Raw genomic sequence first — 72,089 nt, 5'->3', positions numbered from 1 at the left:
GACGAGTGACAGGCCCTGATGGGTATTTAGTCATTTCTGCTATACCAGATTGGCACTGTACTTAATACATTTGCTAATTCTGTCATAGAACTTACTCTCTATAACATTCGCCTGCACCTTCCCTAAAGAAACTCTTGTGAAGCTGTCCCTTCAGTAACACACACAGAAAAAAACAGTTTTGAAAAACAGACAGCACGACTCTTGCCTAATTAGTCACTTGCTCAGCACTGTAATGCATTTAGAAAAGGCTCCTGTTGACTGGAGAATATTTTTTTTGCTGCTTCGGAGCTTGTTGGATTATTTTTTCCCAACAACTTTCAGACAATCAGGTTGGCTATATGATCTTTTGGAAAACTACCTGCATTATGTAGGTATCATTAGAGAAGAGACAGGCACAACCATGATACTATCCTTGAAGACAATGGGCACTGGGAACCTAATCTGAGTGGGATTAGGAGTGTCACAAATTGAATTCCTCAGTTTATGGAGGCAAATGGAGGCAAAGAACTAAAGTCACTGAAAGCTGAACCAATTTTGTCCAACAAGAAGCTAAGTAGAGTTGTCCATTCCTCTTACTATCATAGGGTGAGATTTACTGTCATAGAGTGAGCTGTCTGTGGAACTGGTCCTGATTTAAAGGGCTGCTAAAAGTAGGAACCTAATTGACAAACATGAGGACATTTATTTCGTATTTATTGTAGACCAACTCACTTCCAGCTTGGGGATAAAAAAAATACTGTTTGCAGATCAAAAGACACTGCCAACTGCTCTTCTCCAAGCACGCACAGTGATCTCCATGAATGGTAGAGCCAAGGGCAATGCTTCAAAGATGGGAAATGAGGTTGAGATAGGTCTCAATGTTTTATCAATTTCATTAACACTTCAGGCTCCTTGCAAGCCAAAAACATCAGCTAAACTTATTTCCCAACAAAACAGACCTAATCCAAACAGAAAATACTCGCCTAGCCCTTGTGAGTGTGATTAAAGTGAGGGTTGGCAGAGAAAGAAAAAAGGCCTATAAAATTTAAATTGATTGTCTGACTCACATGAAAGACCGAAAAATTGAAAGCCCCTGTGCTGTGTGTTTTATAATGAGACACCATTGGCACAAACTAGCACAGTTGCTACATTGGTGTAGGGGGTCTGCAGATAATACTACACTGTAATCTCTCTGGATATCATTGTAATGAACACTCTCCTCCTCCAACCATTCCTGTGAATCTCCCCATTTTGCAGTGAAGGAATAGAGGCACGGAGAATACGGCTCAGGACCTCCAAGGCATCAGTTTTCCGGCACCTATTGAAATCAAGAGCAATAAAGCCTCTACACAAGGCTTAAACACTAAATAACCTAGAGAATTTGATACAAAAGGCTTTGCCCCCAGGGGTCAACCAGGAGATGGAAAACAGGTCCCTACATATTAAGTGATTGGCTAAGTACTGGGATCAGGCATCTTCTCCCTTAGGAACAGGTGTGGGTTTGGAGCAAAGTGCCTGCAGGAGTTAAGATACTGGGTTATCATCACCCACTATGTCATGTCAAAACCATGTTGATGGGACTATCTGAGAATCTTGCAGGGCATCTGTGCTGGTGGACAACAAAGAGGGCATGGTGCGCACTCAGCAATGAGAGCTGAGCTCCCACAAACAGCCACAGCAAAGGGCAAGAAGAAGCTCTGAAATGCCCTGTAGGTCCCACAGATGCATAGCAAACCAAGATGCATATATCCAGACAGGAGGAATAATGAGAAATAAATGTCAAAGAGATTACTCTCTAAGAGAGGGGTCCTCTCTTAGATTAGCTCTAGTTTGACAGTGTTGGGGTTTGGGAACTCCTCTATGATTTAGGAATAAAAATGCTTTTCTAAGTGGCCTAAAACTCGCTGCTATATCATCACTTGCTGTTGTCAAATAAATAATCATGCGAAATCAGCTGCAGAGAAAAATCTCCTGTAGAATAGAGTTCATGCATGACATATGATATATCTTTTCAAAGGGACAGATACATTTTTCTTACAGCCAGCATGCAGCTTCCTTCACTGCACCTTCCCTCCCAACCAAATCACCTCAAATAGATGTGAGTTCTGCTGTGTTCACAGTAATTCCTTCATTTTTAAACATATAATGGAAATGTATAACTAGTCCTCATAAAAATTTATATCTCAATTCGTCCCTTTAATTTATAACAGGCCCTCCAGGCAGTTATTATTCAAACATTAATAAAATGCCTATGGATCACCAAAAGCATCAATTTTCACATTTACCTGCTCTCCTATTTGTACATATATAAAGCCAGATTAGAGTTAATGCCACTTCTGTGCCTAACAACAATTACGCCTTTAATAAGATAGGAACAAATGATATATTATCTTAATCAAGTTAGGAATTTGAGTTCTTTTCATGAAACAAAGTTGAATTTTTTATGCCCTTTGTGACAATTGTTACTTAACAGCCTATATGTTTGGATATTGCAGTTTATGCAAATGTTCATGTTCTATAAATTTTAGATTTATCTCCATTTATCATTTCACATAGTCTAATATAGAGACATTATGGCTTAGCGTGTGACTCTGCACACAGTCTAAAATATAATTAGGACACCTTTCATTTATTTATACCATAGAGAAAAGGATGGAGGAGAGTGAATAGCTGTTGTAGGGGCCAGATCCTCAACTTCCATAAAAACATCTACTGTGCAGAGCTCCATCTCGCTATGCTGATATAAATCCATCTAAGAATTTGATCTTTCATTTAAAAAATGTTGAATTTTAAAGGATTAAGGTTTATAAGGGAAATCTTCCTTCTGTGCTCTAAAAGCAGTTGCCAGCTCATTGTGTATCGTGCTGTAAAAATGGTTACTCAGGAGAATAATTATTGCTACTATGAGCTTTCCCATAGAGAGACAAGGAAACAACTTACATCCACAATGGTTTTTGGTTTGAAGTTCATTTAAGAGGAGCAATGATCATTAGGGCCATAAAGATTCTTAGGAAAGAATCCCCTGGGATTTTTTTCATTTTTGTGCTGGGAAATTTGGAGCATCTTGAATTTGGAGAAAAGAGTTGGAAAAGTAGATCCTAAGCCATAGTTTGATTCTGCAAAAATCAGTACAGTTGTATTGACATCAAAGAAACAACAGCAATTTATGTCATCTGAGAAGTTGTCCCTTTGCATGGCCATGGAAAAAAAACAAAAACAAAACCAAAAAACACCCAATAAAAAAACTATACAAAGCATCTGAGGCCTACAGGATGTAACACTTATTTTTAGACTTTACTCATAGGAACTAGCAGTGAGGTTTCAAATGGATGCTAAGCTAAGGGGAAATTACCAGGAACAGAGATGTCACGATAGTTTCTTTACACAGGGAAAACCACAGTATGGACAGGAATTCAGTTCTACCACCTTATGTTCATTGTGGAAATTGTGTTTGAAGCAGCATTGCAACCAGACATTATCTGTCCAGGAAATCTGTCTCCTTTAGAGAGTTTGCTGCATTGATCCACAAGATTTTACTGGAAAGTCTTCCACCTATGCCAGCGGGAAGTTTCCATTCATTCACTATGGTGCTCCCTCCATTTCCCATGCAATGTAGAAAATGCTGATGAAGACTCAGGGAGGGACCAAAACGAAAGTGAACCCCATTAAGACAGGCACTGCCTTCCTGTATGTTTCATTATTAATACTGTGTTCAATTACTCTGATTTCTTCTGTTGATGAATTAGCAGCACCAGAACCAAGTCCCTGGCTGATACCCATTTGTCTTTGCTTATAAGTGCTAATGTGATCCTGTTCCTTTAAAATCAAACTCCTGCTTCAGTCACTTTACATCTTTGCAACACTAACTGTCTTTTCACTAATTGGTTCTGTGTAAATGAAACAAGCTGAAAAACACTGTGGCACCAATAAATATTAATAAGTTATTGTTTGTTTTCTTTGCCTTGCTTATGAATTCATACAAAGACGGTGCTAAGACATTAACTCCAGTCTATTAATTGCCACCTGATAATTGCCACCTGATACTTTTCTCCTGGATAATTAGGTACCCATTAGTTCTAATCAAGTAGTTACTTAATTATTGCAGTAATTAGTCTAATGGACTAGCAAATTGAAGCTTTATCACTTTTGGATACTTAATGTTCCTGACAGAGTACTTCACAAGTGTCAGGGTTCCTGATTCAGCAACCTGCCATCGATGAACCCCCTGCTGCCATTTCCATCCCACCCACTCTGCTCCCCAAACACTCACAACACAACTTCGGTATGTGAAGCCAGAAGCAACATAAATTTGAGACCCTCTTCCTTCTTGTTCTCCTTCCCATCCCTGTCTATGCCTCCCCTTCTGTGCTCTTACTGCTTGGCTTATTCTATGCCAAAAGAACTTTGTTGGGAAATTAAATAGCATCTTGGCATAGAGATCACATGCATTAGGCTGCACAGCAGTGTGATTCAAAGAAAGGAGCTAATGTTGGCAGGTGCAGAAAGAAAAAAGTAACTGTGAGGGGAGAAATAATAAAGAATATTCATGAATACTCATACACAGACAGGCTTGGAAAGAAAAAGGGAAAGGAGAAAAGACGACTGGTGGTAAATGAAGTCATGGCTCCAAGGTCTGGGACTGGTAATGGGTCTCTCTTTCATCTTTGAATTGGAGGTGCAAATCTAACAGAGATTTTTACTGTGTGAAAAAAAAAACTTGGAGAATATTTTTTTATGCTCATGGTCTCTTTACTCCAGAGCTGGTGGGCAAGAGGCCATTAGCATTTCTCTGCATAATAGTTTTATAATTAGTATCATATTTGATTCTAAAGGGCTGCAGTCCCACACTTCCACAGTATTTGATTCAGAAAGGCATGTGAAATGTCATCCTTCCCCTGTACTCTGCCCGTTTACTAATCCATATGTTGTCCTTGTGCATTGTGTTTGCTTTTGGATACTAGTGTGTTTGAGGTGAATAAAACATGCATAGACATTTATGAGAATTAAACGTGAGTTTGTCTCTCCCATTGATCATCTGTTCCAGATTCTCTCATGTCTCTTCATGTCAGATTTGTATCAGAACTGATCTTCAAGCCCTTTGGCAAGTGTCATCTGCCCCAGGCATTGCAATGTGTAACACACAAGTACTCATCGTACTGGGGAGGGGAAAAAAAGATTGATCCTGAGTAGAAATAAAGAGGCTAATTCCATTCAATAATGCTTGACAACTTGCTAATGGTTGAACTACTTCACATATGTGGTAAGATTATGTATTCTGAAATAGATGTATTTATCTTTCTTGATCAGATAACTCACATTTCCATTGCTGCTAACACTGCAGCACAGTCTCGAATCTTGTCCAGAGAAACAGGCTCTGGGACATATCTTGAATGGGTCCTGATGCAGGGTGCCAGGTTTCCAAACAGCCGCATCCCTGGGTTTTGTTATTTATAGGTAGCAAGGCGCAGGCTGGTAACACTGAGGAGAAATTATTAATACGCACCTGGGTTTTGACCTACTATGGAATTGGACAAGGCCAAGTTGTGGGTCAGAGGTCTCTTATTGGTCAAAAGCTGTACAGTTTAGGTTGCCATGGAGAGACCAGAGTCACATAGTCTGCCACGTAGTGCTTATTCATAGATCAAAATAAACTCCACACCCTAGTATCTTCACAAACACTGGAATTCAATTTAATTGACCTATCTAGGTGTGTTCGTATTATCAGAACTGAGAAACCAACGCTTTCCTGGGGAAACAAATAAATTAGTAATTTAATCCTCCCTAATTATCCTTACTGCATGGAAAGAGTGTCCTTTTTCATTTACTTTGTATTCTTACCCAAAATACAGCAGACCATGACAGGGAGGTCACTGGCTTCTGAGTTTTCTGTCATAGCTCCACACACAGCCATCAAACTGGCTGCAAATGCTCGTTTCCTCTGAAGTTATTCTTTAGGCAACAGTCAATAAAACCTTATGCTGTTACTGAAAAATCATACCACAAAGCTGCCTAAACACCTGTGTGAGGCCGCTGAGCAATAACAATCCCATGCTTTGAAAGCAAAATTAAGCAAAACATACTTGGCCCATTAAGAAAACATATTGCTTGAAATTACGGTGCCTCAGGATGCCTGGATCTTGCTCCTGGTGCTGGCTCTGAAAGAGTGGGCTGCCAGATCTGTTAAGCATGGGACCTGTATTGACCTGATTTCAAGTGTCTGAGACCACTATCTCTGTCAAAGTCTCCCAGTGACAGAAATCTAGTAGCTTTTGAAAGTGAGAAACAGTTACTTTCTTGTCCATCAATAGTTGTAAAATATAACTGATACTAAAAAGTAAGCAAAGCCACCTGAGAAAGGTAGAAAATCTTGGAAAATCAGTGGCTGCTGGATTCACCTGGGCTCCTGAGTAGTTTCGCTAATGCAGACACTTAAGATCACATATGTATCCCTCAGTGTGCAGCTGCAAGTAGGCAGACACTGAGAGCCTCTTCTAATCTCCCCAAATGCTCAAACTTTTCTGTCTTGCTATGAGCAAATTTGGCCCAGAGCCACATCTTCGAAAGTGCTTCCTACACACATGAGCTGGCACCTGGGGAAGAGGGCAGAGGGGCAGCAGGTTGGGGGTACTCATCAGGACAGTCTCATTCATGCTGTGCCTGCACCGAGGCAAAACAAAGATTGTCTGTCTCCAAAGCTATTGATCCTGTGCAAGCACTAAATTCGTTTTAAGGATGCTGAGAGAGAGTAAACTATACTTGACAGATGTTAGTCATGTTGCTTAATGTACTACTTGAAGGTGCTCAGATGCTCTAGTGATGAGGGTGCAAATAAAACCATTGCAGGCTCTAGTTTTAGAAAGCTAAAAAGGCTTTTTTAGCTTGATGAGGAGTAAATATCAGACCATCCACACCATCGATTTTTCCTCTGGATCTGACTTTGAAGCACTGGCACAATTCTTAAGAAATGACACTACAACAAGCAAATTAAAAGATAAACTGAGAATACCTTTTATGTTAGAAATCCCAGGAGAACCTGTCCAATAATTTTTGAGAGAGAGATGTAAACACATCCCTGGAGGCTGTTTAAGGCCAGGTTGGATGGGGCCCTGGGTAACCTGATCTAGAGGGATGGCCCTGCCCGTGTCAGGGGGGTTGGAACTAGATGATCTTTAAGGTCCCTTCCAGCCCTAACTGTTCTATGATTCTATGAAGAACTCATTAAGGCAAGACTGCTTGGAAATCATAGAATCATAGAATCATAGAATCACAGAATCACAGAATCACAGAAGAACCAGGTTGGAAGAGACCCACCAGATCATCGAGTCCAACCATTCCTATCCAACGCTAAATCTTATGATGTTGTTGTATGCAAAAGAAAGAAAAAAACAAAAAACCCAAGAAACTAAAAACCAGCCCCAAACCATAAAGAAACAAAATCCTTTGCACCCTTTCCCCACTTCTCTTTATGCACTCTCTAGCACTTCAGTTCACAGGCTCATTTGCAATCAATTTTAGCTTATAACACTACAGCAGTTTAAGGTCTCCATAACAGTTTAGACCACCACTGTTCAATGGATTGCACAGCTTTCAGAAAACTGTGCACATTATGCAGGGGAGGGATGTAAGTGCAAAGGGAAGGAAGGATCAGGAAGGCAAGCTGCTTCCAATTTGTCTATCCAAATGTAAGATCTTTTTATGAGGTGTGGGTTATTATTGGAAAGCTCTTAGTCTTCACCTCTTTGAGGAGTTCTCAGAGTGCTTCTTTTATGTTTTTTTTCATAATTTTCTTGCTTTTGCACACATGGAACTAATGCCAGACCATAGGATCCAGGGGATAAGACAAGATCAAAGACCTGCCACTGGATAAATCAGGACTGTTTGCCTGCATGGTGAAGTTAGTAGCAACAGGGTGAAACGCAGAACCCTATGTGGTTCCTCATGAACAATTCTGGTGAATATTAAGGGCCAGACATCTTGCATAAAGGTGATAGAAATTTTGTCAAAGGGAGGGCCCCTGAAATGTTAATGAGGGCTAGCCAGTTCACACTCTGGCCCTTGCTCTCATCTCCTGACGTCCATGAGAAGCCACATCCTGGGTCCTGCTGATGAGAAGCTTGGCACTCAAGAAATTCAGTGGCAAAACTGCAGTGAAAAACTAGTGGCAGGCAAGAAGGGTCTGAAGAAAGCATAACTGGTTAGAGAGCTGGCAGTATGAAAGCACAGTTACAACCTTCCGGGCCCTCAGGAGATACACCACTGGCCAGAGGTAGGAAGGCTGAATGGCTACACACCTTCCACTGCTTTATCAGGTTGAGGACTTGACTCAGCACACCAGTGCCAGCCTTTTCAGTCTTCTGTAGCCGGTCTTTGCTAAAGGTTAGGGATGTGGAAAGGATGATACCTCGCACTTATTTCTCGTTCTGGTATTGAGGTGAATCCGGGTGAAGTAAGCACCCAATGCTCACATGCAGTTCACTCTGCTTGACATCTGTCTTCTGTCACCCCACGTGCTGAAAAAGCCTAGGTAGGTGCCACCTTTCCTATTGCACAGTATCTCTCTCTAGCAGCATGTGCAGCAGTAACACAACTGGGACAGCTATTGCAATCCACAGCAGACCCTGAGAAAGAGCCTTGGGGGTTTGACATGTCCTCTCATGTGTCCTTTTAAAGCACCAAATAATCTTTCCTGCTAATGCTGCTTCATTCTCCATGCTTAGATTATCTTAGTGTAGCTCCAACACTGAGATGATCTCTGAGTATGAGTGAAGAGGGAGGGGGAACGATCACTCTGAAGTGTGGATGTATGGATAGTTGAACTCCTGTATTTGGGGTTCTTTGTTTTTAGCTATATTTTGTCTTCTTTTGCAGGTTGTTCTCAGCTGCCCGTCAGACCGGGCCATGATGAATCATAGAATAACCAGGTTGGAAGAGACCCACCGGATCATTGAGTCCAACCATTCCTATCAAACACTAAACCATGCCCCTTAGCACCTCGTCCACCCATGCCTTAAACACCTCCAGGGAAGGTGAATCAACCACTTCCCTGGGCAGCCTGTTCCAGTGCCCAATGACCCTTTCTGTGAAGAATTTTTTCCTAATGTCCAGCCTGAACCTCCCCTGGCGGAGCTTGAGGCCATTCCCTCTTGTCCTGTCCACTGTCACTTGGGAGAAGAGGCCAGCTCCCTCCTCTCTACAACCTCCTTTCAGGTAGTTGTAGAGAGCAATGAGGTCTCCCCTCAGCCTCCTCTTCTCCAGGCTAAACAACCCCAGCTCTCTCAGCCGCTCCTCGTAAGACTTGTTCTCCAGCCCCTTCACCAGCTTGGTTGCTCTTCTCTGGACTCACTCCAGAGCCTCAACATCCTTCTTGTGGTGAGGGGCCCAGAACTGAACACAGTATTTGAGGAGCGGTCTCACCAGTGCCGAGTACAGAGGGAGAATAACCTCCCTGGACCTGCTGGTCACGCCGTTTCTGATACAAGCCAAGATGCCATTGGCCTTCTTGGCCACCTGGGCCACTGCCGGCTCATGTTCAGTCGACTGTCAACCAACACCCCCAGGTCCCTCTCCTCCAGGCAGCTTTCTAGACAGACTTCTCCTAGTCTGTAGCACTGCATAGGGTTGTTGTGCCCCAACATCTTGCAGAGACATAAAATGGAAAACAGGCAACTCATCAGAAAAGTAGCAGCTGTTTTACACCACCACAAAACAAAATCATCATACACTAAAAACTAGATTTAGCAGTTTAAAAGAGCTGCTAACACAAAATTAGCTGGAGACAACAGCGCAGTTTTGTAATTGACAGTGCTTCACTCAAACGCCCTAATTCATGTAAAAACAACTTAGGAAACATTAAACGGCTGATGCTTTTGGAAAGGGGAAGAACATTCAGACTTTCAACGGCTGCTTAGGAAGAACATGCAGATTTATTACATAATTTTTTTTTCTTTTACGAATTTTAAATAAACATTGTGTCAAAACTGCCATCTCTTAAATAACAATGATGCTATAGTCCTCCTGATGGAGGGAGACACAAGCTTTTATTGACAAGTCATTTGTATTTATTGCAGGCTGAAAGCCAGTAAAAAGATTGTACAAAACTTTGATGGTGAATGAGATGGAATAAGAAGGCCTTGAGCACTTTGGATCATCAAATACTTCAATAGCTGGATATGGCTGTTCATGCAACCGTTAAGTTCATATACATGGAGAGGATATAAAGACTCAATTTCCATATGAACAAGCTTTCTGTTACCTTCTGGAAACTCATGTGCACATACGATCTGTGCTAGATACAGGTGCAGTACAAGCTTTCTTTTGGCCCAGCTCTATTTTGCACTGAGGATGAAAATTTCCCCGTAGATACATCCAGCCCATAATGAACGCAACTTCTGAAGGCTGGAAATATGCCTGGCAAGAGATTTAGCTAATCACTTCAGTACCAAAGAGTATGTGGCTTTGTTGGAGGTCAGTCATCTTACAGCCATGAAGGGGTGATTGCTGATTGCTTGAGAATAGCTTTAATTTGTCCATAAGATTACTAATATAAGAAATAATTTTTTTTGTCTGTTTTTCCATGAAGCAGCTGCCCTACTCTGGTTGAGATGCTTCCGTATCTTCCATGGTGGCAAGTCCCTTCATCCATGCGATCTTACACTGCCTGTCTTGAAGGATTCTCCCACTGAATTCCATCAAAATCCTGCCTGTGGAAGGAACTCACGGCTGGATACAGAGTAAAGGAGGAATAAAGTTTAATCTGAAGTCTGGCTATTTATTCTGTGCAGACAAGCTCTGGCCCTGAAAAAGTCTTTTGTGTCCTGACAAATTGTAGGAGTGGGAGTATAAAAAATGCCCAGTTTTTCAAGGGTATTTTTATTTAGATCCTAGTCTTCAAAAGACTATATATAGATATAAGAGTCTAGTTGCAATTCACTGTTTGAAAAGTTACAGACAGTCTCTGATGGATCTGAATTTTTCAGGTAAAGAGCATCTATGCTCTTGACCTGAGACCTAGATTTCACATTTCAGGAATTAAATGGGCATCATTTTCTAAAAGACATTAGACCAAGGCTGGGCTATCCAAAGGATGGCTTCAGGATTTAGATGAAGTCATTGTCATGTCAAGGAGATTAAAACCTGACATATCTTGTTTCTGTTGAAAAGCCAGATCTAGTTTGTTATACCACATTGTGTCTTGTTTTGTACAGGAGGCAAAGGAAAAGTGGAGGTTGTTCTGCATTTAACATCTCTTACAGGATCATCTACAGTAACAGGGCATAAGGCTCAGTGACCCAGATGATCTGGCCTTGTGTTATATTACTCTGTTCCAAATATATCCTAAGGCTGTGCCAAAAACCTGCCAAAATATAAGGGAAATATGTGTGACCTCTGCCAAAGGTCACCTCTGTAAAGCCTCTGGGTCTGAGATACCTCAGATGTTTTGATTAGACTGAAGGAATTGAGCCTGAAAAGGGGGAGTGTGAAGGTCCATATTCAGCTTCAAGGGACTGCAGCCCTCACCTTCCTCTTGCTGCAAACACTGATATTCAGGTTGTCTCTCAGGTATGTCCAAAAGCAGGATCTTCCAGGATCTGGGCAGCCACAACAGCCACCCAGACATGTTACTGCTACAGCCTTGGGGGCATGAACAGATAACCTCCTGGCAAGCAGTGCACAGAGCCAGAGGAGAGATTGAGTGTTCTTGTTTCAGATCAGATGGATGGCTCTAAATGACCTGTAAAGACACTCCCTGAGCCCTGAGCCACAACGTTAAGAGCCAAGACACCACTAGCACTTCTGAAATAGTTATTAGTGACAGAAGTAGCACTTGTCAACTGTGACTTCAGTTTCAAGTAATAGTTTAACAGCATCAACTTGAAGAAAGGTTATATCACAGCATGTCTGGTGTGCTGCTGACACTTAAAGAAAATAATTGGTAGGCTTAGAGCAAGGGGCAGACACCAGTAGTAGAACAGGAGAGGAGGTTGAATACTCAAAACAAAAATTCAACAATACCATGTGAAAGAAGAGCCAGGAATCCATCCTAAGCCCTGGCGTAAAAAGCTGTAACCCACAAGGAAGCTGTAACCCAACCTGCAGAAAGAGCTCTGCTCTCCCACTGTGAGCTGTGCTGCTGTGACCTTTAAAGAATCATCTACAGTTGCAGCTTGCAGCCCTGTCCTAACAAGAGGACAAGAACATGTTGCCCCTTGCAGCTCTTGGCCAGCTTTTTGGAAAGCACATGTAATGTGTAATGTAATCTCCAACTGATTTTTGGCTTCAGATCAGCAAAACCCAATAGAAAGTGTATGTGTGTCTACGCTAGTATGCTGTGGGAGAGAAGACATGCAATCATCTGGAATGAAGTGCAGTCTCATTTTACCTGAAGTTTGTCTGTGACGCTGAAATAGAGCAATTAGCATGCAAATCCAGCAGTCCCCTGGCTGTCACCACCTTCCAATTATTTGTATTTGATTTCCGTGGGTGCTGATGTATTGTGTCAGCAGGTGAGGTGGCATGTCTGAAAGGTGTTCTGGCTGCCATGGGCAGAAGAGGGCTGCATGTGTGCATGTTTTTCTCCTGTGATGAATGCTGGAATGATTAAAGCACTGCTGTCACTGGCCAGAGGAACTGATTCTGATCTCAGTGATCTTACATTTCTGCAAATATTGGTGTAACAGCCAGAGCAGCTGAAGTCGAGTGGGATGATCCACCATTTATCAAGGTCAAAGTGCAAGAGTCCAAACAGGAGATTTGATGCAATGTTTCTGGCAACTGTCCCATTCTATTCCCCTACTGCCATTTCAAAACTTTTTTCTGGTATAAGGTACGTATTACCAGCATTGCACTAGGCATCTCACAGTCTCCTTCATCCTAGGGAGCTGCTTTGTTTTTGGTGCTGTAGAAATATAAAGTCTTGTTCTTATCCCAGGAAAAGCATGAATAAAACCAAGGGAAGAGGAAGTGGCAGAAGACCACAAGAAAACAGCTTTGTAACCTGCACTAGCATCAAATAAAGCTGCATCCAGTGAAAGGGAACTCTGCAAACTTACTTCTTGCTGTCATAGAAGGACAGTGTGTACATTCTAGGCAGTCAGTCTGAGAGGGTGGAAGGGGATCTGGATCCTTGACTGCCCGTAAAACCTTCTTCTTACATAAAACCTGCACTTGACAGCAGTGTTTCAGCAGACCAAGCTGAAGTGGTAGTGTGTGAGACAGTCAGAAAAGTGTCTTGGAAGTGAAGAGTAGCTTGTATTTGTTGAAACAGAAGAACTGTCATGGAAGATCATCTTCCTTCGAGGGAAAGGAAGCCAAGACAGCATTACTTTATCACACCAGTAAGGTAGAGAAATTATATTTGAGCGATTTTGAAAAACAGATATGTAATCAAATTCATCCAGAAAAAACCATAATGTTTCCACATATGAAATACAAGTCATTCGGAGCCTCTTTAAGAGTGCCAGTTGTGTGGAGTACCAGAAAGGTCAGCATCTTTCCTGTTTATTATAAATAAAATTCAAAAACGTCATAGACACAATCTGCGTGTAATAAACTAGAGGAAGGTGAGCAAGTTGAAGAAATTGCCTGCATTAGAAATCTTAGTAATCATAAGCATGGGCCTCAAGTCATTGCACAAAAAAAAGAAGAGACTAAGAGGCAGGATTTTGTGGAGTTGAAATCAGAAATTCAAGGTGAGTTTAAGATGATGGCTCATAATGAGTAAGTGAATGTCAAAGTCACTGCCTGAAATTTTACTTTTAGACAAAAAAAAGAAGTCTAAAGTAGACTTATGAGCCATTGTCATAGCAGTGATACTTGAGTTTGTATATGTAGATAAGGCTGCCTAGACAAAGGTATGGGACCAGAAGGAAGAGAATAAGGATAGGTATCTGTGAAGCCAACACGAAATTGGAGGGTGGGGAGATGATGAGGAGCCTTCAGTCAACAGGAGATGCATCAATAGAGGACTGAGTCACAGATGCTCAGAAAAACAGATCTCAAAAAGTAAGCAATAATGCTGAAAATTGCTGATGGATCAAGAGGATGGTGTTGTCATTCTGCTGTCAAGTTTTGCCCAAGATATACAGAAAGGATTTGTTGGAAATATTTCCACGGGAAGTAAAGTTGGGTACATAGGACAGAGAAGGTGGAGAAAGCACATTGAGCAAGCCTAGATAGGAAACGGAGCAGGGTTTCTATACCTAGGACCTATGAAGGTCCTACACTTGGATCAGGGTAATCTGTGGTTTTAATATAGGATGGGGGACAACATGATTGAGAGCAGCCCTATGGAGAAGGACTAGGGGATGCTGATTGATGAGAAGCTCAACATGAGACAGCAATGCATGCTCACACCCCAGAAGGCCAACCTTATCCTGGGCTGCCTCAAAAGAAGTGAGGTCAGCAGGTCAAGGGAGGAGGTTCTCCCCCTCTACTTCAGTCTCATGAGACCCCACCTGGAGTATTGTGTCCAGTTCTGGAATCCCCAACATATGAAGGATATGGAACTGTTGGAATGGGTCCAGAAGAGGCCACAAAGATGTTCAGGGAGAAGAGGCATGACTTGTATGTGGAGGAGAAAATGAAGCTGAAGTGGACCTGGTAAGTGTCCCAGGAGAGGGCCAGAGTGGGACAGCCCTGAAAAGGATCCATGGAGCAGAATAAATTCCAGCTCCAGCTTCACCTACAAAAAGGTCATTGAATTTATTCTAAAAGCAAGGAAAGATGAGAGACAAATTTAAGCTACTGGCAATAGCAACAGGCTGTTTAACTGTAATGATAATACTGATGATAGTCTGAGCTATAGATCATCTGTTTCTGATGATTTAGATTATCTTAAAAGACAGGATGCCAAAAAAGCTTAAAAGATCATTGCCACCTTTGGCACTTGCCTCATAACAGGCCTGCAAATCCACCCTGTGTCTCGCTGAGATTGAGAGCTTCTGTCCTTGAAATGTTGAACTCATTATCAAGTAGGTGTGGACAGTCTTGTGTCTCACAGAGCCAGGAAGAAATTTGACATGAATATGCCACACAGAGGGAAGAAAAAAAAACAAACAACTCCTGAGAAATGTTGAGAGCGTGTGTATTTTTGGCAGAAGATACCAGCCAGACATGTCAGCTGATAGCATCCATAGAGCTGGAAGACTGAAAATGAACTGCATTACAACAAACAGAGATTTCAGCACTGAAAGCGACTCATTGACATTTATATTACCTCTGTTCAATGTGACCTGGTATGCTGGGCTGGAGTACAGACCATTGCAACATTCACCCACTTCTGCCCCAGCCCACCAGTGACTCTGCCAGCTGCCTTTCTCGCTGTCCTGGGAAAGAAGGAGATAATACACATCCCGATGCTCTTTGCTGCAGGAAGGCCAGTTCCTGGGCCAAATGTTTGGCTAATGAGCCGAGGAAGAGATTTTACCTTGTTCTGATTGAGAGGACCTTGTAACAGGCCATGACCGTCAATGCAAGTCAGGAGGGCTTGACAAGCTCCATCTAGAGAAGAAACGTGGTAGGGTCAGGAGAGGTTCTCCTCCTCTAGGCTATTCATTGTTTTGACACAGAAACAGAGTGACTCATTTGACCGCGGAGAAGTTACTCTGATTTACTTGAAGGTAGTAGGGAGCAGAATCCAGCCCAATAAATTATATCAGTTTTATGAGGCTTGTGCATGAGAGAAAGAGAAGTCCAGACTCTTGGTCCCTAGGGCTACTTTGGGGGCTGACTGTCAGGGTGTGTTTTTTATTGTGTGTACCGCTTGTCTGATGATAGGAACTAAATTGAGAAGAGCCTCATTTCTCACAGGCCACTGAGCAACCAGAATGTGCTAACCGTCATACGTAGGAAACACTCAGGTGTCGGGTTTGTCAAGAGAGAAAGTGCAGCACTTTTTATTAACTGCAAGAGCAATCAGCTCTGACTGGGTCTGCTCAGTCTTGTGGAAACACATAGTTCACACTGGGCAATGCTCAGAGGCTTAACACAGGTATAAACACTGTGCCTCCAGTAATAACTTCACATTAGAGCTGTTGCATTATGGACTGTTGCATAGTCACAACTATACTTGTGGTGCTTAGTAGTCTGATCTCTTGGACATGTTTGCTAAGTCAGAATAGGTCTAATGTTGCATGATTCAATAGCATAAACTGATTTTTTTTCTTGCTTTCTGAGGTCTATCATTGTTTGTGCAAAGGCTGAATATACTCTTTGTGCCCGATGCAGTACCCTGCCCAGAGGCTGTGCTGGTTCAGGCTCAGGCCTGAGTCCATGTGGCTGCTTCAGGGATTACAGCCAGAGGGATATAGGCGGGCATGGCAGAGGGACTCCTAAAAAAAAAAAAGGAGGTGGTGAAGATTAATGCAAAACACTAGCAGACTCCTTTTCAAGTTAGGGACACCTCCATGGAGTCCTTACCTGAAGGCTAGGGAAATACCCCCAGATTTAGAGGGATACATAAATACAACTACATAAATAATAGATTAAAAAAACCATACTTTTGAAAACTGGTTCTAGCTGCAGTAATTTTGCCTTTTTCTGGCTGTAAAAAAATCAAATGCGATCTAGGTTTCATTTGCATTCTGACATTCTGTCTCCACTGGACACTACGAGAGGCTCAGTGGCTTTCTCTTCTCAGCAGGGGATTTTCCAAACACCACAGCCCAAAGCCATGAGCACAAATAGAACCTGCAGCATGAACAGGGAAGAGGCCAAATACCCCCTGAATCCCTAAACTGCATCCTCACTTCTTAGAGTTTATCAGAAATGGTATAGAAGGTCCAATCTCTGACAAGGAATTAACACCTAGAAGAGATCTGCTATATCTCAAGAAGCACCAGAAGTGGGGGAAATGCCTAACCTGTTGCCTTGGCTGGAAGTTTTCTGTCTGAAGTGATCAGGCTATTACGCTTCCCTACAATAATACCAGCACACAATTAAATATATGTGTGTGGGAGAAGTTCCAATCTGTTTGCTTCACTGCTTTACCCAGGGAAAGCCCTGAGAATAATATTAAAGAAAGAGGCCAGCTGGGCCAACAGAAATGTTTGTGGCTGGCTGCAGTGCAGCTTTTAGATGCAAACACAGAAAATTGCCCATTACATCAGAAAGAGAAAAATTAAATACATGAAGGACACTGGCCACTGCAGTGGTGGAGTCTCTCCCTTTTCACGTGGTCAAGGATGTTGAACATCCGTCTCTGATTACTCCAGAGTGAAATGCTGCCTCGTGGTGTGGTACAAAATGCAGAGCCTTGGAGCTGTGCATGTGATTCCTGGGTTTATTGGGGCAGGCTGTACATTTTGAGGACAAGTGAACTGACACATCCTGTCTTCAGAGAAGGGTCGGTCAGCTGAACAGCCGTTTGTGCCCTTGGCAGGGCTTCAGTATCAAAGGTATTAAAGCCGGTTATTTTCAGCACTGCACCAAGTGTCACACAGGCTTTTTCTTCCCCTACCCCCATTCTAATTAAATTCGTAGGCAGAGACTATGAGGTGGGCTAAGAGTTGAACTGTCAAGATAAGAGAGAAGCACCAGCAGTGCAAAACCCTCCAGCTGGAAAGACTGAGATTCTGCTGGTGGCTATACTTTCTGGAAATTATCTCTCCAGTCTCATCTTTCACGTGTTTCCTGATATATCTCATCTTTCTCTCTGTCTTTCACATACCCAGGTGCAAACACATGCGCACACAGAGGCCTGTGCCCATTCTGTGAGTTATGTGCTATAGTGCCTTCCTTTGGTGGATTGCCCCTGTCTATACGGGAATATATATAATACACCTAAGGGCTGTATTCTTCTGGCAGCTACATCAATGTAATGCAGACCTCTCCAGCAGTGAATAAGCCTTGGATGATTTAACCCTAGATGCAGGCTGTTCCGATTTTCAGTGGAGCTGGTGAGAACAGCAGGTCTGGCAGCTCTCAACTAGTGTTGCTATGATTGCAGGTGCAAAGATGTCCTGAAGTCTGCACCTCATCCACCACCAGAAGACTTGTTAGAACATTGCAGTGGGCAAGGTTCCTGATAAATTGGGTCAATCTTGGTCAGCACTCCAAGACTAATTTCCCTAGCAAGGCACAACACTGAGGTCTTAACATAGTTTAGACTCAATATTTCCTGCAGCTTTCAGCTTTACATTAGACTGCCCCTCCAAGCCTCAGTGTACTGAAGGACCTCTGTAGGATTCACTGAGTAGCACCTCCAGAGACAGCAGCACTTCAAGGGATGAAGCAGCCCCAGGACCTATAGGATGTTCTTTCTCCCCTCTTGAATTGTCCTTCAGGAATTCACCTGGACTCCTCCTTTCAGTGGGAGATGAGATAAGATAACAGCCAGCATCAGTAGCATGCCAAACAAATATACTTTCTACAGCCCGTCCAAAGATCATGTTAGCAAAACAACTTCAAGCTACAGAGTACCTGTACACACTATGGAGAGCATTGGCTGATCTCTGTCTGGCACAATCGAGCACTAACGCAGGTCATTTCACTCTGGCCAGATCACAGGAGGATAAGGATACAGATAAAGCCACTTCATCCAGAGGCTGCTCACTACACCACCAGGGAAGGAGGATGGTGGAGGTTGCAGTGTGCTGTTGTACTCATTCCAGTTGGCTTTGAAGCAAATCAAACAAACTAGAGCATGATGTGATTCTGATATCTACATCCCCTAGGTGAGACATTGCACTGCAAATCCCAAACCTGATCCCCAGAATTTTCAGAAGAAAAATTCCCTCAACCATCCCACTACCACTGTGATTCCTAAAACAGATTTCAAAAACTGTGAAAAATCAGACAAGGATGAGAAGGACATACAATGATTGAGGGTTAAAAAGTTTCTTTTTCGTAGTGCAAAGAACCTGCAAGAGTTGCTGAGTGTCCACACTGGATGGGGGTGCTGAGAGAAGATGGAGTTCTTTTGAAAAGTCAGGCACTAGATTTTGCCTGTTACAATTTACTCTGCTGTTAAAAAAAAATTATATACAATACACACACCCCTCAAACACCCAAACCTGAAACTGTATGGCTGACAGGGTTAGCCAGTGGCAGATGATGCAAAGAAGTAAGTATATGTGATGTGTTCGTGCCCTCTTTAAGTACAACCAAAAGACTGGGGATCAGGGGCAGCTGAGGTCTCCTCATGAATGGCTAAGGTATAAGATGCTCTGAGATATAATCTGGACAATTTGTCATCCTTTTCCCCCCCACAGAGAGGATAATTAACACTGTAAAATGCAGTAGGCTCCATGTAGGCTCCATGTACTCCTTTTAGATGTCAGGGGCCCATTTTAAGGTCAGTGATTGAAATGTTCTGATGGTGTCAGCTGAGCTTTTGTGTCTGTTGCTAGGATTTTACTCACTGAGGACTCTTAAGACAATGTATGTTCATTAGTTTACAAGAAGATATAATTACCCATCCAAACTGTACCATGTTTCATTTGCTGCTAACCTTCTGATTCACCCAGGTAGGTGGCAATGAGTGCATTTGCTAACTGGTGATTACCAAATTAGTTGCATGATAAACCTTTTCCATCATACCTTTTAGGAAAAAATAGTAAAATTAATAATAAGTTGATCTCCTCTTTCAACATGTTGTAATTTTTATTAATTTAACTTGAGCCAATTTATTAGAAGGGGGAGGAGGGAAGAGAGAGAAGGAGAGAGCTTGTATTCCTTTGAGCTCATATTGCAAAAGAGGCAAACAACAGGAAAATTTCTGAATGTAGTTCTATTTTAAAATTCACATTAATTATAAATCGACTTATTCTTTGTGAAGTCAGGGGCTGCATACTGGTTGAGGGAGGGAATAGGGGGTCATGTATAAATTGTCTCCCAAGGACCCCACTGAAATTTCCATAGCATTCACTACATGACACTGATGTGTGAAAATTGACATGAAGATTTGAAAATTGGGACCGAGGGAGACCAAGCATAAAATAACTTCAATTTTGTGCTCTCTCTATCTCTCAGAGGAATAGTGCAGTGGACTGACCAACACAACGCAAACAAGTGAAAGGGAGAGAAAAAATATTCGGGGAGAAGGATAGGAGTTATTAAAGAGAAAACACACTCCTCACTCACAGAGAGAAAGGATGATCAATGGATTTAGTCACAGAGAAATTCAAGCAGAAAATTGCTGCTGTTTTTTATCTGAGAGGCAGAAAGTTTAACCAAACCAGAATTTTCTCAGCTCACTCCAAGGCAAGCAATGAAGAAAGCCACTGTATTTTGAAGCAGTGGGAGAATCGTGTGTGCCAATTTTTATGTGTGATTTTAAATGTTATGATTCCAAATGAATTCTAAGGTAAAGTCCAGACCTCAAGAAGTCCTCAATATGGAAGATTTTACTCTGTCTCTTTTCTTTCTGTGGAACCTCTGACTTGATATACCATCCTAAGGGGAAAGACTTACTTTCCAGCTATCCGGTTTCCCATATCCGGTTTCCCATATTCAAAATCCATACACTGGAGTGGATGCAACTACGACAAAGCTATCAGCTTGCTGTTTATAACCTGCAATGAGTTTTGAAATTCCACCAAAATTAGAAAGCCAGCCTATCATACTGTGAATAGCTATCAGGCTCTAGATAGGTGGAGCCACTAGACTCAACTGTTGAAGTCATATTCCTTCTTCACAATGAGGGAAAAACCTTAAAATGAGTAAAAATGGATTGCAATAAACAAACCAATCAAAATTAAATGTTTCAGGTCTGTCTCCTGTAATTTAAGTCTTCAGAGGTTAATCATTTTGCTCTAGACAGATTGGCAATATTTTTAAATTCTGCATGTCTTTTTTCAGTTGATATTCTTTTGGATGATTTTGTGACTCTAAATGTGTTCTTTTCAGAACTAATTTTTGTTATTCTGGAGCCTCTTGCTACCACTTGTCTGCAGCCAAAATATCACTCCAGCCTTGGGACTGACTTTTACCCTGCCCAATAAATAGATCACAATGCAAAGGCAGCAGGTACCAAAGCATAAATGAGCTATAGGAATAATAGCAAAATTCATCTCCTGGAGATTAACTGCCAATCAGGCAATAAATAACCATATTTTTCTTAGCATTGGTCAGGTGTTCAATAGATCATATCCTTGGATTTTTAGTCAAAATACCTACAGAGGTTAGAAATTCACTTTAGGCTCTCAGCAGGACCATCCAACCCTGCTGTGCTCTGATGCAGATAGACAAATACCCTACCCATAAGCCACAGGGTTTTTTCAAAACCTGTATCTGTTATAAATTTGGTCTTCAAAGTCCACATCTGATCTGGTCTGCTCTAGATGAACACTCAACACTCCCTGTCTTCATGAGCATTGAACAAGAGTCCTACTGCTAGCGCTTCTATTTCCTTTTTGGATCATAAGTTTTTCCTGGTTTCTGTTATCCCAAAGATATTTGCAAGACAATGGAAAAGCAAGTCTATACATTTCTGCTATCATAGTGTATGAAATATACGTGATGAGATAGAGATACAGATGATGGCTTTATCTTTAAAACTAATTGTTCTCAACTTACAGTAAGTCCTAAGGTCCTTCTCAGTCTGATAAGATGCATTGTATAGCTCTGAACACTGCTGTCTCACCAGACTATTTTTCTCAGGCTTACTTACTTTATTTTATTTAGCTTTGTGTCATATAAGGTTCCTTGTGGTTGCTGATATGATGATCTACAAAACTGGTGTTCACATGCTATGGATCTCATTTATTAGGAAGTGAAGTATATAATAATGAAAAATAACTACAGCTATTCCTGCTCTCTCCGGGGTATCTCAGCACCCTTATGGATGACCGCGCACGTAGTCAGCACCATAGAAACAAATGGAGGGGAAATGGCAGTGCACTGTTCAATGCTGGAGGACTGAGTGCTTTTGGTCTCGAAGCATACTTGATCCATAGCTTCTGTTGAAGGCATATTACAGGGGGTACTGAAAAAAATGTATTTGTATTTTTTGAAACAGCGTGCTTAGATGTGGAGCAGATGGGCCTTGTAGGAACTGAGTAGCAGGCAGGAAGGAGAATTCTCTATTACAGTGGCCTGTAGAAAGCATTTGTTAAAAAACACCTTGAGGATTTTCAACAGCATCCAAAGGAAAATGCCCCACAATTCATAGACTAACACAAGAGCTACCCATCATTGACTCTTAATGCTCTACTAAGCATGAAAACAACAGCATGGAAACAATATGAAAAGGCCTAGCAGGTAATTTCACAGGGTAACAAGAAATGCCAAGCTTATTGTAATTACTGGCACTGGGGACAATGGAGTTAGTTTAAATTACATGCCGGGATCTTTAGGGCAGCTTCTATGTTTTACACACTGACAGTTTCTTGTAAATTTTTGTACTTTGATACATCTGATATAGTTATATAAAATTAGATAGTTCGAATTGCACTCAAAAAATGGTTGTGAACTTTTTTCTACAAATAGGACAACTAAGTTACATTTAGAAAAAAAAAAACAACTGCAATTCTCCCGATGATCACCTCATTCCAGCATCTAAGGCTTTAAGGAATGTCATGAGAAAACTATAAGAATTCACAATGCTAGAAGAATAACAAAGATGATGATATTAATAAGGGTTTAATATTAAGTGAACAGAAAATAGATGCCAGGCCACTGTATCTATTTCACTGCTTGCTTTTACCTGCCTGTTGCAATACATTGGCCATCAGCCAGCATTGCCTAGAAATTTAGTTATGTAATGTGTGTGTCACAGAAGCTGTCTTTTGTTTGAATGCTTATATCTATTTATATTGCACCTGAACAAGACAAAGTTAATGCCATCTCCTTTTTAATGAAATCACATTGTCCAGTTACTTTTAATTTACAAAATTATGAGATCAGAATTTGGACAAATACTTTCACTAGAACTTTTAAATTACTCAAGAAATTATTCTGAGAATTCTTAATTCTAATAATAATAAAATTAATTATTATAATGTTTATATTTACTTATTTATATTTCAAATACTCAAAGTACTTGCATTTCTTTCCTTTGATCTTTCTTGGTTTGCATATGATCTTTATGGTCTTTTTCCTCTAAAAGGCCCACTCATTCTAATAAAGAAGTGATTTTAAAAAAAATTTCTTTATTTGTATATAATCACAGCGCAGATAACATCAAATGCTTTAGAACATACATATAAAACACTCTTGGCTGATTTCATGCAGCTGGGAGATAGCAGTCTCCCTGTGAAGTTTAAGATGAAACTTTCAAATATAAAGGAAAAAAAAAAAGGATAACACCTACCTTGAAAAGGTCTTGAGAAACCTGCTGAGGAGAGTTTGAGGAGGTAAGATAGGAATGATACACCACCATTTTTGAGAAAAGATGGAAGAATCACATTGATTTCTATCATGGAGAAGTGTTTTCAAGGTTAATTTCAACTCCAGAGCAATAGTAGCAAATAGTTTGCAAGCTATGCTGAAGGTTTTAACTAGAAATCTGATATTCACAGAAGCAAAAAAGACAGTTATAGGTTGTTGAGTGCAGCATAATTGGCAGTCAGCCCTAGCCACAGAGGCTGGAACTACATCCAAGCTTTCTCTGAGTTTGACATAGGGCATATATTGAAGTAGAAGGCAGTTTAGTGAAAGCTCATTTTCTAGGACTATATAGTTCTGTCAAAACGCAAGTGCTTCACAAAAAGCTTCAAAAGTAAAGATGGAAGAATAAAGTTCCCACAATACTGAAATATCCTCTTTTAAGAGTTCGGAAGTAGAGTAGCTTTATATTTGTATTTAGGGTTTATATATGTATGTTTTAAATAGCTTATACATATATACAAATACAGCTTTATATATACAGGTTCATATACAGATATATATATGTGTAATTTTTCCTTTATCAGAATTTTAGAATTGAAATTTTCCTTTACTGGAATATTTCCTTTATTGTAAAATTATTTTAAAACCCAAAAAGCAAAATAAAACACTCTTTGAAGAAGGGATAACCTTAAACTTCAAATATTTCAGAAGGGCAGGTAGATTACCCTAAAGCTATTTTCCCAAGTGCTGATCTGCAACAGATTAATCAGATTTTTACATTTGGGAGCAGAAAGTGAAGGAAGAAAATATCTGACAAATTTTAAGGTAGATGCCACAGGTAAAATCAGCAGTTTATAGAAGAAACAACCCTTGTTGGTTTGTAGGCATTGCATTTTTTACAGACAGACAAGGCTTCTTAAGGACATTCTTGGTATTTTAATACCTCAATCTTGTTCAGTGTCATTTCTGAATGAGACTATTGTTGAGGCAACAGTGAGTTGCATAGCTCCATCAACCTTCTTTAATTTGCTTGGAGATTATGGGAAAACCTCTATAAATCAGTTTTATGACCTCATGAAAAACTTACAGTACTATGGCATCACTTGCATGAGTTATGAGATAGCCACAAAAAGGACCAAAGATGTCAAGGACACCAACATGAAGCTTTATGTACCCTAGGACATAACATTGCATTTCTCAAATCTACAGTTGGCAGAAATACCAAAGGCAGACATGGAAGCTAAACTTCTCTGTCTCCTAAACATGAGGCAGTAATTTGAAAAGGCTGGGAAGAAATTGTTAAAAGAGGCTTGACGAGGGTCATTAGTCTGAAGATGTAGCAATTTAATTCTTCATTAGCATTATAAAAAAAGCAGATTGTACACAGAAATATAGATATATATACACACCCACACTTAATTAGAAACAAAAAAACCACCAAACAGTATGGGTCAAATGCTCCTACATTTTTCAAACCAACTTTAAAAAAAAAAATGCATGCTTTCTTTTGTTATGAGACTTCATACAGCTGCGCTGCCAGCCGCATATTTGATATTTTCCAAAAAAAAGACCTCCAATTGCTCTTTTCTGGAATTTCTTTTGCTTTAACATTATATTTCAATTCTTTGCTCGTATTTGTCAAAACCTATTCCAAGCATTTCTGAACTTTATGATGATTCAAAGCACTGCAAACCAAAAGCAAAGCCTGAATTTTGCAGATTTTTATGATAACCTTAGAGACAAACACCTGGAGGTCAGGTTCATTGGTGAAACTGAGGTAAAGATAGCCATAAGTATCCTGACTTAGGTGAATCCATCAACATTGAAATTCTTCATAATATCAAATTGATTTTGCCAGTACTCCTTTTGGAGGAAAACTGGAAGAAAGGTTCTGACTGTGCTAAAGAAGTCATGACAACTTTTTGAGGGGACACAACAATATTTACATTTACATTTTAATTTTATATGGTGTAGTAGAAAATTATATTTTAAAAAAGGAAAATTTTGTAGGTTTGTTGAAACATATTTTTTTTCTTTTATTGATGCTAAATGAATCTTATGATGTTTCCTGGCATGAGTACAGAATATTTCCACTGTCACTCCCATTCAGAATGGAGCCAGGGTCCCAAATCTCAACCTCCCTATGCTGACTAAAATGTTTATCCACCAATGGCAATAATTCTCAGTTTAGGCAGCCGAAACATAACCCTGCTGTGAGTTCCCAGAATAGAAGAGACAGAAGGTCCTAGGCTCAGCCTGAGCGTGCCTCAGCCAGACCAATGTCCTCTCAAATCCCCTCTGTTCCATGCAGTCTAGTATGCAGGGAAGGGGCACAAACACAGCTCTGTAGCACATATGGAGGGGCAATATTATCGATGCTGTGTTGGCTGTGCTACAACAGTGTCCTGCAGCTGTTGTAGGTGGGGTCAGATGCTATCCGCTATCCCTCTGTTTGATCCCCATCTTCCCCTAGTCCTGCTCTCACTGCAGATATCTCTGGGACTACTTTTACACCTTAGATATAAGCGGACTTTTAGTTCAGGAGAGAATCAGTCACTGGATGCAAGATATCTGGGCTCAGTCTTGTGATTTAAATGAGCCCATTTTCTGTTTAAACAGGTCTCGGCATCTATCTTTGGCACAGAGAGCTGAGACAGATTAGACAGAGTTTCTGCCTTTCTCCTCTCCTGAGGCCTGCTCAGCTTGCTGTTTCCACTAATCCTCTCGCTCAAGCCCTGCTGTTAGAGTTTCTTCTCTCTTTTTTTTTCCCCTGCCATTATTCCAGGTGGTTACCCATCCCATTTCACTTACCCCAGAGTGTCACCAGGCTGCTGCCAAAAGCTCTTCTGTTTTCTCTCCTGTTGTGTTCACTTTTTGTCTTTTTTTAACTTTTAATCTCAGCCCTAGGTGAGGTGTGCTGAACAGGCATGATGAAGCTCTCAGGATGTTAGAAAGTAAACTGCTGGAAAAGGTCAGCAAGAGCAGAAACCAATAAAGCACAAGAAGGAAGTTTGATACGTACGAACAAAGCAATTGGTAATGATGTGAAATAGGTGGGTCAAACGAGGGTTGTGCACAAATGAAAAGATTCACCTCCAAACACCTGAAAAGTTTACCTAACCTGCTTTTCCTTGACAGGAGCTAGTCGGTTACCATGAACCACCACTAACAGCTTTACACCCTGCTTTATTTGCACTTCTAGAGACACACATGAGCATCAGGCCATCAGCAGCAGGGTGGATTCTTTTTTCAAAAGAAACTCCTTAAATCTTACAAGCCTCCTGCTTCTTTTTCTCTTCCATTCATTGCTGCTTATTACCTCAAAGGTGTGATTTAAGACTAAGTTTCCAATATCCTCTCTTAGCACCAGTAAAGCCATTAAATTGAAAGGGATGACCTCTGATGTATGGGATTGTTCAGTTTAAAGGTGGCTTCGTCAAGCTCCTATCTAGTCAGAGAGAAATCAGATATTGTGGCTCCTGTTAGGGAAAGAAAAATTCCCAATTTGCCAGCCAGGGTAGGTTTGCTAACAAAAAAAGATGCTCCTTTAGGTGGTTTTCATTTCTGTTTCCCCCAAACTTACCCCAGAAGAATTAACTGCCAGTTCAGATTAACCTAGTTTCATGCTTAGCAAATAGTAAGTTTTTTAACAAAATAGATTGGTGAAAAACAATAGTAATAATGAGATGCTTTCAACACATTACACTAAAAACTGTCCCCTTTGCTCCCTTCCAAAGGTGGTAGCAGTGCAAGGGGAGACATTTTCTCTCCTTTGGCACTTAGAAACCATGGCCCTCCTCTGGCTCTGCTCTCGGTACAGCTCTGGAGGACAATGGGCAAATATCTTCATGAAATTTTCTTAGAGAGTAGAGAACTCACTGTTGGTCCTTGCTGTTTCAGTGTCATCCCTGACCTCCTCTCAGTGTTCTGGTATTTCCACAATGGCTATGGTAGATTGACCTGAAGGGAACAAAATTCCTAGAGCCTTGCTCAGATGTCCAATTCAGCACAACTTTTCCCTTCTCTGGGAAGGCAGCCAGCCTACCAGCTGCAGCCCAGGCCACCCCTAGGTGGACCTGGAGGGCACTTTCCTAGAACTCAATGAAGGCAGCCTTTATTAAAAGGAAAATTACAATATTAATAGGAAAAATATTTTTTTGCTAATGACAAAGAATTTTACCTCTTCACACTTGGAACTGGTTATATACCCAACTATGCCAATCTCGATATTATCTCAGATGGGTACTTGTTCCCTGGCGGCTCTTAGGGGAGTGACCTATGCCCCTCTGCCTTTGATAAAGCACTGCCTGCATGCATATAAATCAATTAACATCATCAGCTTACGCTATTTTTGAATTTAGATGGCATGCTGGAAAGAAACAGGGATGTTTATGCCTGTCTAGTAAGGAAAACACAAGGACAAGCTTCCCTCCTCCCTACACACAAACACACCCACACTGGTACATGCACACACGTTGGGATCCAGCAAGCCCTTGCCCTGCAAGAAGCCTTCATTTAGCTGCTTGTGCTCTGTTTTCTACGGGGATTTGAACAAGCGAAGCAGTAAAAATAACACAGTGCAACATATAAACATCCTCTGTCAGCCATTTACTCTCTGTTTTGATACTGTGTCATTCACATTCCTAGTTCTGTTTTTGCTCTGCTATTGCTTTCATCAATTTAGCATACTCTGAGGGTTGTGGTGTTACCAGGCTGGCATGGCAAAGACATTTCAAAGTAGAAATTATTACTCTATTCATGAAGACTGTTTCTTTTTATCATAATCCATCTACCCACAAGAAATAGCACTTCCTGGCCTCTCCACTGTCCCACTGGAGAGCAAAACTTACTGGTGTTAATAGTCAAGAGCCATGCTGGAGCATCAAGTCTGGAAAACATGCAGCTGTGAACACATCCAGGAGCGAGACCATGCCTTAAGCCACAGAGAAAGATCAAAGGAGCCCCAACAGCCTTTGTGACAAGACCGAGTGAAAATCTCCCTCCTGAACTCCACCTTGGCCATCAGGTGAATGGTCCATATGTGGCCACAGCGGAGCAAGCAGATATCCAAGGAGTTTTAGGGCCCTACAACTTCATCGGCAGAAGCTCCTTGTGTTTCATTCTGGAGGACTTCCCCTTGCCCAGGCTCTGCCTGTGTCTGGACAATGAGTAGAGTATGAGACTGTAAAGTGGAGAACAAAACACTTCAGTACGTGTCATGTTTCAGTGTAAGAACTGTATGCTGAGAAGCTGTTCTCTGCCATTGACATATCTTTGTGATAAACATATTCATGAACTAGAGATAATTTTTATCTCTGATTAAAACTCTAAGCAGGCACAACACTTTCCCAGTTGACAGCTCTGGGCAAGGAATGGATATGGCAGAATTGTCTAAAATACAAGTCAAGTTAATTTCCTTGGATACTGCAATACTCATCAACATGGGCATTTTCTGACGATCTGATTTACTTACCAGCAGTGCCCGGCCTTCTATGCCAAGGCAAAGAAAAACAGAGGACATATGCTGAAAAAATTGTAACATGGTCTCTTAATCAAATGCTGTCTCCACCCTGTATCCTGTTATAAATTGTAATTTACATTGTGTCTACTGTATACATATCATTATTCTTTCCTCTGATTTCTCAGGCAGCTCTGCCCAAATACATTTAAATACTTTTTTTAAGTTATTATTGGTTCTCGTCTTATTTATATGTTGCTTGGCTTGGCGGTTGTCCCCTTTTCTTATTAGCAGAGGGACTCAAGGTTACTTTTATTCTTCACATCCAAGGAGCACATTAACTTCCAGCATCCCCCAATGCCATCCCAATAAATAGAGGCTGCTCTAGCCATATTTCCTTCCATAGGGAGACCACAATGTTCAGCCAATTCTGAATCCACTCTTAGCACTCTTCATGGTTGAGATACTCGGTACCTGGTCTCAGCTGAAACACTGAGTGCTTGACTGATTGCCACGTGTCCTTCTTTCCTTGTTGCTTTTCTATTATGCTCAAAGTATCTGTGTATCCCTTTCACTCCCAGTCCAAAGGGACTCCATTTCTGCACTGTATTAGGATGAGAATATCTCTTGTTGGAGGGAGAAAGCTGAGAGGGCTTTTTATTTTTAGTTTTGATGACAGCATGCATTGTTCTTTTTGTACTTTGTGCAGCCTTCCTATTTCCTCCTTACAAATCTGCAAAATACCCTTAATTCATCTTCCATTTAAAACTGCTAGGGGCTACTCTGGCCCCTGCACGGTCTGGATCTAGCATAGCAACTTTCATGGGAACAACTGTCCTAAAAAGAGAGCGGAGCACAGGCATACCTTGGGCATAGCCCCTCCATAAATAACATGTCTCTATTCCCCTGCAACAGCCTCAGTAAGTCTCAGTACAACTTGTGGGGAGCTGTTATGTTCATTCAAGACTCTACAGTCCAGCAGCATAACGCTTCCTCACTGCTTGGGAGCAGAGGAGCAGTGCCAGTGTCAGGCACACACAGGAAGGCAGTTGCTTAGGGTGGCAAATTGATGGAGCAGCAGTGTTTCTGGTGGTCTTTGCCTTTATGCATGACTGGCTTTTGTGCCTAGTCTTACTTTTGCTGAACCTCTCCGGTCATTCAGCATGGAAGAAGGCAGGACTGCGCAGGTGGTCGCGTTCCCCGGGACAGGGAGAGTTATGTGACTGAAAGTTGGCCGAGTCTTGCTGTTGCTTTACTCCATCCCAGCTGGTCTCACTACATCATCCCTGTAGAGCTGGGCGGGTGTCTCAGTGCTGGCAGAGGGAGAGGGCAGGGATCACTCTTGAGTCAAGGTCAGGAACACGAGCAGCAATGCTGGGGGTGGGGGGAGGGCATACATCACAGGCAGAGGAGATGTGGTGGCTCTGCATTGAGCCCCAGAGCAGCTCAGAGAGGATGCTGTGAATACGGGAATGCTCAGCTACAGCCATGGAACCAAACTTTCTTCCATTTGAGAAAGGGGCAAAAATGAGCCATCTATCAGACAGCAAAACATTATTTTGGTTAGGCTGCTGAAGAGGAACATGCTCAACTGGAAGGCAAAGAATCAAGGTGGCTAGCTGTGACAAATATATAAAGAAGGATAGAGGGTGAAATCTTGCTGGCCAATGGCAAAAAAACCCTCCATTTGTGAATTTGTTAGGCATGTGACACGCAGTAGTAGTTGAGCCTTCCGATTTAGCACTTCTGATTAAGAGTCTCTAAACCAAGGAAACCTCCAAAAATATCTGTTGACAAGAGTTGAGAGAGTGAGAGAAAGTAAGACAGCACCCACTGTGCCTGCAGAGGCTGTGCTTAGTGCTAACAGGTGGTGACCAGTATCACACGATTTAGAACTCTGAGAGGAACAGGAATCTGGAATATCAAATATCATTCCAAAACACAGCCAGACTTTGGGACCTGAACATTCATGCTCTGGATCTTCCAGGATGGGGTGAATGTGAAAATGGGATCAAGAAGTGGAAAAAATCAGCTTCAGTTCAGCATTTCCTACTTTCAAGTCATGTGGTTAAAAAAGAAATTCTAGAGCTCACCTGACATGCTAATCTTTTCCAGAAAGCAGAAATACACAAACCAAGGTCCACTTTTGTTCAGATCTTAAACCAATATTCAAACCACATTTTTTTTCTATCAGCAGTACCTTGCATCTTTCACATATTAAGTTGCGATGACACCTGTACCTACACCCTGGACAAATGTTGATGGGCAGGATGAAGACTGGTAGAGGTAAGGTCTACAAGTGATTTATGAATGCAATTCAGTGGCTCTTGTCAATATGCTTTATAAACTGCCTGGTTTGTTGAAATGCTGTACGCATCATTTCTGCAAAGATACATGCAGGTCTCAGGTGCTCTGCACTCAGCAAGAACTCTGCAAGACACCAAGGTAGTAAAGGAGAATGGGTGAAGTAAATGAAGCAGAAGCTCTGGAGAAAAGAAAATTAATTTCCCCAAAATTGCAGGACTGAGGTTCAACAAAGGAAGAAGTTCATTGGCTTGGCAAGCATGGATTTTGCCACAGGAAAGCACTTTGGGACTCCTTTACCACTTTTCCAAATATCCCTAGCAGTTAACACACGCTGCTGTTCTCCTCAAGCAGGGAACTACCTTGAAAATAGTTCATCCTTCTCACAGTCAATATTAAGCAGTAATATTAACCAGCACATGGTCTCCTATCAAACTCTAGGTAAATGTGATCTGAATCAGTGCTGATGAAGATAAGGTGGGGAGACTGCAGGGAGTGGAGTAGAATTCATTTGCTTTTTCTATTGTGTCAGAATGAACCCTTTGAAAAGAAGATGGTGCAGCTTTAATAATAAAAAAAAATAGAAAGGAGGAAAGAAAGAAAAAACGAAAGGTGCCTCAGTTGTCTCAGCAGCTGATCAACAAAGGAGCAGTCGTGAGCTGTAACCTCTTGGAGCTGCAGTCTGGAACATGACACATGTCAGGCTATGATAAATGGTGCGGAGTGTGTGCAATTTCAAGCGCAATGCCCTTGAGATGCTCAGGACCCCGATCGCAAATGTTATTGTTAAATTAAACCTTAAAGGAAGGATTGGAAAGGGGAGGGGTGGGTTTGTGCGTGTATGTGCGCATATGCCTGCGTGTGTGTGAGTGTGTATATAAATATATATATATATATATGGATATATGAAATACACAGAAGAGAAGGGAAAAATGGCAAGGTGAAGAGAGAAAAACTTCGTATTGCTTTTAATTGAATTGTGCATCTCCTAGTTCTACCTGAGGTGTGGGTGAACTTCAGGCAGGGTTTTCTACCCTATAGGCATTTTATGACTTTTGCTCCATCACAACTTGATAACAAGAGATCAGGTAAAATAAGTAGGTGTGAGACCAGAAAAATAAATAAATAAATAAATAAATACATAAATAAATAAATAGATGCCACAAACATGCAGCTTATCTAACTCGTGTTTTGTGTCTAAGTGGTTTTGAATCCAAATGAGTGATGTTTCAGAGTATTGAGTGCTGATTTTGGGAGCTGCTGCTCCGAGGTCTTGTTTGTTAGTTAGGTTGTTTGGTGGTGTGTGTTTGTTCTTTCTGAGACAAATACTCATGCTTAAAAGCTTCTCTGAGAAAGAGGCAGTTTTCACAGCCATAACACACTGCAGGGAATGCAGGGACTGAATGCTCCAGCCAGATGTCATCCCCAGCCTGCAGGAGCGGCTCTGACGTGCAGGATGCCATTTCTGTGGTGTCAGCATCCTACTTTTTCCTGTGGTTTAGGAATTGAAGTAGAGGCAGTGAAGATGTGTTTTAGACAAGCAGTTGCAATACTATGAGTGGTCAAGGGGTATGGAATAGAGAAGGAAAAAGAATGAGTGAGAAAAAAATAACCACCCCCATATGCTGAATAACCATTTGCAAGGAGAGGTGGCAAGGAGGGTTCCATAAGCCTTACTCTCCAGCTTCTGCTGCAGGCGGGTGGAGTAGAAAGCAGGAGCCAGGTCTCCTGAGCTCCTGTCTCTGCAGCTTTCAGGTGCCTCCTTGCTCCCTTGAAAGAAATGAGAACCAACATGCTCCCACCCTGAGGGTGTCTCTGGTCCCCCCAGACCTGGACTTCAATCTGTTCTCTCCGCTTCCTTCTGTCGCCTATTTTATGAGTTCCATCTTTTACATATGCAGAGGAGTATCCAGTTTTAACTCACCCAGATTCCTCAAAAGTCCTTTCTCCACCTTCTCACTTTCCATACTACCTCCTCCACTGCATCCATGCTAAGTGCAATTAGTGTAGGCAGTGCAGGAAACACAGCAGAAAATGGATCTGTAAACAAGGAGGAAGACATGGAGGGGTGAAGTATTGGGTGGGGGGAGCTGGAAAGTGTTCAAGAGGAAATGCTTCCATGACTAGTTGAAGGGAAGAAAGAAGCAAATGAGCAACATAAACCTTCCACTGGGAAAGGATATGGGAAAAGCCTTTAAATCATAATGAAAAGAAAATTGAAAAAAGCAGTAAGAGGTAACAGAGGACTAGTGATGACTCATTAATTAAATATACTTATTTGCTCTAATTTTTACCAGATACAAGACAAACCCACTGGTCAGGAATGACCAGCATTAGAGACCTTCATGATCTATTGAAAATGTTTAGAACAAGGAAAACAGGTAGCAGAGATCTGGCTCCACTAGCAGTAATCCATCTGCTTATTGCTCCTGGTTGCCTCCATAGTAACTCATTGTCCATTACAGAGTGACATGATAGCATTAGAACCAAGGCTCAGATTTGGGAAATATAACTAATGCAAAAAAAGCACATTAGATACTAGTGTACTAAGGTTATTATTTTTAGAAGGCATCTTATGAACATCCTATGGCTTGTTTTGTACTTTTTGGCTACCGTTGCCTAGAGTCCAGGAAAAGTCAAGTCCTTTTTCTGTTCTTTGGAACATTTTCCCCATGTTTCTTGTTATTAAAGAAAATAAACATTAGACAAAAGCAGACTTTATTGTATCTATAAATAATTCAATGCAGATGGATTCATGGAAACTACCAGGAGGCAGATTTTCAGAGAGAAAGAAAGAGAGGCATGCTCTAAGGTTAGATGCTGAGGAAAATAGAAAGGACGAAGGAAGGATTAAGAAACTGCAAGATGTATTGAGAAGAATAGACACAAACAAGAATGTAACTAATGAGAGGTAAATGAAACTAAATGTAACTTGGAAGGACAAACCAATATCTTTTAAAAGTTCATACTCTTTAGTGATGAGCATGGGTGCCTCCTGTCACCAAGGAAGGAAAAGATTTACTATATTTTTAAGGATCAAACAATTCACCTCCTCCCATTCTTGTTCTCTGCTGCCTGTCCCTCCACTTACAACTCCTACCACTGTTCTCAGAGTTCCTCAGGCCATCTATTTTCTCTACTCTGCTTCTCTACCTGAAGCAGCATCAATACATGGCCACTGCAAGTCACAAGTTACATAAACATACTCAGGAACTCTGAGAATGTAGAGAAGTAAAATGATGTCAGAGAAAAATAAACATGGAGAAAAACTTGTCCCATGGTTAAGAGGAGCTGCAGTGAAAGTCCATTAAGAACTTAGCTGGAACCACTGAAGCCAGCATAAAGCAAAAAAGCATGGAAGATGGAATACCTCTATGTACCATATAAGACATACAAAGTCTGTTTGTACAGTCACTATTTGGAAAAAAGTTGTATTGTTGTGATTTATTTTGTCTCCTTTTCCTATGCATAACCAAAATGCAATGGGTATTGAAGTGAAAGGCAGAGGAGCTGTAAACACGTCTGAGAACACAGCTGAAGCTGAGTCTCCTCTTCAAAACTGCTTTCAGGAAAGGTGCTGCAGTAGTGAGCTATGTTCTGTGGACACAAGGCATCAGGAGAGGGAGACAGAAAGGTTTCCAGGGAAGAGAACCACTCACCAGTGGTGGGAAGAAAGGTTTACTTTGGACCTGTAGATACTTGAGAAACAAAACTAGAAGCACAGGCAGAAATCTTCTTCTTGCCATTCTGCTGCTTTGCCACACACTGGGGGAACAGAACATTGTTCTCCTGCTGAACAATGCCCCGTTCTCAGCATGTGCAATGGGAAAAGAATGTGAGCTTTACTTTGCTTTATCAACTCTGTGCAGTACAGAGATAATTGCACAGGCTGGTTGGTCCCTGAAAAGCAAAGACGAATTTTGATAAAAATTGGATTATGGGGCATTTCATTTCTATTTAAGAATGGTTCCCATTTACTCAATATGCAAAAAATTAACAACATATGAACTGTCAAGACTGAATAATGTTGGTGAAAAGAAAAATAAAGCCCCAAAATTCCCCAAAAATAATTGGACTGAAACAGCTCCAAGTGAGATTAGCTTTAAATCTTCTTAAGAATGATGAAGGCTCTTGCAACCAAAGGCAAGTTATTTCATTAGGCTGATTCTACATATTTAATTCTTAGTCTGCCAACTTAGCGCAATACTTCTTGTTATCGGGCAGTTTTGTCTTTAGATGTAATAATGACATTGCATTCGGTTTAAAAGTAGATGACCACAATCCAGGCAATCACAGACCATTAAGTCAAATCTCAATCAAACTGCGTTCAAATGGGTTAAAAGGAAACGGTCAGAGCTGCCAATCCCAAAACACAACCCAGCCCTTCAGTCCATCCTGCGGCCAAAGGAACAGTACTTTTGACTTCAGCAGACTCTGTGATGGAAAATATTTCTGCCCAAAACAAAATGGGCCTGTAATCTAAGTTATTCAGAGCAAACAGTGGCAAATTTAGCCTTTTCTCCTGTTTGCGAATCATCCATGTACGGACTTTGTTTTTTTAATGCCTTTGCATGTGTTTGTCTGACAAATGCTATATATAGAAATACTTCAGCAGCCTGGCAACATTAATTACATCTTGTATTACCTACAATAGATTGTGGTATATGATTGGTCCTCTTGGTTATGATGAAATTTAGCCACAGAGCAAATAAGTTAAAATGACAATGTAAAATGTATTAAATCCGACCCTTATGACTTTTAAAGCCTAAGTCTGAAGCTCTTCCTCAACCTGTTTATCAAATCAGTCTGGCTGCTTCCAAATTAAAGTGCTGTGCCCCATAAGCAAGATCAGAATTATAAGCCATCATAATCCTACTTGCACTCTTAAAGTAGCTTGTGGAACCACAGTGTTAACATTTTAAAAAGTCTCCTACCATCATCGACCATCTAGCCTTCAAAACAGTCCAGCATTCCAGACAACCCAACTGTCTGTCCTATACCTTTCAAGATGCAACAGAAATACCCCTTTTGTTTTAAATTTTTTTGTTTATATCGAAACATTTATAAAGCATGTGTGTTGAGGGGGTCTAATTGAAAAGAAGGTTATGATATCTAAAAGAGGAAAATCTATGTCTATGCCAAACACTGTAGAGATCCTACATGCTAAGGTCAGATAAGGTGGCAAACTCCATTTAAAAGCTCAACAGCTCATGGCACTGAAACCTTTGATAACATTTGCTACCCTGAGCCTAATTTCATTCAAAAATTGCCACTCAGGGATTTCAGGTAACGTACATCTGGGTTTTGGATCAGTTGAAAACCTCGTCTCCCATTCACCTGAGTGCCTGTCTACACCCATACCAGACCACTCCCCATTCTGCTGGTGCCAAAAGGGCAGGTCCAGAGTTGTACATGTCTCCCAGAAGTGCACCAGAGATGATGGAAGACTATCCTGTAACCTGTATTGGATACCCATGCACATGACTGAAGAATATCCATACATTCATTATGCCTTTCATGGACATTTGGGCAAGAGAACAGTTGTTCTATAATTACAAAGAAACTATTTATTACCTGTGAGACATCTGATCCTCAAGCATGTGTCTGGGAAAGGAGAGTATTGCATAGGTCATCTTGACGACTCTTGTCTTGATGTTTGCTTGTATTTCTCCCCAGGAAGAAAACTTTTCTTGCTGATGTGCCAGTCTCTTGGAAAAAAAAAAAAAAAAAGAAAATATTTCCCCTTCTGCCGACATTCCCTTCCGAGTCTGGGAACCTCTATTGTCTTTTCTCTGGTAATAAATGATAATAATTAAAGGCAAATACACAATAATTAGTCACACTAGGTTTATCCATCTGGCATACCTGTATCTCATCACTGTGTCTTTGAAACAGATGACAAGCACCATATTGCACAACATCCTGCTAATGGGTCTAAGCAAGGAAAAAGAAGGTAAAAGTGTTAGCACAAAAAAATAAAGAAAAAAAGTAGAAGAAAAAAATAAAAGGTCAGCCAGAGGGACTGACAACATTTTACAGTATTAAAAAAATACTGGTGTCTGAATCTCAAGCTACAAACCACTTACTGGCCGATGTGCTTTCAAGTGAGGGTTATGAAAACATGGAAATATGTAGCACTCTGCTTAAATTACCTCCTGGTTAAAATACCTGTACCTGACATACATAGTGTTCAAACAAGGATAATTTCCTCGGAGATTTTAGCTAGGTCTGCATATGTATAATGAAAATGAGCTATTTTAAGAGTTCTGCCTGGTTACCTGAATAGCTTGGGTTTCATTCTGAGATGACAAGTTTTGGACCAAGTAATCAGCTATTTTGGTCCCTCTTCCCTACATTGATTGATGTACACCAGGAGTTTCTCCATCCCTATCAGGGCTGCCAGAGAGAAGGCAGAGTAGAACTAATACAAAGAATTTTCAATGAATATTAAAAAATGATTACACAAGGCTGGCATTTGATTTCTGGGAACTTTTGAGAAGCAGAGATTTACTTGTATAAATAGCCACAGAAAGCCAATTTCAGTCACATGTATTCAAATTTTGATTGAACCTCCATGAGTACTGCAACTCTCTTTCAAACAGACAGCAGAAACTTGCATGCACTGAGACCTGATGGTCTGGTTGTAAAGATTTTCTGGTTACAGTGCAGTCGTGCCGAAGACAACAGCTGTGAAGCTGGGCCCAGATATGTTACCTAGCTGCATGAAAACAAAGAAAAGCAAACAAAGGCAGTGCCTGACCAAAAGCCTCTACAATCTTGATAGAAGATGGGCATCAAGTGATTTGGTTCTTCCCTGGGTCTAAACTGCCTGAGCTTTGCACAGACGAAGGCTGTCAGTTGGCAGTCTCTAAAGTGATAAAGGGTTTAAAAAATAAAAATAATTTTTAAAAAATTATCTATAATATACCATGTAGTAAAAAAATAGACTATTGGCAATTTATACTCATCCAGGCTTCAAGGCAAAGTCACACTTCAGAAACATCAAGCTGCTCTGTAACCTGCACTTGACTCTGTCTTTGCAATGAAGGTGCCTGTTCTGTAGTTGTTATTGATCTCAAAGCTGTCACAAATCATAGGGTGGCTGTTTTGGCACCCAGCAGCTGAAATTCCTTGTTTGGGTATCCTGGTCTCAGGAAAAGAATAATGACTTGGCCAAGCTTACCTGCACTCAAACAGTGCATCCAGGCATTTGTGGAAATTTTAAAGGCAAATTTCTTTATTTTCATGCAGTACTTCCAGTGCAATAGAAACTCTGACCATGCAAGAAGGTAAAGAAAGTAAAGTAATGGGAAATGTATTTTGAGAGAAGGGAAGTTTTACAGGTCATGCTTTTCTAGCATCTCTTCCTGAACTCTGTACCTGACCACATTTTAATAAGGAATGCATCATGACCTTTGTTGAAAGAAAAGTTTTTCCTTATACAACTGGAGTTTATCTTGCACAAGAGTTTCCAGCCCAGCGGCAACTACATGTCAGCCTTGCTAAGCCCATGGGTCTACATCACACACAACATACTGCGATACTCTTGCAATAAGCCTGCGAATGAATTGTGTCTCCCTCATTCTGGTAAGCACCTTGAGGCTCTGGGATAGGGAGCTTATATGAAAGCAGAGCAAAAGACTGGAGTATGTTATTAATTCTTCCTAGGTAAATTAACTGGGAACAGCTTTTCAAAATACTTCCTGTACATATTTTCTATACAAAGAGACCTTCTCTTGTTTGTTTCTCTCTTCCTCTGGACAGTCCCCAGTGACGATTTTCGCAGCTCTTATGGAAGCAGTTCATTGTTCTGCAGAGAATTAATTAAAGTGTACTTCCATGTGAAATTAGGCTATTGTATTTATTTAGTTTTTATGGTAATTGCTGTACAAGGGCTGTGACTGTCTGCATCCTACTCCACACACCCACATCTCTCCCCACCCTACCCCACGGTCACCACTCCCCAAAGGAAATGGCTAGTCATTCTGCCCTAGTTGAACTCATCTACTCAAGTGATGCATTTGAACTTTAACCCATGGACAGCATTATTTGCTCAACATGCCAGAGTCTTTCACAGAAAAAAAAAAAAGGTATGCTGGAATAGTTCTAGAGAGAGAAAAATGCATTGCTTGTGTTTTTCTTCTCCCGGGTGTAAGGTGGTGCAGTATTGAGTTCTTACAGAGCTCTGGTGGCATTCACACAGTCTGTGCCAGTCCATATGTCTTTTCTATGCTGATTGTATTCTTGAAGCTAAGCACTCTGTTCTGTGGACAAAATTTTTCTTAAAATTAAAGATTAAAATCTATGAGCTCCCGATGAATCACCTGCAATGCTAAAGATGTAATTTCGATGAAAGCACAATTGCCAGGTATCATTTACGCCCAAATATTATCCAAGCAAGCCATAAAATAAAACTCTGGCAGTTGGTTATTCTTGGAGGGCAGGCAGGAATGGTCGTGGGTTTGTTTGGTTTTTTTTCAGAAACTTTCTACAGTGAGATGAAATTGTTTTTCAAAGAGATGTTAGTAAATTAAAAACAACATCAAGTTGCATTGACTCCACTGTGCCTGGGAAAGGCTGAGTAGAATTGCAGTGAGGAATAAAAATCAAATAAATGTAATTAAAGCCTCCAAATGGTCTGATGCCAATGTGACTGGCAATTATTATTTTGTCCTCAAAGAATGAGCTCCCAAGAAGAGTCTATTCTGAGATGCACTAGCAGAGACACAATCTGCCCCTCTCTGAGGTCATACTTAAAGTTCAAGTCCAACTCAAGAGAATTCAGTCTCACTGTAGGAATAGGAAAGTTGAGGTTTCTGGCCCATTGTTGTAAGGATGGAATTGCATTTTCTGTCATACTCTAAAATCCTGTTTAAATTAATGTTGCTGTAATCCCCTTGCATAGAGAGGCTTCATATTTAACCTAATTTATCGGGTTGGTTGATTAAAATACAAGAGTCCAGCAGTTCATAAATCGGTTGTCTGAAGCACAGATTATAACCCAAAGCCACTACAGAAATTAGCTTGTCTGTTTTCTGCCAGGTCTGTATGTTATGCAATTGATGACCTATACTTTCTCCCCATATGAACGGATAATTCTTTTTCATACTGTCCCACAGGGCTGTCTGCTGGCCCTTGTGCTTGTGAAACTCTGAATTGGCTTCCTCTTCTAAATCAACATGAGGAGTGAATTATTATTGCAACATCAAATCACTATCAAAGAGATTTATTTTGATTTATCTGCAGGCTGATCCCAATAGCCCAGCTCTGCTTCCTTGCTGGGTGAATTTGTTGATACAGCTATTGTTTCAAATCTAGTGGTAGACAGACCATAGCTGTGCTATTTCTTTGCAGTTTGCCTTTCTGGTTGATGGGCTGTGTGGTTCCACACTGACATAAAAGACTCATCCTCCACCACTTTGGAAAAAGATATGAGAAACCCCTCAGTTAGACAAAAGTGGAATAATTCATCCCCACCGCAAAAACTTTACTAACCTAATTCTTTGGGCACAGAGAACAGCTTCAACTTAAGATTTTATTGCCATTCAAAACTTTTTTAGTGTTAACTGACTATTTTTTCTCTGCGTAAGTGTCTGATGGCTGTATACATCTCACTAAGTTCTGACTCTGGTGAAAGCTTCCAGCAAATTTAACTTTTCTGACACTGTAATATGTGATTTAGTATTTCTTCTTTGTTTCATTTTTTTGTTGCTACCACAACTGGAGTATCAGATTTAGGTAAAAATAGATGTTGCAAAATTTGTGAAGAGGTATAGTGTTAAAAGGAAAACATCTAGAATCTCCAGTTAGGGTTTGAGAAAAACCCATTCTAGGTGCTACATTTTCACACCAAAGGAGACCTATTCCAGCCTGAGAGAGCTTCCCATGTTACAGAAACACAAGATTTGGTAGGTATCTGGAGTAAACAGAGATGTTGGAAAAAATTAGTAATCTTCACTTTTACTTGTTTTTCCCTGGACTAGGCTCAGCTACTAGATAGGACAGAATTTGGTTCCCTGACTTCAGTTTGACTTGGTATTGCTCAGCAGCTGTAACCTTAGCTATCTGCAATCTGTTGTTACACAGGCAAGTCTTGGGCAGGTCTAGGAAACTAGGGCATGAGCTCAGAATCTCAAATAAGCTCCCAGTTCCACTGGCAACCACTTCTGAGTGTATCTTCTTAGAACTCTACCCCACTTTGGATTTCTTCATTAGTACAGTACCTCCTCTCCTTAGAGAATGGCTGTTTTATTGAGTTTATATTTTGACTCCAAAAGTCCTGCCAGGGAAGCAAAGATGAGAGTTTCTTTTGATGCAAACCTGATAATATGACTGCACTTGCTGCTGTATTGCACGTGCAATAGTGCGGGGAATGCATCTGAGGTGATATTTGGTCTTCCATGACTAGCTCTCATGATCTGCATTTTTATATGGTTTAATATAAAACCTATGTGTGTCCAGGCTACACCAAGGACTGATCTCAAACAGAGTATGGCAGCGGTTTAAAGTGGCTGGCATTCTCTTTCAGCCCCTGAAAAATGCATGGGGCCACACCTTACAGGTCTTAAAGAAAAGAAACATGCTAAAACAAAACAAAAAGCCTAGTGACTCTAAGAACCAGCAGAAACTTCAGCTCCATTATCACTCCCCTTCATCTGCTCAAAAACCCTCACTGCAGGGGTTGTCATGGTGATGCAGGTTTGACCTCTCACTTTTTACTCTTCCAGGAGCTAAAAAGGTAAAAATGAGCCATTCTGTCTCAAATGAAAATCAACCTTCCTCTGTCAAAGGATGCTGAATCGCTTCTTCCCTTTAACAAACCCAAATGTTTCCATAAGCAATGCAAAAAAATAATAAATAACAAGTACCGGGTGCTGAGGAGCATCCATAGGTTCATCGAAGTGTGGCAGCAGCTGCGGCAGATGGGGTTTGGCAGAAGTGGTCCATGTCCAAGTTTCCTAGAAGTCACAAGGTGACTTGCACTGTATTTCCTCTTCTGTGTCTCTGTCTCTGCTGCCCGCTCCTTGCTCAACCAGTTTAGCATGAGGTTTGTGTTTGTGGCAGCTCTAGGGCAGAAAAATCAAACTATTGATTGAATTGTGCAGCAGCCTCATAAGGCATTATGAACAGCCTGCTATAAGCAAGACTAGAAAGGGTAAAATTGTTTATTTTTATTAATATTCTTCATAGCTGAGCTTCAGTAAACCTGCTGTTTGGCCAGGTTGGCAGCAAGCCAATGGCATCATCTCCTTGCCTCTGGATGAAGATGGTAAGGCACATGGAGGTGATTGTGTTTGTGTGAGAGGGTGGCCTAATTTGTTGGGTTAAAGCCCTTGTCTGAACTATGAGCAGAAGTAATCTCCTTCTGTCAGTTGCCTTTGAATCTAAGTCCTCTGCTTTGATAATCAAATCCTTCCCTACTTGCTCTTTCCCATCTCCAGTCTCTCCTCCCACCACTTTCACACAGTGGCAGGGTAGCGTGACATGTGAAACCAGCATGACTTCAAATCAAATATTCAGGTTAATGATAAGCTGGCTTTGAATGAAACATGGGAAGAACCTCTGATGCAAATTCCCTAGTGTTTAGCATGGCTTTATCAAACCTCTTCCTACAAGAGAGTCTCCTCCAGTTCTAGCTCAAGACAGAGCTACTTAATTTATTTGACAGAACTGAAAAAAACTAAAGCTTATATAAAAATACACTACACACACATTTTTTCATATCTGTGTGCATATTTATGTATGCTTTATACATATAAAGCAGCAGCCTTAAAATACTACTAAACTGCAGCTGAAGTCTGGAGTCATCTAAAATTCAAATGTTTCCTACAGTTTCTATGTTAAAGTTTCTGAGAGCCAACGTTTCTGGACCCAGGTACAACTGTAAAAGGTCCTCATGGCACCAAACAATGGGAGTCAAGCTCAACTCCAAACACTGTTATCCTCAAAACAGCGATCATCTCTGTGGAGACTCTTCATTCCCACATCCCTGCTACTACTTTTCTCTCCTTACAGATGAGTCTTCAGGTTCAAGAGATGGAATCTGGTCCTTCCCCTCACCTCAAACACTCTCACCAACATCCAGACACATTCTGGTGTCTAGGTCACCTCCCTCAAAAGTTTCATCCATGAACCCCTGAGCCATTTCAACAGAATGAAGGTACTGCTGCCTCTCACATGCCTCAGCAGTAAAGCTGTGCCAAATGCTGAATCACTCAGGGGCCCAAGATTATCCCTCTGTGGCCATGCGACCATAATGACCTTATAGACCTTCACTTTTGCTTCTTTGCAAATCAACAATACTCACTGAGGCACTAAATGTCCCTCCTGGCCCACCATCTCAATTAGTTACTTCAGGGAGCGTGGGGGGTTGAGAGCTGAAGATTATGAGCAAACCCCTGACATAACCTGACTTTCTTCTTGGCCAGCCTCCCTGGCACACGTAGACCTCCCTTGCCTCATCACACACAGCAGCAGGCTGCAATGTCCTTAACATAAGTCTCATGCTGCACTTTCTTGCTCATTTCTGGAAACACCTGCAGATTTTTCTTTCAAAGGCGAAACTTCCTCCAACAACAGCAGTGACCATTACTCCAAAAGTCATCATGACCTCTTAATTCATTCAGTGGAGTCAGGTCACGAAGAGACACAGTAGATTGATTCTTGATCTCAACTAGTAGGCTGGTGATGCCCTGAGTTATGAAGACAGATGGCATTAGTGCCAATACTTTAAAAGTATCTTGTGGAAGGGCATTCCACAGGTTAATTATATGTGTAAAGCTTTTACTTTTACAACATTAGAGCCCAGTAAGTCTGATTTGCCTCTGTAGAAGGTAGTTGTCATATTACATGCAAGCCATTTCTCTAGCACAGACAGGCATTTTCTAAGCTTAAGCTTTAGGGGAGTGGGAAATTCTCCCAGACAGACACCTTTGTCTTAATTTCAACTATACCAGAAGCAAATCCAGCTCTATTTAGACTTACTTTGGGGATTGGGGGTGAGAGGGATTGAAGTATATAGTGCCCTAATCCCATTGTTTTCATATTGTAAAGCTCTGGAAATAAGATAGCAGAGGGATGTTAGGAAGGTGCTAACTTCTGTATATTTATGATCCTAGGTTCAGCCCTGAAAGGAAAATTAAAAAGAACTTCCCTACTACCACCACACTCTCTCTGTCTCTCTCTGTTATCCTGCATTTTCTGAAGCCTGAAAGCTGTAAGTCATTAGATAAATGACTGCCAATGGAATGCTATAGCTGCAATGTAAACTATGAAGACTAAATCCACAAAAAAAAAAAAATACATCCCCCAGAGAAAAGTTCTGCTTTTCGCATTTAAACATACTAGTTATCAGCTATTCTTGTTCACAGGGCATTAAAATATATGCTGTTTCCTAGACCCTTATGCAGTTCTAACAGGACTCAAGCTTGAAGCTAAAATAGAACATATTTTACAAAGTGGTGGAACATAAAACTGTTGTTTAAACACCTCTCCTCCTTACTAGGTCTGTCCAGGGCTTTCTCCAGAGATTCCTGCTTCTTCTTTATCGTGTCATCATTTATGGTTTTGTTTATTAATGGAGTGAATTTGTAAGTAATTTTCTTCCCACCAGCCAGCCCTTGTCCCAGCTCCCCACATGCTCATCTCTCCAGCTTGGGTCCGACACAATGGGGAGCACTCCTGCCAAAGTCATTTCAACATCAGCCATGCTGCAGAGCAAGGAGGTAACTCCTCAAGCCTTGCTGGTGGCATCCTGAGCCCCGAGGTCACTGCTGGGGCCAGAGAACAGTGCCCGGGGTTGTGATAATTGTGTCCGGTGGCTTTGCTCTCCAGAAGTGGCCTTGCCAAGATGGAAGGAAAATTGGCAAGCAGGTCACCACGCAGACAGGGTGCCCTGCCTGCACATGCATGGACCCAACCCAGATGTGGGTTGGAGGAGGTGTCTGATGGGATTCCCAGGACAGAAGGATGCCATGTGGCTTTGCAGAGCAAATGTCTGCAGTTTGGCTGGGCTGGGCTGTCAGGAGCTGGGTGTGACACACGATGTTGGAAACAGCTTTGATGCCAAAAATGGTCAGATATTACAGTGGTTCTCAAATGAAAATACTCATCTTATCATTCCACTACTCTAATTCACCAGTTTAACCCATACACTGCCTGGACGTGTCTTATAGCTGCTCTGTCATTCAAAAAGGACAAAGGTTATATCCTCCTGATATTCTGCTTTTAACCTACATTTTCTGCTTTCAAGCCTGCAAGGATACTCAAATCTGACTTTGAGTTCTGCCAGAGATACCATTCTGTGATTTTTTAGGTACACCACTTATGTTCTGGCCATCTGGGGAAATTAGTGACTAATAAATTCTTGCATAAAGTTGCAGTGGATTAGCTACTCAGCACAGTGCCCTGTGAATCTACTCCTCTTCTCTGAGGGGATTCACTGTGTGAACGACTCACTGCAGGTTAAGAAGTTGCTGCATGTCAGCTGATCCATGGTAGCTGTCTGTCCATGGCAAATGTGAGATAATTTAAAGGAGTTTAATCCTTTTTCTTTGCCAGGCCACATGATGAGTTTGTGCAGGGTAGTTAGTACACAGTAAATTCACACCGTGATTTACTGTGTACTAATTTCCCCAAGCTTTTAATTTCACAGTGTCTCAGTTTCCTCATCTGTAAAAGAGAGATAAAAATACTTTCCTTTCTGGCAGGAGTGCTCAAGATTCTTCAGCAGTAAACATAAAGACAACCATTTTAAAATAGTTACTTACAGAAACTTAATTTTCGGTGTAAGCAGTTATTTCTGCCTGATCTTATACTACAGCAGCAGAGAGAAGCAAATAAAATTTGAAAAGTAAATAACCTCGCTAATGTGAAAAATAACCAGGATGCTGACCATAAAAATATTTATGTGCAACTGCAGTTGCAAACATTTTTAAAGCTTTCACTTTCAATCCACCTGTAATTCCTTTAAAAGGAATGAAACTAAAATGATGTATTTGCAATAAAGACACAGTAGACTGTTTTCTTTAAAAAGAAACAACATGTGTGAGGAAGGCCTAAACCTTTTATTTCTTATGAGGCCCTAAACTTTTTTTTTGACCAAGCGATACATGATCAGACCCAGAAAAAAGTGTGGTTTTTATTTCAGGTTTTTCTAGACTGCAGTTGCCGAAGGGTATGTGCTATAAACTGGAGGAGTTGGAGGAGAACCGTTTTTAAGAGGAACATGGTTAGAGTTCTGTTTCTGATTGGAATGTTTGGTTTAAACTTTTCTTTTAGGGTGACATATCAAAACCAGTCACGGTTTCAATGATGGCTATATTTACATTGTAATCTCAGTCCCTGAGAATTGTCTTATCCTTTCTGGTATAGCTGAGAGACATCAAGAATGGAAATTTTGCCCTTAAGAATTTGTATTCATGCTGAAATTGGGAGTATACTATTAAAACCTTAAGACAACTGAGGTCAGGAGGCAAAATGAAAATAGGGAACATTTTTCATAGTGCAAATTCTGATTAAAATATAAAAAGGAAAACACTTGAAACTTGTGTATATGGATATAAGACACTTTTTTTCCCCCAGCTGCTGAAGAAAATTTTAGATCTGCTCCTGCTCTAACAAAACCACTTAAAAAGCAGTTTAAATTGAAAAGCTTTCAATTTCTTCTTCTTCTTTAGTTCTTCAGGTATTTCTAAGTGATATTTCACATCGGCAAAGAACAGTTAATTTCAATCATTGGTTGCCTCCTTGAGAGTGTTGCACCGCAGTGCAAGTTAGCTTTGCTCTGTATCATGGTACTTAGCTGCCCTCCACTGGCTGTGAGAGCAAAAGGCAGGGTTTCTTTTCAACTATAAAAATCGCCGTAAAAATAAAAAGTATAAACTTGGGGTGTATTTGCTTATTTCATCTGTTCTTTTGCATCTCGACAATACAATCTCCCAAGGATAGAGTGACTGGAGTCAATGGTTCTGAGAAAATAATTTTCACTGTATCTTGGCCAAGTGCTCATAAGATTGACTATGTTTTAGCTATAGTCTTTAAATCCAATAATTCTTAATAGCACTATGAAAAGAAAGAATGAAAGAGGGAAATGAGAGAAGGAAGACTATATATTTTTTTTTGATAAGCAGCATGGTTTAATCCTGTTTAGGACAAATTAAGATCCTTAGACCATGGGCTTCTAAATTAGAAGGCACACAGGAGTATTCTTAAATACGCTTACATAAAAACTAATTTTTCAAATGTTACTCTTTCAAAAAAAAAGAAAAAAAGTCTCTTAGTGTTGACTGCAATAGTCCTGGCAGCAGCAGAACACAAGCCAAAGCCCTTCTCCGTCTGCCCAACATTTTGATGCCTCAGCTGACTTGAATTAGGAGAGAATAACTTGGAAGATTTTTCAGTCCATCCAGCCCCAAGTTAAGATGGTCCTCTGAAGCAGTGAATTATATTGCTTAAGTTCCCACACAGGGAACTCCTAGTTATGCGCTTGATGGCTTTATTAGAAACACAGTGGTGGAACTGTGCAATATAAAAACCATCCAGGGGAGAGCTGCAACACCTGACCTCCTTTTGCAAGTAACAGAAATATCTGGGTGCAAGGGGAAAAAAAAATATAGCCAAGGGCATTTCACCATGCCTCATACCTCACGTCACAGTGCCCTTTCCCCCCTCAAAGACTCACACCTCCTATGCAACACATGTTGGAGTGAACTTTTGCTCCTCAGAAAATGGGTTGACAAACTTTCACATGCAGGCAGGCGAGGACATTTCCCTCCAGTTCCTGAAGCTCGGAGCTGAAGGCTGCTGTGTTCAATAAGGTTTAAGATCTCTGGTGCTTTGAGATTTAGCTTTTTGCTTCTGGTGAGGCCCTTGATGGCTGAGATGTGTGGCTTTCATTTGATTGTTGCTCTCCATCACACTCGGGGAAAGCAGGGCTGGAAAGTTGAGTAGTAATATCTTTCACTGTCTTCCCTTCTGCAGGAACCCAACTTCTGCATTCCTAGTTTTCTGAAAACACAGCAGTCCTTGCATAGACAAAAGCCTACTAAGTTGGAGGTTTAGTTTGTCTGGCTAAAGACTGCAGGATTTGACCTCTGGAAGCTCGTGCTAAGTCCTTGCAGTTCTGATTTTGAGTTTAAGCTTTGGCCTGGAATAACAATTACTGTGAGGGAAGCAATAGGTTACGAGCTGGGTGCAATGATACCTGCTTCTTGCCAGAAAGACTAACTGCATTCAAACAACTTCTGCCCTCATTTTCCTTTAAATAAATATATAAAGATGCTCAAACTTCCCATATGAGCTGCAATAATGAAAATAATGTGCACATTAATTTGTACGGGGGTCAGTGAGTCTCCTCAGCTCAACGGTTTTCAAACAGAGTGTGTAGTAAGCCCATAAAACATTTATTTTTCATAATTTATGAAGCATTACATATTGTGAGTCCACAATGCCAGCTGACGTAATATGCAATAAATTTGAAATAACAAAACATTTCTCATGTATTTTCCTCCTGATGTGACAATGTGGCACATAAATTTAAAAGAAAGCTGCCTTAGAAGACAAAAGCAAGGCAAAAGAAAAGAATGCTCTTAAATCAATAAATACTTATATTCCACCAATCATTTATTGAGCCATTCCCCCACTCATGGCTTCAGCTCTCATCTTTTTGAAGCCTCTTGCTACCTCTGCTTCAAAGAGCTACAGTAGGTCACTTGTGCCCCCTCCACGAGTTGTGGGGCTGGCAACAACACTGATGCTGGCGGCTGCGGGTGCGAGAGCCCTGCCTGCTGCCTCTCCCCCCTCAGCCAGCCAAGAGCTGGAGCCATGTGGGCTGCCGGCACAGCTGCTCACTGTTCTGTGCTGGGAAAACCTACCGAGTAATGACAGGCAGTAGGGCAAAAAAATCAATATCGTATAAAGGTAATTTTCCTTCATAACAATTATAATTCCCATATTCTCAGGAAGAGTAGCAGTAACAGTCTTTGCACCTTTGAAGATAACTTTTTGGTGCTAATTTAGAAGGCATGCAAATATGCTGTTGCAGGATTATAACACGGAGCATTGTGGAAAACACTAAAAACTCACCTGCATGACCATGAAAGACATCTGAGAAATTCCATATCACAGGAGACACCTTATGGGCTGAAGATTGAGACTCTCAGCATCTGTAAAATTGCCAAGTGACTTCTACCAAGCAGCAAGGACCTGGTGCTCAGCACTATTTCATTTCGTTTGGTCTTGTTTTGTTCAATTCAGTGCACCAAAGCAATGTCTGCTTCAAGAAAATGCTGCAATACAAGGAAGGGAAAAAAATGTGGAAGTTGTTATTTGAATGCATGATGCAGAACAGAGTAAAGGGCAAAACAGAGTGAAGCAGTTCAGGGGGTTTGTCTAGCGTCAGTACCCTGGTTGCCTTGCAGTTTATAAATAAACACAAAAATATTTAGAGATGGTGGAAAGAATGCTTCACAATGAAAGAATGAACTTTCTTTTTAATTTCAGTGTTTTTATTAGCGAGGCTTGATTAAACTTTACAGCAGAAGCCCAAATGGGAGAAAAAAAAATAATCTATACAAACGATTCCCATCAGGAATGATGTGAATTCAGTGTGTTGGAAATCAGTTTTCTCAGGGCAGATGCAGCGCAGCCACCGCAGCTGTGCTTGCAGGGACATCTACTGGCAGAACTGCAAGAGCTGGCCCTTCCCCTTGCTAAGTGCAAAAAGTCTAGCTTTGCACAAAAACATCAGTGTCGGTGACAGTAGAATGTTTTGGCTTATCTAGTAAGAGGATTGTGTATGGAAAAGGGAGAAAAAGACACTGGCTTATCCCAAAGGTAAAATTAAGCTTCTACACAGCACATCTCAGCACATCCATAGCCGAGCAACTCTGACTGCAAAACCATTCCAGTCACATGAGGACTATTGCCTGTGGAGGCAATTGTGGGGGATGCTGGGCACATTTTGACTATTCCCCTTTCCTGCACACCTCTCCTGCAGACTTGGCCCTGTACACAGACAAAGCAAGCCTCAGGTATGGACTCAGCATCACCACAAAGTTTTCCTGCATTATTCTTGGTTATGGCAATGAGATTTATCTGTTCTTCCTTCCCTCTCCTCCAGCAGTAGATACATACCTCAGGCAATCAGAAGAAACATTGTCAGAAGTGAAAGACTCTTTGCCTCCTCTCTGCCCTTCTGTAAAACCACAAAAGACAAGAAGACAAGACATATTTAATCCCTACTGGAAAGATATGTACACCAAAATGATTAGACAGAGCAGGAACCAGCCTGACCCTAACATTTGAAACACTGTCTACTTTTCTAAAGACAGGATAAGGATCACAAGCCAGGAAGCCTTACTGTGAAAAGCTACTCAGAAGTGTTTGTTTTTCTTATCTCCAAATCAAGACAAATTCCTCAACTCCTTGTAGGAGTCCTGGTTCTATAACTCATAAATGGAAATAAGTGAGTGTCTTCCCCCTCACCCCCCATGTCTTCTTCTCCACACACTGTTTTCTGCCTTCAGGGTATCTGTTCTATGCTTCCAAAAAATCCATCTGGTTATTTTACAGTAACACACTTACCAGAACTGTAAGAACATAGAAAAAAACATTTTAAAAGGACCTCTGGAGGTTTCTAGGCCAACTTCCTGCTTCTTGGAGCTGCATTAACTTCAATACCAAGTTAGATTGGGGATGATTTTGTGTAGATGAACTCTGAAAGTCACCAAGGACAGCAATTCTACCACTTCCCTGGATTATACATCCTAGTGTTGTACTGCACTTCAGGTAAAGAAGTTTAGTTCTAGTTTTAAACAAAAGGCAAGAAAGTAGTCTTAAAATAAAGCAGTCATCTTTAGTAGCTAAACATGGTACGGCAACAGACTTGGACGAATGGTCTGGCAGGTCTTCTATATCTTGCTAGACTCCTGTCCAATACATGTTAGACACTAAGTCTTAGCCAGGATAGTCATTGCTCCACAGACTAATATTCAGTGCATTTTAATGTATAGATTCTCACAGGCTTCCTTTGTGAGTAATGCCTCAGTGATCGAATTTCTACTTGAAGACATACAAAAATAAATTATTATCATCAGAAAGTAAACTCTGATTTTATACAACATATGTGAGACAAAACCCTTCATAACCTATCCATTTTGTCAACCAGAGATGCTACTTCAGTAAAAAACGTTTCTGCTGTAAATAGGTTAGACCTCCCTTTGAAGAAGCTGTCTGCCCTGAGCCGTGACTATCCAGGGTTTTCTGTTTGAATAGTCAAGTTACTGAAAGAATAGAAAGAGGACTAAGCACAAATATTCAAAGTCCAGTTCAAACTACCTTTTCCTCCAGGACTCCTGCACAGAATAGCCACAACAGAGCTAAATCCAGACTTCTAGCACACCTCCAACAAGCAATGGAGGAGTAAAAAGTTGAGAGGGGATGACAGATCAAGCAGGAAGGTTGAGAAGCAAGGGAACTTAATGATGATTTGACTAATACATTGACAATGAGGTATAGTCCTGTGATGGGGCTTCTATAAATACCACAGAAATATGCTTTCTTCAAGGCCGATTTCAGTGTCATACGCCTTAAATATACTAGCCTTCCCTTTGATTACACAGGGGTTTCAGCATTTTTGCAGTCTCTTCCCAAAGGCAGTTGCTGAAATCCAGGAACGAGAGTCTTCAGAAGTAAAATACCTCCAAAGCCTTTCACTTAGACATTATGAAGAACAGAAAATGGTACACATGAACGTATTCCTTACAGTTCTATACTTCATTTAAAATGTTTTACCTGCTTTTATTTTTTTTTCTTTCTTTTTTTTTCCCAGTCATTACACAATATCTGAAAGATAAAAGAGGGAAATCGTTTTGTTACTTTAAATACTTATCTCAAGCTCACATTTTGACTACATCAAATACATGCACTGTACTAAAAAATGCGCAAGGGAAAGAATCCCAAGGATATAGCTCAGAGATTGTGAGAAGAAAAAAAGCAGAAAATAACAACAACAGATCGTGGAAGAAGTGGTGTCTGAAAAATGAGAAACAACAAAAAGAAAAGCACAGAGCTATAGCACAGTAGAAGAAAAATAAATATACCACATAATTTATTGCAGGGAGAGTTCTGAAGAAAATGTCTTGTGAAATAAATATAATGCTCATGAGGACAAGAGATCTCATTCATATCCAATCTGTCTTGTGTAAAGTACTAGGCAATAATGTTCAAGTAAGTGAGTCACTGCAAGATCTCCCAGTTCGGGTGAAGATTGCTCAATAGAAATAATAACAAGCCACAGAAAAAAGACAGTGTAAGTACAGGTGGGAAAGGGATACAAACTCAGAGCAATAAGTACATACAAAATATCAAGACTGCTGTACAAAATAAAAGTATGTTATATGTCCTTCGCTATCTTACAGACTGCTTTTCCTTATGTGCTTCTCTGTGACGGTGAAGATGTGCTGGAGTGCCCAGGCTGACAGCCTCCCTCTGTCTGTACTTGAGATCGCACAGGTGTAAACAAGCTGGATGGAGGGTGACTTATTTATGGACCCAGAGTCAAGGCTTTCTCAGTGAAGGACCTTCAGCTCCATAAGCAGCTCCTCATAGTGAGCCATGAAGGTCCAAATTCCAAGAAATGTCAAGTGTCCTCCAGTGTTACCATCAGCCCACTGGCAGAAAAGCAGAGGATCTGATGACAAGAAGATCAAGGGAGTGGTAGCTCAGGATGTAGGTGCTTAGGGAAATGAGAGTAATATATATCTGCCATGCTGTAGCTACACCTAACCTGGGGAATAATCTTTAGTGTGTGTCCTCCTGGTCTTCCATAGGCAGGCTGAGGGAATATGAAGTTGTAGCCAAACAGGGCTGCGGCAACCCCTACTGTTCAAACAGCTCTTAGTCACATTAGGAGAGTTCTGGACCAATACATTCTTGGGAGAGACTGACTCGGGCAGCATAAGAACAGCATCACACAGTCCTAAGACAGTCCAAGCATGGCATGCTGGCACAGAGACCTTGGGTGTCCTGCCAAAGACGGTGTGGTCCTGTCCTCAGTGAGAATTGACGAAATGGTAATACCATCCGTTTGGGAAGTGGCACTAGCTGCCTGGTGGCAGGGCTGGATTCAGCCTGCCTACACGCCCGGGCTCTTGCACGGTGCCTACAGAAGGTGTCTGGCCGCCTCGTGTAGTCAGAGCAGAAAAAACAGATATCTTCAGTAAGTGATTCATCGCACTGTAAAATCTGAGCCTTGTAGGAACATTTCAAAATACACAAGTTCATTTCCTCCCAAAATGCAGCAAAACTTGCTTTTATTTACTTTTTTTTTTAACTCTTTCCCTCCTTGCAGGTCCCTCAAAAATATTTTAAAAAAAAAAAAAAAGAAGGAATTGAATATTTTTGGTGTAAAGCTGCTCTGGCCATTGCTTTCCAGTTTTGGCAGGGATGAGGTGGGAAGGGAGAGGGAATTAACAAGATCACAGAAGGATTTGCTGACAACTGCATCTGAACAGAGCTCTTTCCAGTTCAGGGTTACAGGTCTAGAGCAGGAATCTCTTAGTAGCTGCTGGTTTTAGCTGCTGGAAATGTTCGTACAGCCAGGCTAAAATGCAGTAGAAAGACCATTTTCTCTATTCGTGCTTCCTCCTTTTCCTCAGCTGCTGGAGGTGAGCAGCAAGGAGACAGCAGCAGAAGTAAGGTGAGAACCAGCTGTGCATTGAGGGCAGGGAGAATGTATGAGCATGCATGCATGGATCAAGAGGGGCATCAGCCTGCAGCTACCTGACATCTGCAATGAAACCACCCTCTCCCTTGGCAAAACAAAAATACTACTGAAGTGTGAATCTCAGTTCTGGTTGCTTGGTAGTCCAGCATATCCAGGAGCTCCCAGTTGGACACGATGTTGTAAACATAAAGACTAAGAATTCCTGATAATCCAAACTATTTTGAGAGAATAAGTCTATTGACTCACATTTGAAAACCGTGTTCCCTTGCCTATACAAATCTACATTTTTCAATCTAAATTTGGAGTTTGGGCTACTGTGTTTTTTTCAGAGTATGAGATGTGGGTGGATGTTTTTGTACAGGATAGGATATCTGAAATGATACAGATTGCTGCTTAACCCAGAAAGATGTTACAATGTCAGAATTGTGAGGAAAAACAAATGTACACTTTTAAAGACTAAGAAATAGAGAACAAAACCACCCAAATGACCTGACCAAGTCTAGTGCATGAGTCAGTCATGCAAGGAGGCCATGAACTTGCTTCTGTGCTCAAAGTCACTATGCCTATGCCTTGGATTTCATTAGCTGCAAAAAGCCTCACCAAAAAGGATCCAGGGGCAGGAGGGGAGAAAGAAATAAGCATTCCTTCTTCATGAACAACATTTATTGAAGCAGTTCAAGCTGCTACTATGCAAACAGTCAGTCTATGGTAAAAGACAGGCAAAGAAAACATTGCCTGTAGGTGTGACTGTATCTGCTTTAGTTGTTGGAGTGTTCTTCAGCTGGACTCCCTTGGCAAGGCACAGTGGCACAGGCTGCTGTGGCCAGAGTGAGTATAACAAGTAAGTGCTACCTAAGCACTGGACTTCGGTAGTTTTTAGGGTTAGGAACATCCAAAATTAATGAACGTGCTTTTTAAATTTCATAACTCTGTAAGATCTTCCAGCCCATTCTTCAGCCATTACAAATCTTTACCTGACAGGGGATACACTGTTCTGCTCTGTATACAAACTTTGGTTCTTCTTATTCTTTTAGACTTCTGATATTAGGGGATGTACCTGCAGTTGGGGTACATTTAACATCTCAGCTGAAGTCAATGGAACTATGAAAGCCTACACAATAATTAAAGAATTACCTCAAGACACTAAACTTATCAGTATGACTCCTGATATCATGGAATTAAATGAGAGGGAACAAGCATTTGTGTGGTCTTATTATAAAAGACATGTTTCTGACTTCCAGTCATATCAAAAATCCCAACACCACCTCATGCAAGTGACATGAACACAGACCGAAGAACCAAAATCCACATCAGAAATGGAAAAAAAATAGCATTCATTTTTAACATCCTGATTTTTTCAGACTGAATTCCTGCTTTTAGAGAGCTATGTGATGACAATACAAGCAGTAACTCATTTCTCAATCAAATTCCACCCACATCAGTGTGTCACATTTGTGCCTGATGAGCAGAAAAGGGTGGTGATGGGGTGTTATATACCCAGGGGCATTTAGACATGCTAAAAAACACAGGTACCACAAGCCCCTTTTTAAGTTTTCTTGTCTCTACTCTTGCCCTAGATATAGAGCTGGACTGGCAGAAAAGCAGGTCACCAGGTTCTTCATATTAATATCATCCATTATATTCATGTCCTCTAAATCTTTTTAAACTTTAGCAGTGAAGTTTTATATGCTTGTGTATTTAATTACAATTTCTGATATGTTTCTGAAACTAATCCATAACTATGATGATTTCTGTCTTGACAGTAGGTAAACCGAGGCTGACTGACCTGATCTGCCCCCAGCCACCCAGTGCAACTGCTGGAACTGAGCTCTGAGTCCCTCTCCCTTTGCACAGCCACTGCACTGCTCTTTTTCAGGGCATAATTACCACATAAATAACAATGAGAAGATTCTATTTGACTGAGAGACTGCTCTAAGTGCCCTGCTTGCACGTTACATCTCACCTGCAGGAACTTAGAGGCTACAAGGACATTTGATTTCATGATTCATTTAAAGCGATACGAAATGTTGCTTTGAAACCCACCCCCCTTTTCTCCTTCACATCTGATGACTGCACAGTGAGTGGAATTATGCTCAGCATGTCACACTCCAATGGACAGAGATGGTTTGTAAAAGCTGATAAGCCTTGTTAGGGTTTGCAACTTTGTATGAACTTCTGTGATAAATACGGCATTCGTGAAATGCCAAAGACTGCTGGAATGTTGGCGTGAGCACGACACGGATTACAAATAATGTGGGAGAGGGCAGTTACACTGTGCAGTGAAATACAGTCATGATATGCATCTACTTTCTGTGAAAAATGTTGGGGTTTGAGCCAGAGGTATTTCCTATAGTACAGTACACAGGGATCTAATAGAGCTAAAAACGTTGATTTAAATTAATGAAGCAAGAATGATGTGATGAGGATCCTGCATGACTATGGAGGGAAGCGAGGGTCAATACTTATTCGTGGCTCTTCATGCTTTACCTGCTTAGGTGAGGATGCATTTTTAGGACACATCCAGCCAATGCCTAATGACTAGAGACAATCCTTTTCCCTTGATGTTAACAAAGTTATAACCACCCCAAAAATTTGCAAACATTCAAATTGTCTTCCTCTCTTTTTTTTCCTAATTGATTAAAAGGAATTTCAGAATAACATCCTGCAAGTAGATGAAAGCTAAGTTTGATGTTGTGAAGTGCTAAACTTCTCTGCTTTGACCTGCATGACTGAGATGAAGGAGAATTTTGTCTTTAGTAATTAACATGACAAATAACTGTGAATGGGAACTTGCTGTTCTGAATGACAGCGTTGTCTTCTGCTTCAGGGTGAGAAACCCAGGGCCAGGATCCTGGGGATCTATCCCTTGCTTCGGTCTGACATTTAACAGTTCAGAAAATCTCTGTCTCTCACCTGATAAAGATGAGAATGGAGGTTAGTCTCTTGGAAGAGCACAGCACCTTTGAATTCATGCTTGCTACATCTTGTAAGATACGGGGCGGAGGGGAGAGGGAAGTTGATTGCCCAGAAAAATAATCATCACCAGTGGCTAGATTAAAGGTATTTTATGAGCACTGCCTTTCAAGCTGACAGTTCTGCTATAATCATTCCCAGCATACTACTCTGTCGGTATTCATCTGTTGCCAATTGCCTTGTAGTTACTTTGCGAGTGTGTTAGTTCGGGACTCTTCTTTTGTTCTTTGTTTTTACAGCCCTCAAACACAAGGGATCCTATGAATGGGATTCTGAATGCTTTGAGGCACCTAATAAATAATTGTTTGCATTCGAATACCCAAAGTACACTTCGCATTAATGGGAAGCCTGCATAGCAAGAAGGTATCTGATATTAGCTAATAGCTATTGAGTAGCTTTCATGCAATAGACCACAGAGGTTTTAGTGTTTTTTTTAGCTTGTGAGTTGTTTTCTGTACTTTTTTAATTACAGAATAGAAATGTTTGTGTTTAATCACCATCTTGATAGTAGATGGCTCCAGCAGAGAGTCCTAAAACTTACCAAGCCATAGAAATAGATTGGATTAGGTTAAACTGTATTATTGATGTGTAGGGGACTTGCACTGCTGTCTATGCTACATCTATTCCATGCAAGGCATTTATATCTTCAGATATATTGTTTTGGCTTTGCTCACCACATCAGTGTTATCTATAGGAGATACTCCACATGCATACAGCAACAGACACTTTTTCCCTTTCTGCTGGTTCATGCCTGGTGGAAAGCAAACAACTCCTGAAATCTTGTCCCAGGCTGTTGGTAGCAGCATCATCTGTATAACTGTGTAGGATGAGAGCAGAATCATCCTTGCCTTTCCCCAATTAAAACTTCATCACCAGTACCAAGAAAACAATGCAATAGAAAAACACTGAAAGCTGTTCTCACTGGTAACCGACATGACCTCTGAGCTCAAAAAACCCAGTGCCCTGTTCTTCTCCCGCTATTCCCCTATAACCTCACCCATGGCGCCCATCAAATAATCAGTCACAAACCCCATCTGTCAACACGGGGTCTACAGTTCATGGAATCTGCCCGACCGTGGTGTTGTATTACTGAGACTCTCTGTAAACAGAAGTACTTTGAATGACTTGTTGTCTCTTACAAATTGCATGGGGAGAATGAAGGCTACAGAACTGAGTGGCATAATTGTAAGACAAAAATTACAAAGGCTCTTCTTTCACTTACCCTGCCAGTCTTAGAACTAAGCTAGACTTTCACACGCAGCTCCAGGACTGATCAAAGCTGCCTTGTAAATTTTTTTCTTGCTTTTTTGCTAGGCATCCTCGATGCTAAGTAAACTTACATCAGAGCTGCTTTATGCATCACAGTCCTGTATATTTTGATGCCAGGTATTCCCCCTCCAATATAAACTACCAATCCTGAAATTTAGTGTGAAATCTGACAAAATACAAACTCTAACATTTGTTTTTATTTTGCTCAGGTTTTTTTTACATCTTCCCACTGTAATGTCCTTCACCCTTTTTTTTCTCCCACTCTTTAAAGAAAATTAACAGTACCTTGAGGTTCACATGTCTGTAGATCTTGGGAAAAATCTCTCTTCTCACTTCCAGTCTAGCCAGTCATGTCATCTTGAAGTAGCTCCTCTGTATCTCAGTGCTGTCCCTGGGAAGCAAAGGTCAGAGTCAGACTAAGTGTCCAGATGTCAGAACAAAGGGGCCACATTCGTTTAATGGAGTATGGAGTCCAGAGAGAGATTTGGGATCTAGTGATACTTCCAATGGGTCATATGTTCCACGTATTTGTCATGTTTTCTATCTAAACAACATAGTGTAGCTAGATGCTACCATGATGGGTGGCTGATCGCTCCATATAACAAATAATAAAAGCAAGTTGAACACAGTAGTGCTACCAAAAAATTGCATTGGCTTCAGTGGTGCTTTTTGTGCCCCCATGTGTAATGCCATAACAACTTTCTTTGCCCACATGAAAAAGACATGAGACTTGTGTAAAGCAGAAGTCTGCACCACCAAAGGCTTAATTATATAATAAAACATTCTGAAAGCCTTCACATTAGCTTACTATTAATTAGTGGAAAAGGCATTACCTAGGAACAGTCACTAACGTATAACAGGAAAAATAATAGAGATTATATGCTACATCACTCTACAGAGTCAAAATTGGTAGTAGGATATGCTTGCCCTTTCATTTCATGCAGAAAAATCCATTGTTAGCAAGTGTGAGGATACAAGGGATGTACTTTAGGGGATGTAATTTTGAGACAGCAGACTACAGTGTAGGCATGAGTGAAATGACCTTTTTTTTTCCTCCTCAAAGAACTTGCTTCTTGCATGTCATTCATTCTCAAGTGCTTCGTTAGCAGGATGAACCCACCTTTTAAGCACTGATCAAGAGCTCTGACTTGAGTTCCCCACTACCTATATGCTACATGTGCCTTGGACAAGCTACTTGCATCAAGGTCTTCAGCAGTATCTTGAGCACCAAGCTTTGGTGGATCCTATGTCTGTCTTTTGTTTCCATTCTAGTTTTGTGCATTACAGCAGCAAAACCTCCTTAAAACTGCAGTAGGAAGCACAGTGGTATTTGTGAGACAAAGTTATTAGAACCAGTCCCATACTGCAAATGTGGCTAGCAAAAAGAGAACTGGGTTTTATTCTGAATTACGCTTTGTTAACAAGTTGTTAACTAAGTTCTCACTCCAGAATATTTAGAGCCAGCTAAATAATATGTGTCAAATCATTGATCTGACAAGTTTCACAACTTTTTTTTTTCCACTTTAAATTTCAAATATCTATTCAAAAAATAGCATGTTCAGTTTTTTTGCTTAGTTTTAATTACTGGCAACAGCAGGGGAGAGAGAAAGAACAAAGCTGAATACACAGATCCCAGAGATAGTTTGCCATCTCTGACCATTAGGGGAAAAGAGAAAAAAACAGCATCCTTTAACTTAGAAACTAAGCCCACTTAGCATGGAGATAGTGTGAAGAGAGTAAATGTGGTGTCCTCCCCATAGAGGAGTCTTCCTTTATGGTTGCTTTTCTAATCACACCTGTAGGTGGATGCTGTGGCAGAAAACCTTCTGCAACAGGAATGTTATGCTGAGACAGAAGTTCTGCAGTGGTGCAATGTTTCTTGGATTAGGCATAATATATGGACAAGGGGAAAAGCTACAGCATAGACCTCCATACAGAAAACTGTTTAAAGACAAATGTACAGGACTGTTATTTTGAGGGAAGATTTTGATTTTTGCATGCCTATGCATATTTATACAGATACACGTGTACATGTCTATCAAGATTTCTATTAAAAAGTAATTAAAGTGTTTCTGGTTTCCCCGTGCAATACCCAAACAATCAGCACTAGCTCAAAGCTGACACATGCAAAGAAATTCCTCCCATCTCCCCCCATTTCTACTCATCAGCCCCAGACTCTGATGATGTTAAAAGCCATGCCAGTGATACTGCACTTAAATCTATGCTTTGGGAGCCCTCCCACATGACAGAGAGCTAGTAGGATTTTTATGTGGAGCTGAGAAATAAAGGCTTATTTTCTAAGTGAAATACCTTAATCTAGATGCTTAATACAGCTGAAAGCCCCAAGGTAGGCATAGACCTTTAGGAGGTCCAGTTATAGTGAAGTTTATAACCTGCTGTTAGTAAAGACTTGTGCTCTGTGACAATATTTCCCTCTTTCAGAGATCTTAGACCAAATAGGGCTGCCATGAATACAAAGCTGCTCAGTGCATGTTTAAGTAGAACAACTGGATTCCTTCCAGCTCCCTAGTAATTATCAGGTATACACGAAAGAGCCAATCAAGCACCCGAAAGGACAGACTGCCCTCTGCTCCCCCCGGGGTGCAGCTGGTTCCTTATTTCAAGTATAATCTTAAATTGCAAGGAAAAAGGATTTGCTGCAGAAGCAATGTTGCTTGGTAGCAAAAAAGATTCCTCCTTCCTTCTGCCACCTCCTCCCATCTGCTTTTCATGTTCTATACAAAACTTGCTGCTCTGAACACTCCTGGATTTTTCTCCCCTTCTAATAATAAAGAAGTGAATCTGATGTCTCCCGCTGATGGCTTTCTAACCTTCAAAAGCATGTGTTTATCATGAGTTTCAGCTATCCAAAATAGTTTTGACCTGAGGTTACAATGCAGGCTCAGACTGCTTCGAGGTGGGTTAAATGGATGATAAGCAAACATTTCATTACAGACCCTCAGTTGTTGTAAGGATGTGCAAATCCCTGAGGAAGATTTTCAGCATATCCTCCAGAGCAAAGTGGTGCTTTGGACTTGGGAGGTTCTCTCAATCAGAGCCCTGCTGTCACTTTACGAATATCTCTGCTGACTGTGCCCTGCATCATCACTTTGTGAGGCCCTGGGCAAGCTGCTGGACTGGGGAGATTCCTACCACCTGATGCACTGTGATGGCTGAGATTTTTAAGTCTTAATTGAAAACACTCACCTTTTTGCTGCCCTTCCCTTTCTCCAGTTTCTGCATTAGCAGAGGAGCGTGGAGAGGTGCTGATGTAGGATTGGGTGGCCCTGGAGGAGATTCGTCCTCCTCCCAGCCCACAACATCATGAGTGGCTCAGAGCCACATGCATCCAGCAGTCAGCAGTTTTGACCCTTCTGCCAGCTACACCCCAAAAGTAATTTCATCAGCACCATAACAAGTCCACTGACTTTTTACTGGACTACCTGTATTGCAGAAGTGAATGTTCCAGTGTGGACCATCACACAGCCACACCCCACTAAGTTCGGGGGCAAACAGGCACTACTGTGAAATCAATGCTCATGTTGCATCTTCCTTACAATAAAAAGACAAAGAGATGAATGTCCTAGTGGTTAAACCCACCCTAATTCCAGATAGGCACATTTACAAAGTGTCGGGTACTTTGTCTCTCTCAACTCAGTCTCCTTCCTAATTTAACCCAAACAACAGCAGATCTTTATGGACCACCACTCACATTAATCCTGAGCAGGGTGCCCAGATCCAGCTGTCCAGCCAAGGACAATGACCCTTTTTTCTTCATTCCCACTTCTCTTCTACAGCCACCCAGCAGAAATGTTCTTAGAGCAAGGACCTGAGCTAATTAATGGTAGAGAAAGGTGAAGCTTGAGAATTTCCAATGTCAGTCTGAAATGGGCACCTCCTGTGTCACTGGATCTTGCAGTGAAGGGGGTGGATACGTGCAGACCACTGTGTGCTCAGTCCAGGCACTCACTGAGACATCTGTCAGCTTCATCCTATCTCCAGACAAGTTGGGAGGCAGGTGCTGGCCCATGGAACCATCTAGTGCCGTTGTGTGGGTTTGGCCACATGTGGCCAGCTCCATGTTCAGGCAAACACAAAGACCGAGTCTTTCCTTCCCTGGTGATGTTAAAATTACTGCCTGAAAATGTTAATATCCCCTCTGGACCAGGGACAACAACATGAAGTTTCTCTTCCCTCCCCAAGTCATTTGGCATTTTAAGGACTTGTGGATAGTTGTCCCAAGATAAGTCTCAGGTAAATATATGGAGATTATTGCACTGCTGCTAGTGAAATTTCCCACATCCAAAATTCTGGTCTAACTATACTAAGGCAATCAGTACCTCTGCTCTGCAGCTGCATGAAGGACATGCTGATACAGTGGTGTCATCTTGCTCAGTTTTATCTGTCCTCCACAATTCCTGGCCTCCACAGTCATTCTTCTTCAACCCAAATAATTCCTGGGGTAGGGATGTACATAGCAGTGTTGAGTACAGTCTATTATTTCTATGATAGCATTGGGATTAGCAGAGATTTACCTTTTTTTTCAAAAAGGAAAGCGTGCAGGAATACATCTAATTATGCTTTGCTAAGTATGAAATGTCCTTCTATTTAGCAGATGCTTGGGCCCCACTTTGACCTAACACTGAGTGTTTCAAGTAAACTGCCAGCAGCCCCGTCAAACTGTTATGGGTAATTTGGAGTATGAAATGTGTTAAATTATTCAAAGAGCTGAATAAGCATAAACAGGCAGTACAACAGGAGAGATATGCATACCCAGCGATGCTGGTGTGACATTTAATATATCATATTAGCACTCCTGTTAGTACAGAGCTGGATGCCTAGCACAGCAGCCTGCAAATTCACAGGCAGAGTACAATGTAACTGCATTTTGCCCCCCATATAGCCACCTTCCTACTGTTTCCCTTCACAACGCTAGATATGGCTCACCTACAACCAAAGGTGAGAGTTGGGAAGCAAAATCTGATTCCTTCCTGAAATGCAAAGTGCATGAGGTCAGTGTCATGCACCTTTGCTTCATGCAGGCATCAATCATCCTGCTGAGAGCAACTGTCTGATTTAGACCAGTGGTGTAAATTAAATCAGAATCAGGCTCAAAACTGCTTTCTGCTAGAAAGTGGACCCCTAGACAGAAAGGCTCCGCTTAGTAACACAGCTAATGTGGCAGAGAACACACGCAGGATCATAACACATGTCTACTTCAGAAATACACATAAGCCCCATGTCCTAGTAAAAGCTGACACTAATTCAAGACAAAACCCTGCATTTTACTTACTGTGGAAACAGTCCATTATTTCTTATCCTTCAAAACAAAGAGTGTTTTCAGGTTATGGAGTATTTCTGAGCTCTCAAGGGATTACATTTCAGGGGATGAATGAGACGCTTCTGTAGTCAGGATTTCGTGATGGTGAGCAGCAAGGAAGAGGTGATACTCTATTTTGAAAGCTTTTTCCTCATTCTCAGAAAAATAAAACAAACAAACCAAATAATCTGTGCTGTAGAGAAGTTTGGGCCTGGCGACCCAATCTTTATTGCTTGGTTTGTCAATGAAAACAAAAATAAAACTTAAAAGAATCCATATAGCCAACTCATAACAAATAAATGGAATGATCCCTCCTGAGAGCAGATGGAAGCCTGAGTGATGGAGTTAAAGTATCCTGGACAAAGCTTTCATGGATGTGAAAATATTGTCAGTAGCATGCCTGGATCAGCAAAGGTTGGACTAGCTGACCTATAAGGCTTTTCCTTGTCTTTTTATTTTTCCCCTTTTCCTGTTTTCTCTCTCTTTTCTTTCCTCTCTACAGTTTTAAGTGAGGGGATAGGATTATTTTGTGCCGAGGGGGGAGCCTTATTCCAAATGGTTCTGAAGCTGGTTTGCTGGCTGCTATACTCCTTTATTTTAGAGCCATCATTTCCTTTTTGTGGTTTTGTCCTGCTTCATTTAGCTGAAATAGTTATTTTCTGCTAACATTCTCTTAGAAGGCGAGAAGAGACATTGGCACATCTTGCCCATTCCTCTGGGACAAATACTTTGCTGTGTGTCTCTTGACTCTGCCTTTGCTTTCTTTCAAACTCCACTTAGTGATAACATGGGACTGATGAGTCTAACTCTATGAAAAATGTTTACTAAATTTATTATCATGAGTGGTTATTGATAGTATAAGGACAAAAAGTACACAGATCAATTTTCAAATGGTGAATGGGAACTTGTAATATAGGCATTTGGAAAATCTCCATTTGAATTTGCAATCTGGGACTTTTTTTGTTACTTTTGGAGTGAACTATAGAAAAAATATTGGATGTCAACTTGCTAAAAACATAACCTATGCCTATAAATACAATGGAGATGGACAAACATTGTGCAGGCAATGTCAATTCAGATTTGAATCTTAATACAAATTTGGGGTTTGCAAATATTTTAAGACATACGTTTTCCCAGGGAAATAGACAACTTGTATCACTTATTCAGGAGTTTTTGTGGGAAGCCAGCTTAAACTCATAACAAGAATATCAGTTCAAAAACTGTAAATCTCAACATCAAGTCAATTTAGTCAGGGAACAAAAACAAACCACGTAACCTCTCAGACAGGCAACATCCAGAGCTGCCTACATAAATAATGTGATAATCATGTGAAATAAGCTGTTGATACAAAGAACTTTTTGCCTTCTTGTATGTGTCAAAAACAGAAAGGGGAAAAAAGCCTCTATTCTTAATTTCCCCTGCTGCTTACACCAGTCTTTCTAATTTAGGGAGGATCATTTCTCTGAGCCAGCTCCTCTTCCTCATAAGGCAGCTGGCAAGAGGGAAATGTAGGCTGTGTCTATATTTCTGTCTGTGTTTGGATTAGAGATGTGATTTTATCTCCCAATCACCCCCACAATCTGGATTGTGGTGTGCATTACACACAGCCAGATACAAATAACAAAATGTGCACCCAAACTGTTAACGGAAAGGCGTTTTCTGGGTCCATAGTACAGGAAGTCAACAGCAAGTCCTCCTCCAGAAATCTATGGCGTAGAAATCAGGCCCACAGCATCAAATACTTCTCTCCGTGGAGTAGCTGGTAAGGTGCTGCATTTCTTATTGATACAGATGCAGCCATGCTGTTTGCAAAGAGGTCTAAGGAAAGACTAGGAAAGGTGGTAAGACCATTGAGGACAAGTTGGCGTAGCTTGGGAGCCAAAGTGAGCTCAAAGGTTCATCCGCTTCCCAGCAGCTCAGTGATAAACATAAATCCTATTAACTTTCATCATAATTGAATTCTCATTCAACTCTGCCACAGTAGCCAACTCTTATTAGAGAGAAGGCATGTCAAGAGCATACGCTTGATCTCTGCTCCAAACTCTACATGGCATCAGTCAACATGCTCAGGCAGTGAGACTCAACAGGCTTGTGAAAATCTGGAAATTAGTTCAAAAAGGATGGGGAACACTTTTGAGTCTAGCTAGCTGCACATAGAGGCTGAGTCCCTTTTCCTTGATGACTTTAGATGCCAGAAATGTATTGTATAACAAGCAGTGGATTCATTGAAAAACTAAATAAATGCATTATTGGTTCCTGTAAGTGCAAATTAGTTCCTTTTAAACATTTTCAACTACCAGCTAAAACAGATCAACTAGTAAAAGCTAAAGCTGACAAATTTGCAAAAGCTCTTCTTTACAGAAAAAAATAACTTTTTTTAATGATCATTGCTACAGTTTAAAGCAAAATAATTGGGATGGTACAGAGAGATTACTTTGAAGTGCCTTCATCCTTCCAGGAATGTGACTACTACTACTACATTTTTTTTAACTGATGTTCATTCTCACAACCCCAACTATTTTCTAAGTCACTTGGAACTGGTTTCAAATGTTAAATATTACAATGCAGAAAACTTTTTTTAATCTGGCTTCACAGCAGCTCCACCTTAATTCGCCTCGGTGAGTTCTCATGCCTGCAGGATTTTGGTTTGTATTGGGGTTTTTCTTCATATTTGCTGTCTGTCTGTGTTATTTTTTTAAAAAAAAATCTTAGTTTTTCCTGTAAAACAATCCCTAGTGCAAAAGCCCCTAAACATTTCTTTTTTCCTTATAGATATCAAACTACTTGTGGCATTCTTGGGCATGCTATAAGAAATAAGAGAAAAAAAATCCCACATCTAATAAAATCAGTAACTTTCTTTTTTCTTCTTGCTCTTCCTATGTAGTGGATTTTGCATAGTTAGTCTCTCTGCAATAGACAAGCTGCACGTACTCTTCTCTTTAATTTGCTGATAGCTAATTTCAGTAATGTCTACATAAGCATTTCATCCTGACTACAAGAGTGCAAGAAGAGCCAGAGCTGGACAAAAATTATTTGAAAATTATTGAAAGCTTTCATAATAGCTTTTACTGAAAAAGTTTCAAAGAGGGCTCGTTTCACACTTTCCTTGTGTTTAACAAAGACAGTTTCAGAGCTGAATTGTCCTCAAGCACTTTCAGTTTTGTTTTCTGCTTCTCACTCTCCTTTCTTGTTCCCCATCAGTGAATCAATACAACAGTAGTAGGAAGCTGAGATATTAATTGTCCCCTTTCAATGGATTGTAACAATACTGTAATAAACCTCTCCTTTTATATAATATTCTAGGTTTTATGGGTCACTCCTGTGAAAACCGTACACATGCCTATGCAAGTTTTCCATAGGAGCTTACAGAGTTGTTATAATTCGTCTGAACTTTCTCATTTTAGTCCTAGAACTGTCATTGTCAAACAAATCCTGTGTTTCTTATTGACTGAGAGGTAGTATGAATCCATCCTGAAAGCTTTCCGGGGCCTTTAAAAGATTTTCATGTCCATAACCGCACATCTATCTAATCTGCAATGGTCTGCTCACTTAGGAACACTAACCGGTAGAGATAAGCACAGGTTTCCAGCTCCTTACCTGAAGGGAAGTTGTTCGGTGGTTTATAGACAAGATGACCTCAGGTTGTTGCCAGCTTTATCCCTTTATTCTGGGTGCTCACATAAATGTCTGAAGCTGTACACATCATATTAGCAACCATTTGAAATGCTGGATGTACTATCTGCTTGCCTCCTTCACAAGAATTGAGTGGAAAGCAATGGCAATGTAGTATTTTCATCAAGAGCTATGACGAATGAGTAGGGCAAGGTGAGAAATACACAGTAACTTCATTAACAGATTTTAGTGCACAAAATCAATTTGCTCTCAAGAATCAAAAATAGAAAATCTTAATCCACGAGTACCATGCAGAAAAAGCTAGAGTCCAGATCCACTGAAATATTTCTGGATCATTTTAAAGATATTTCATACAGTATATTTAGATTATTTAAGAGCTTTTATCAAAGCAAATAAACTGTGATACCTGATGTGTAGGGTCTCCTGATTCTTCACTATTTCTTTACCCATCATGCCCATCTGCCATGGGAGCGTGGCAGGTTCAGGTTGCTTATGCATCCAATGGAGAGTTCCTGGATGTGGCTATGGAAAAAATACATTACCAGGACAACTGAGGTAAACTAAGAATTCTGAATTCAGCAGCTAGAGGACTCTTCACTCTTGTCAAGCCCAGGGCATGGCTATATTTTTCTCAGTATGAATCTTTCCCGGGCCATACCAGTCTCTGATGGCATTTCAGCAGCATCACACCACAAATAGATGAACATGAGGTGAGACCATTTCATGCCTGGGTGTAAGGAACAGAGTGGATCTGAAAGTCAAGTGGAGTTTTTATGGGCTTGACTCCAGCCATTTTGATCAGATCTTTCTCCATTAGTAAATGAAAGTTCATCTGCAAGAAAACATACCATGAAATTATCTTGATATAACAAGACTCTGCTTTGCTAAGCAAAATAAATAAATGAATTAAATGTGGTTGGTTTGGAAAACAGTAGACAGGTGAATGTGGCATGTGCTTGATATTTTTCCCATTCCTTTTCTATCACATGATGAAGTCTCTCTGTAATGGTAAATGCAGGTATTGTAAATTAAATATCCAAATTTTCCACCATGCCAGAAATTGTTTTAAGCCTGCTTCTTGTGCCTTTTATCTCTCTTACAAATCTTGAAGGCAATAGGATTCATCAGTACACAAATGGCCTTTATTTCTGGCTGTTAAAAACCTGATGATAAGCAACATTTCCAAGGAAGAAAAAGCAGTCAATTTCCGAAGCATGTGCAGAGTTAATGTCTGCAGTAATTGCGACTAAGTACGGTAAAGCAGAGATGCGCTGCTGCCAGCTGGAGCCAGGGATTAAAAAGGAAACATCTGTGCTGAGATTATAGGAACAGAGGAAGCTGTGGGAAGGAAGGAAGGAAGAAAGAATGCCCATGTAGGTCCACCTACCTCATTTGAACTTCTCCTTTCCCCCATGGTTTTGTTTTCCTCTAGCTAAATTCTATGTATTTACATCCTGAGTGCAAAGAAAAGCCTGTCTGATTTCTCTGCTGATTGACCTTTCCCTTAGACTAATCTCATGACCACACATGTTACCAAAATGAATCCTGAATGGTGGGATTTGAGCACATGCTTAAAATTGAGCAGGCTTTTAAGTGATGTGCTGAGTCAGGATACATTTGAATCTAATTACTTGAGTTGAAATTTTGGGCCTCAACCAACAAACTACTTACATTGAGTGTAACTTCAGGTAGACAAGAAATTCTGCTATTCTCAATGGAACTATACACAAGCTTAAATTTACACTTGTTTAATTATTCAGTTAGACTAGGAGCTGGATAAACAGGAAGACTGTAGTCCAATAGCACAGTATTGCCCATTATACCAGAACTTGAATACATTATAGATACTGAATACAAACTATATGCTTTATTCTGCATTCAATAAGATGATCTGAAGTCATATGTCACCTTTGAGTCTAATGAAAATTGTATTTTTTTCAAGTATCATAATGTTAAAATCTGTCCTTCCCTTAAGAATCTGTTTCCCTTCTCCATTCCTACTGAAATACTGAAAGAAAGCTGCAAGAGACACATTCTAGTAAAATAATAAAAACTCTGGTGAATAACATATTAAGGAAGATGAGATACTTAAAACAACTTTAGAAAACTTAGCTAGCAAAATTTTATATACACATATTTAGCTTGTCAGCTTAAATTTTAATGAAACATCTTGTGTCACTTCTATCTGTCCCAGGCTCCCAGTATTGAAGATTTACAAGTTTATGTTAGATTTGCAGAAATTGTCTGCTGTGCAGAATAGGTCAAAAAGAGATTGGAGAGCTCTTTGCATTTGCAATATCTTTCTTTTTTCTACTCCAATTGTCTTTGAACTCCTGTTCCCTGGGAGCTCTGGAGAGGTGAAAATGCAGGGATGAAGGAATTGAAGGTGGAAAGAAGGAGAGAGGAGAAGTGAGAGAAAAGCTAGAAGGGAATTACTCCTTTCAAATATAAATCAATCAATAGAAAAAGCACAGAAGTATTACTTTTAAAAAAAAAATTCCCAGAGCCAGCACACACACTCCATTTCTACTAATCGGATTGTGATGTGTTCGCCTTTAATATGTGCAGCCAGCCCCTATGCCCTGCCTTGTGCACATGTCATGTCCTTTTAACATCAGCAGCCACTGGCCTGATTCTCAGTCCTTGATAACATGTTCCCAAGTAGTATCGTGTAACGAGGGGGAGAGAAGGGGGAGACGTGGGGGAGAGTAGCCAACACTGGCACAGCAATTGTCAGCTTTGTTAAAATGCTAGAGACAATTCTCTTCTAATCTCCAATCCTTTTATTTTATTCCATTTTTTTTTTGTTTCTTGTTAATACATCGAAAGACAGGCTATACTAGCCCTAAAACAAAAGAATGGATTCAAAACAGGGTTTTTCCTTAATCCTCTCTCCTCCTTTCTCACTCTCTCTCTCATCCTGCTTTCAGCAGATTTTCAATATCATTGGTTTCTCCAAGTGTGTGAAGTTTTCTGTTCTTGTTTAGAAAGAGAAGAGCTGTCAGATACCAGGAAAACTAATGGGTTCAAACCAGAAAATTTCAAAATGTTATAATAGCATGGATCAAAGCCTAAAAGAAAATAGTGAGATTAAGGAAGATTCCAGTCATCAAAGAGCAGACATCTGCTCAAGTCAAATTCCCATTTGCAAAATAACTTGCCAGGATCTCCTTTACCTACCCAGAAGGGCAACACGTTTTCCACTAGGAAACCCTCTGTTCTGCACGGCTGCTAGAAAAATTTGGAGAAATTTTGAGGTGCACCTCCACAGTATTTTCCTTTTTCTTCATACACTACCTCTGTTAAAGGCACCATGTAAGGCTTTAGATGCAAGAATTATTTTGCCAACTAACTGAAGAGAGAAGCAAGTTAGCCACCTAACTCTACTGCTCGTTAGGGCAATTATCCAAACAGAACATCTATAAGGAAGGATTTTGAAAATGACTCATTCACAATATCGTTAAAAATTAAATACACTTGAATAATGCCTACATTATCTTTAAGCATGTAGATGCCTCCGCACAGATTTAATATCAAATTAAAACCTACACTCACTTTTTGAATGGCACATGAACAGAAATCAGACAAGACCCAGACACTATGGAGCAGACTATGCACTTACTCCAGAGCCATCTCTGAACGCGTGACCATTTTGCCTGGTTTTTTTCCATTTGATTTGTAGGAAGAGAATGGTAAAGTTTGACTGGGATACATCAAACCACAAATTACCCTGGACTTTGAGGTCTCACTGGTTGACTCTCCAGGGTTTATCTGAACTAAGTGCACATTGGTTTTGCTCAATGGAACCTTCTCTTAAATGTAGTTTCTTACAGGGTTCCTGGTGTGTCCATATTGGTGTGAATAAGAGATACCTTCTGGTTCAGTGAAGATACAAGTTTGCCTGCAAAGTTACTCAGTCAACATCTCCAACATTTACTTTCTGCTTTAAAATGAATGTGAGGACTTGCTGGACTTTTATATGTCAGAACCATCAAACTCACCTACACTGTTTTTTCTTTAAATCTGAGATCCTGGGTGATCAGTTTAGAGATCAGTTCTTAAATATCCTCAAAAACAGATAATAACAGCACAATTTCATTCAACAGGGATAAAAATGGAGATCAGGTTCACAAATTCAAACTAGAAAAGTGAGCTGAGAGCCTTTCTTATCTAAGTCATAACAAATACCAAACTCTGTATATTCCACTTGCTTAAAAAAAGTCTTTAGGGCACTTTTTTTGTAATACAGGTGGTGGTATGTGGGGGGTAGCAATTCTATGGATCAGCCTACACTTTCTGGTTTGAGTCCTTAAGCTTCCCAAATAACCAGTTCTGTGTCAGATTGGTAAACTACCTTTAGAATTTCTCTTTCTGTAACTGGTTAAAGACAATGTTGGAGAGGCAGCAGCTTTAAAGCTATGTGAGAAGGCATCCTGTAGCTGGCCCTGTAAACACAGGGCCAGCATTTTAACCTGCACACTTTTTATTGCTTTACACAGCTGAGCCATCGAGGTTTTTTAAACTTCTCTGACCATCTCTGTGTGCAATGCAAGGTAAACCAAAGTTTGCAACTAACTAGATGACACACTACAAAGAATAAAAGTGCACCAGCATGGACCATTCGCAGAGAAAACCCACAAACATAAACTTATAAATATCCTTGGGAGAGGGCAAATATGCTAGCCCTCAGGAGCTGAGTTCAAGGAAATACTAATAGCGATAAAAATATCAAACCACTGGGAACTACTGAAGAACAAAAAACCTAAATCCTTAGAACAGTAAGGATCCAGTATGATGCAGCTGAAACATCAATTAAGTTCACCCTTGACCTGCATTTGATGTGCACATCCTGAACTCTTAAACTCTTTCTTGTATCCTAACTGTATGGCACTCGTTGCCACATGCAAGTTCTGCTACAGCGGGTTTAAGTGGCATTGGCACAAGCTGCTGATAATCACTGTACCTGCAAGCTGAGCCTTTGCCACACCATATACTAGTCAGAAATACAGCTACCAGCTACCAACTGTGAGCAAAGCTCTCTAATATAGTGGCTTGGCAAGGGAATAGTTTCCCTGTTAAGGGGGATCAGGTGTTTGCCCATGAGAAATGCACTCCAAGCTACATGACTTCTTTTTTTTTTTTTTCCCCGGAATATGCCCATA

The 72,089-nt window shown here is 40.8% G+C and overlaps 2 long non-coding RNA genes across 2 annotated transcripts; both read right to left on the bottom strand.

Moving 5' to 3' along the window:
• Positions 1–36,603: 36,603 nt before the first annotated feature.
• Positions 36,604–49,865, bottom strand: LOC138725536 (uncharacterized). Its single transcript, XR_011338259.1, has 3 exons — positions 49,091–49,865; positions 41,875–42,072; positions 36,604–36,714 (listed from the first exon to the last, which is right to left on the bottom strand). It is a non-coding gene; the product is annotated as an uncharacterized lncRNA (long non-coding RNA).
• Positions 49,866–58,258: 8,393 nt separating this feature from the next.
• Positions 58,259–67,694, bottom strand: LOC138725749 (uncharacterized). Its single transcript, XR_011338298.1, has 4 exons — positions 67,334–67,694; positions 66,892–67,096; positions 61,687–61,765; positions 58,259–58,365 (listed from the first exon to the last, which is right to left on the bottom strand). It is a non-coding gene; the product is annotated as an uncharacterized lncRNA (long non-coding RNA).
• Between the last annotated feature and the right edge of the window lie 4,395 nt (positions 67,695–72,089).

The sequence above is a fragment of the Phaenicophaeus curvirostris genome, chromosome 12 (assembly GCF_032191515.1).
Source record: "Phaenicophaeus curvirostris isolate KB17595 chromosome 12, BPBGC_Pcur_1.0, whole genome shotgun sequence".
In the NCBI taxonomy this organism is placed as follows: Eukaryota; Metazoa; Chordata; class Aves; order Cuculiformes; family Cuculidae; genus Phaenicophaeus; species Phaenicophaeus curvirostris.
Note: the sequence above shows the minus strand (reverse complement) of the source record. Positions and strands in the feature narration are given on the sequence as shown.